The 58,210-nt window shown below is 38.0% G+C and overlaps 2 protein-coding genes across 2 annotated transcripts; both read right to left on the bottom strand.

Annotated features, from left to right (window-relative positions):
- Positions 1–6,162: 6,162 nt before the first annotated feature.
- On the bottom strand, positions 6,163–30,486 carry LOC115926170 (ORM1-like protein 2). The gene is made up of 4 exons (XM_030990708.1): positions 30,321–30,486; positions 13,690–14,057; positions 9,462–9,610; positions 6,163–6,746 (listed from the first exon to the last, which is right to left on the bottom strand). Exons 2-4 carry the CDS (start codon positions 13,894–13,896, stop codon positions 6,611–6,613), a joined length of 492 nt encoding a protein of 163 aa, XP_030846568.1. The 5' UTR covers positions 13,897–14,057; positions 30,321–30,486; the 3' UTR covers positions 6,163–6,610.
- On the bottom strand, positions 18,725–21,334 carry LOC115926167. The gene is made up of 2 exons (XM_030990707.1): positions 21,150–21,334; positions 18,725–20,270 (listed from the first exon to the last, which is right to left on the bottom strand). Exon 2 carries the CDS (start codon positions 20,268–20,270, stop codon positions 19,431–19,433), a length of 840 nt encoding a protein of 279 aa, XP_030846567.1. The 5' UTR covers positions 21,150–21,334; the 3' UTR covers positions 18,725–19,430.
- Positions 30,487–58,210: the final 27,724 nt, after the last annotated feature.

The raw sequence follows: 58,210 nt of genomic DNA, 5'->3' as shown, positions 1-58,210 counted from the left end.
AGAAAAATATATAATAGTAAAGGGTCTTGAGTTGGATACAAGGGTATATCCCAATGGCTGATGAGCATTTTTCACGAGTCAGCACAATAAGTGATATACTCAATCTTGTATCTCACAAAAGAAAAGCCATTCATTATTATTAATATCATTAATGTATGTGCTTTCTATTCTAGAACATCAATAATCCTGAATAAATCTTTATATTTTAAAAAATTAATTTCAATATTAATGTGTGTATACATCCATCGTATTAGCCTTCGCATATTTAAACTCCAATTTGCTTTTTGACACATTCACACTCCAGAAAGCAAAGCATGAGATATGGAGAAATACTGCAGTCATCCAGGTATTTTTGTGCAGAGCATAACATACACTGATTTTACTGGTCGGTGCAAAACCCTTCATACATATATTTATCTACAATGATATATTAAAGGTTTTATTCATTATTAGATTCTCTGTAAATAACTTCTTTGATGATGGTGAACAACTATAAAGAAGTATTTATTTAAACATATTTGTGGCTTACACCCAGTAAATAAGATCGATTGATCGATCTGTATTGAAAAACAAGTCAGACAAAATCTTGGAACCAGCGGGACTTGAACCTGCATCTACTGCTTGCCGGGCAGCGACTCTACCACCAGGCCATCACTGGTCCATGGCACATGGCACAGTCACGATGAACTAGAAGTAATTGATATAGAATTAATAATTGCTCTATCTAAACAAATATGTATTAAACAAAAAGATCTTGCTTTGCAAATCACTGTTTAAAGCAGGAGACAAAATAAAACTGGAAACAAAATGTTCCGTCAGTCACCCATACTTGATTTTGATCAATAACATCCCGATCAAAGGAGGCTTGAATATTCAAAGTACAAAAAAATGAAAACGATTACGGTAAAACTGGTTATTCGTATCGGACTAAACAACAACTGAATGTGATTAAAATCGATCTTCATTAAAAATATTTCACTTTGATCCATTAAATTTGAAACCCAATTTTACAGGATAGCCTGTTTTATTAATAGTGGGTTCTTGTATAGCGCTCATGTCTGTCAGAATTGACACTCCTGCCACTTCTCAATTATTACCCTGACGTTAGCATGGCTGCCATTATGGCTCTGGCATTTGAAGAAACTCAATTCCTGCCAGGTACCCATCTACCTCACCTGGGTCGACGTAGGCCAATGTAGATTAATGTCTTGCCAAAGGGCAATAGCACTGTGGCAGGGATTTAAAGGTAAAGACCAGTATTGGAAACGCCCTAATTTCAAAAAATGACATGGAAGCTCTCATTACCAATCATGTGAAAGAATATGTTTTGACTAATACATGATGATAACAAATTTGCCGGGAAACCGCCTACTAATTCATATATTTGGTAAATTTGTTTCTCTCATGGTCTGTGAGAGATATAGGGTAGTCCCATATACATCTTTCTGTGTATAGTACTTGTAACTTTACGAAGAATGGGCCAAATTTCTTATCATTTTGATGATTCCAGAACCTTGCAGATGCTAGATGCTAGATGATCAACCTTTTCTGATCGATTTCACAACGTTTCTTTCACAATGCAATCGCATGACCATAACTGGTCTTTACCTTTAAGCCCCATATATACCCTGTGGTTCAGTCAGGTGACTGATTCACTAGACCACCACAACACCTCTGCAGCCATTGTGTGCCCGGCAAAAGGGCGTGGATGGATACGCACCCAACAGAAGTACATGTACATTTCAAGAAATACAGTCAAACCTGTCTATAGCGACCGCCCAAGGGAAACACAAAAAGTGACCTTTGAAGACAGGTGCATCTTTGTAGACAGGTTCCTTTAGTTCATGATTCAATGAGAAACCATTTTCAAGGGAAACAACAAATGTGGCCTTTGTAGACAGGTGGTAATTAAAGCGGGTTTGACTGTATACCGGTATGCATATTCAAGTCTGACTGCATCTATACAACTTATTTCAGCCTGTACATTATCAAAATTGTAAAGAGCGTTAGGAAAAATAAACGTCTCCTCATTATTCATTCGTCGTTTCATCACTAAACCAAGAAAGCATGAATAATTAGATCACACTTTGTATGTGCATGCTTCTGCCAAACACATTGACCGTAAACTGGTTTCACCCTGTTCTCGATGAAGCTATGCTGTACATCGGATACTTGATTTCCCAGAAACTGTTGTATATGTGAGCATAGTGCTAAATGAAGCTTATTCTTTGAAGAATCTATGTCATTGACATATTCTGCGAGTGGTTCAGATTTACAAGAGCACATGCTGGATGCAACTGAATTATAACTGACACAATACTAAATTTGTGTAATTTTTGTAATTTCCGAAAGTTTCTTGCATTAAATACTTCCATCTCTTTAAAGTTGGGAAAATATCAAGTTTTACAATACTATAGTTCAGACATTCCAAAGGTCCACAAGACCAAGAACCCTTGATATTAACAGTATTAGTCTCAGGGACATTCTGAGGAAGAGTCGGCAGGCTCTCGAGACAAATTTGTCAGTCTTGTCTAGTGTTTCTGCAGTCATGAAAATGACCATCTCTAAAAAGTATCTGGTTTTACAATACTGCCATTCAGACATTCCAAGGTCCACAAACCAAAGGCCCATGATAGTAACAGTATCAGTCTCAGGGAGCCTCACAAGAATAGCAAGGTTTTTCAGACCAATTTCTCAGTCATTAGGCCATCTTGCAAAATTTGTGAAAGTACCAGTATTTTTAGTACCCTGTACTGCCTTTCAGACACTCCATGGCCCACAAGCCCGTGATAGTAAGAATATATGTCTCAGGAAACTTCCGAGGAATAGCCAGCAGGCTCTTGAGACAAATTTTTCAGTCTTGTCTAATGCACCTTCAGTCATGTGGACTTTTAGTCTCCTAGTCTGGGCGAAGGTGTGTGTCCGGACAGTTGAGAGAATTTAAAGAGAAGGTTGAGTTCTGGGAAGAGGTGAAAAATAATTTGTGAGCATTATCATTCTTATTATGCAAGTGTGGAAGAACATCAGATAAGACATGTTCCCTGAAAAGCATGGCTCTTCAAATGCATTCATATTCTAAATATATCATGTAACATCGTAAAAATCCAGAGTAGGATTTTTTACGCCACGTGTTCGTGTAGTCCCATATACAGCATCTTTCTGTGTACAGTGCTTGTAACTTCACCAAGACTTGGCCAGATTTCTTATCATTTTGATGATTCCAGAACCTTGCCATACACACAAATTCTTATATACTAGATGATCAACCTTTTCTGATAGATTCCACACCGTTTCTTTCACAATGCAATCGCATGACCAGAACTCAACTTAATCTTTAAAGCAGTCTTGTTTGGGGTTGGATTTTCCAAAAAAATAAGCATCATTTACACCAACCATTATAGATATTTGTCCTTGATAATATTATCAAACACACTTCTTAAAAGATTTATGAAACATTATTGGAAAATGCTTCAAATCATTATTTGAAATCTAGTGTCCAGAAAAGCAACTGTCTGGACACACAACATGCTGGTATACCATCTGTGTACAGGGGGGCGTTTCACAAAACTTGTCATCAATGACAAATGACAGTTTTTGTTATAAGCTACTGAAATCCTTGCTTCTGATTGGTTATCAGCAGATTTGTCACTGATTTTTGTCATATTTCATTGAAAAAAGGCTTTGTTAAACACCCCCCAGATTTAATTTTGTAAATTCCGACTGAAACAGCAGGCAAAACTGAAGCAAGAATAAAGCTTAAACTATACACTCTCCTGCATGTATAAAAGTTGTGCATTTAAGAGTTTTTGTGACACACACCCATACAAATCTAATATGTGCATTTAACTAATGTCAAATAAGAATACTGCATACCTATATTGTCTGACCATGCAACTAAGAATTTTTTAATCGAAATACTTTGCATTTTGGAATTGGGAAATCTTAGCACTATAACTCAAATTTTATCAACCCCTCCCAATCATAATGTTTAAATTTACACTGCAATTCATCAGAAAGAACAGATAAAAATTGACTTAAAAACAACAATAGTGTGTGGAACTGACCTGTTATAGCAAAATGTAAAGCATTCTACCATGAATTAAACAATGTAAATAAGAACATTATATATATCTCGAAGTTTGTTCAATCATAATCGCATGATAAATTCTTGAATACATAATGATCTATTCTTACGTTTAGTATTACATATCCTAAATAAGTTGATAGATCCCCAAAATATATTTTAAAATGTTATAAAAATCAATTGGTAATTATACTACCGGTACTCGGAAGGAGAGGGTCAGAAACTTGAATTAATAACAATGACGATATCGGCAGCAAAGAATAAGAAAACATAATTGTCTTGAAACAAGAGCAAAATATATGTATCTTTGCAACTAACTGCAATAAAGTATGTCAGAAAACGAAAGGGCAAAAGCAAAAATGATCAGTAGCCAAAATTAGCCATGGCACTATTACTTGGGCCTGCTAATGTAATACCGGAAAATTTGCATGCATCAAATGTTCACAATTTTCACGAGAAGTAAAGAGTTGTAGAAGTTTCATGCTGTTAAATGATCAGATCTCAACTGTATTGTAAATCGCAAAAGTCTCTTTCCATAAAGATGACCTCACTAACAAATTGCAAACCGTAAAGTGAATTTTATTAATTCTTTACACTAGCTGACATCACCACTGCAGGACCCAATGAAAAAAAAGATTTGCAATCAATTGCAAAATGACAATGGCCAATGAAGATTATTGTTGCTTGCTCTTATTGTTCAAAAGGCTGACCATTAACCAATCAGAATCGCGGTTTTAAATAAGCAATTGATTACAAACCTCTAAGTTACGGGGGCCCTGCATTAAAAGCAGAATACAGAATACAAAAGCAAGACAGCCATGCTTTAAACAGGGCAGCTTCTCTCTCTGAAAACTACACTACAACCTATTTCATATCTGTAATCTTAATTTCTTTTCATCTTCTTGATAATGATTTTTCTTTGTATTACATCATCGGCTAATGAGGACAGCCTTATATAGAAAGCTGTTTTCTTTTGGTGATCTGCAGGCATTAGTTGATGGCTTATTTTTTGTTGTTATTGTATTCATTATAATTAAAGTTTTCTTGTATTCTTTGTTATCTTTATAATCCTTTATATTCCTGGAATGAAAAGAAAAAAAACTAAAATAAAAACACACCTATCACATGACTTGAACACAGTAACATAATACGAGGAGCCCATTGCAGAAAGGAGTATGGTTGTTCATGAATCTTGTTTTCTTGTCATGATATAAATGTAATTGTAACATTGAACTCCCTTTTTGCTGAATACCTACATACCGTAAATCTCCGTGTATAAGGCGCACCTGTGTATAAGGCGCACCCCTATTTTGGGGAGGAGAAAGGGAAAAAAAAAATTTGTTTTGTTGCCGAAAACCCACGCGGGGAAGGACCTTCATTTTACATCGAGGTGCAGTTGAAGTTGTGAACTTGTCTTAAATAAAAGTAACATCAGTCTAATTAGGCTTCATGATACCAAGTGTCCCACACCAGCCTCATCACATCACCTAGCAGAAGCACTGTGTTCTATGCTAAACATCAATAGTCATGCATGATATGAATAGCATCCTCTAAATTTCTGACAATGGAGTACCTAGGATAGAACCTTGTGGTACACCATTTGTTATAGAAAAAAAAAATTGAGGAATTATTATTATAAACTACATATTGAGATCTATTAGAAAGATTACTTTCAAACCAAGATGACAGACAAATTTGAGTGTTGTTGTAGTTTCCGAGTGGTGAGTCAACACACTGTTTACTGAGCTAGGAGACATTGCCAGGCATAGCGCCATAAATCGAAACTAAAAAAAAAAAAAAAAAAACCTTTTTTCTGTACCTGTGTACAAGACGCGACCCCGACTTTCAAATTTTTTCAGCGGCAAAAAAGTGCGCCTTATACACGGAGATTTACGTTATACACATATGCTGAAGTGCGGAAAAATGAAAATAAAATGAAGCTAATCAAAATATACGATGTGCCAGCTAAGCTCGGCAAATCTAGCACACATTTATTTCTCTTTATAAGACAAAAATAAAAAAGAATTCCCCCTAAACCATATAGCATTATATGCAACTGTTATACATTATGTAGTTTATCCGACTCAGTAATTATTATTGTTTACACAGTTTATATTTCAAAGGTTTCCGTATCCATGAGCGATACATCATTTGAACCACTCCATAAATTGTTGAATTTCATCAGCTTTTCCCTCCATGTAAAGCTTCAATTCAGAACCAGCACAATACTGTTGGGTGAGTTTCACAGTCGATCCATTCACTATACCGTACACCAAACATATGACCTACAAAATCAGAGATCTATACACATTACCTGAAGCGTACAAATAACGATTTGTTATTCATTAAAAGGCTGTGGAAAGATTGTAGTTTAAAAAACAGTCTGTGATCATCCTCAAACTTCTACCGAGATCAGTATATATCACCCTCTCCTGTAGGACTGCCTCCTAAAGTCTTTTCATTTACCATCGCTCTCTCAAGGACACCATAGAGAATGCAGAAGTGGGATGGAAGTGGTTACTAGCTTCAGTACTTGTTGATTCCGAACAACCTGAAGCCGTGAAACATGGGGAGCTTGGGGACGACTCCGAGAAGCAAGGCTGCACAGTTTATCAAGAAATGGTAGTAGCCATACTTTGTGTAAAAACTTGCCAAGAAGAATCTGTGAAACAATAATAACAAAATAAGTATTAATGTAATTTACTGCAATATGTTGACAGTAAATGAATGACACAAAAGAAAACAAAGAAATAATGGTTATGAGTCACAACACTCTTATTCAAGCCTGTTATAATCAATCAAGACTGGTCATTAATGGGCTTTCCTCTTTTCTGCCACATGATAATGTTTTGGAAACTTCACTTAACTCTGACAAAATAAATTAAATTTATCAGATTATCCTAAGCTATAATTAAGGACAACTCTAAATGAACACTTCTTGACTACCTATTCATACTTTGATAAGATGTACATTATGCAATATACATGTATATAAACAGCTTTTTGATTATTTATCTCGTTTCCTTAATTCATAGAGTATTGGTGTATAGTATACAGAGTATACAGAGTGTACAGCATTATGAAAAGAAATGAAAATGACAAGTGTGACATTTCCTGTTTACATTGGTTGACTATTTCCTGGTAGACCGAAAATAATACACCCTTACAATGTTATTTAAAGGCTTGTATGTTTAATAATAATGATAGTGGATTCTTGTATAGCGCTCATGTCTGTCAGACTTGACACTCCTGGCGCTCCACATTATTACCTTATTTTTTTGATGACTGGTTTTACCATACTCATTTTCCCCAATAGACTGTAGTGTTTTGACATTTCTAGTTCCAATTATAAATATCTTGATAATCAGACAGGCGATCGGCTTGAAAAAGTCATTGGATCCCTGACTGACCCAAAGGTTAATTATCATGATCGCAGCATGAGCTAAATCCAGAATTTTGTTTAGAATCTGAGGCAAAGATACCCAACCCCTTAAGTCCCACTGCACTACTTATAGCTACTTGCGCCCTCTAACTTTAGCTTACAATTAGCGCATGCGCAGATCGCTCATCTGATCTCAGCCTCATTTTCATAAGCTGGCGCCTGGCCTGGCCGACATAGGCCCTTCAGACTGGCTATTGCTTTTCTCTATTCACTCAATGCTATAAGATATTTATGTGAGGACAAGCTTGCGATTTTCCGTTTTTTTCGATACCAAAATTATGCTATTTCAGTCACACCCTCTATTTGTTATGATTTTTTCACTTAAGTATTTTCACTAAAGTTTAAGTTTCACTTAACTATTTTTTAAAGATAAAGACCAGTTATGGTCATGCAATTGCATTGTGAAAGAAACGTTGTGGAATCGATCAGAAAAGGTTGATCATCTAGCATATAAGTATTGGTGTGTACTGCAAGGTTCTGGAATCATCAAAATGATAAGAAATTTGGCCCAGTCTTCGTAAAGTTACAAGCACTGTACACAGAAAGATGTATTTGGGACTACGCACACGTGCGCGACACGTGCGCGACACGTGCGTTTATCTCTCACATCCCAATAGATAAACTAATTTACCAAATATAATCAATTAGTAGGCGGTTTCCCGGCAAATTTGTTATCATCATGTATTAGTCAAAACATATTCTTTCACATGATTGGTAATAAGAGCTTCCATTTCATTTTTTTAAATTGGGGCGTTTCCAATACTGGTCTTTATCTTTAAGTTTGAACGATTCTCATTTTCGTCATATTTAAGGTACAAACTGGAAATTTATTCTGAGATGTTTGTTGATTTTTCTATATTATATGTTCGCAATGCCGTGTGTGCGTCAGTTATGTGTGAAGGGCGTCACCTGTTTAAAGCAGGACGTGTCAAAATCTCTGTGGTGTGACGTAATATTATGTATTGACTTTGCCATTGAACTTAAGTTGCGCTAAGTTGCGCTTAAGTAAAGTAGTTCCCCTCGCAATTAAATTCGAAGCCATTCGAAGCCATTCGAGCGGATTGGCCAATGAGAGCGCGTAAACTCGCTGTACAGCGCTCAATGCGCAAAGTTCTTCGTGCCACGATCCTCTTTTTCTTATGTTAATTGAGAGCTGATTTGATGAGATAACCACCTGTCAGTGACCATGCAGGGAGGTCTAATCCCTCCTGGCCAAACTAGTGCAGATGGGCTATAAAGACAATTTATAATTTGAATTATATTTATTGGTATTTTTATGGTCTGACTGGCTCTGAAAGTTCTGAATTTACTCAAAGGTATTCACAATATAATGAAAAAGTGAGTATTTTTTTAGTGTTAACTGATACCCATTGACTATCTGTTTCCACGGAGTCTCATACCAATTAATACCACAACCGTCGACGTCTGACCTTAAACAAATGGCACAGTCATGATGATCTAGAATCAATTTAAAGGCACACTGTCCTACTTGTAGCTACTTGCTCCCTCTATACAGAAAACTTCCCAAATCGGTGCCTGTTGGTCACCCATGATCCTCTTTTTCTTATGTTAAATGAGAGCTGAGTTAATGAGATAGCCACCTGTCACAGTGACCTCGATGGCTCTCTGGGTGGTCTAATCCCTTCTAGCTGCAGTAGTAAAGCCTCCCTTTAACTCAGCTCTCCTGACTCATTCTGAAATCATATTTCAACTACAAGATTAATCATGCAATCTTCATCTAATGGTTGCAAGCCAAACATTTCTTTACAACAATTGAAACTTACCCCAGGAAGCCCAACATTCTAAGATTTCCAATTTTGTTTGTACCACTTTTACAACAGGGGAACAACTTGGGAACAATTCATCATCATTGTTATCATTATTTTTTACAGTCTGACCAGCCTTTTGAGGATATTTTGAGGATAATATACTCACAAGAGAACAGGAACCAAGGTGAGAAGCTTTCGTGTTGATGTGAACTGCTCTCCGTTGTCTATCTGTTCCCATTGCGTCTGATATCTCTCGCTGCCTTGGCTGTCTGCCCAGATGGACCCTTTCACATGGTGGAAAAAGAAGTATGTCACCTGCAGGAAGGATGGAAAGAAACACAAATCAGTTTTAATGTCGATTAAAATTAACAATAGTTAGATAATCAAAATTAAACTAGTCAAGTACTCTAAGCTTCTTTCGTATGAGGTAGTAGTATCATATATCAAGTTATCTCTTGAAGCTAGGTAAGCCAGTTGACGTGTGCATAATTTGGGCTTGACAGATCAGTCATCCCGTCAGGAGGTTTGAGAACAGGGCAGTTGTAGATGACATGATCTGCCGTCTGCTCATCTGCACCACAGATGCATGCCGGCGATTCCCGAAGTCCCCAACGGTACATATTGGCGTTGAATCTTCCTACCCCAGTTTGCAGTCTATTGAGTGTTACCCTATTCCTCTGAGGTAGCTCAGAGCCTGCCGAAGCTTTGATGCCAAGTGGAACAGTGAGCTGCCGTGGGCGTACCATCCTACCAAGCTCTTGTCCCACTCTTGGATTAGGCTTAAGTCTGATCTGCTGTGGGCGGTTGCATGTCAGGAGAGAGGTCGACGCGATCGAAGGCGTTGGCGACCTAAATCTTGGGATTATGTCGTTATTTTGTGTAGGGAGTGATCGTCATCAGCAAGGGATTTGTTTGTCAGCTTGTCTGTCAGATTCTCTCGGCGTAGCCTTGGTGGTGCAATTCCTACAATGACTGGGAGGAGATCTGTGGGTGTAGGGCGGAGACATCCAGTGTCATGAAGTGCACAGCCCAGCTTTCTGGTATTCCTGCACCATGTTTGTGCAGCATATTCAGCAGCGCTGAAAACCAGGGCTAATGCTCCTGTGCGACACTACATGTTTCCACCATACATGTATCCACACTACATGTACAGTATATCAAGGAAATCATTTTGAATTTCAAAGGGTATTTGCCCAAGAACCCCTGGTTTAGGGAGGGCAAAAATCCATGGGAGCTAAGAGCTGATTACATCCTGTCAGACCAAACCCTGCCAATGTACTCAAACTGTGTAGTGAAGTTACAATCAATGTCTACATTGAGCCAACCTTGCCCGCATGCCTTCTTGAAGAGAGTTGCACCCTGGGAAAGCCACAATCTGATATATGCAATTCAATTTTCCACGATGTGTAACACAATTTTTAGTGTCCTACTTAGCTAACCTTGCCTTCATTCCTTCTCAAAGAAAAAGATTCCCTGAGAAAGCCACAATCTGATATGCAATTTAATTTTCCATGTAGTGTAACACAGTTTTCAGTGTCCACACTGTGCTAAATTTGCCCTCATGTTCTATGGAGACAACCTCACCCTCCTTTTGAATTCTACTTACCAACAAGGGAAACGCTCTCGGCGGTCTCGCCTGCATAACGCAATTCAATATGATAAACCAGAACGTCAATGACGTAGTGCTCATCCGCATCTCACAACAACAAATATCGTAAATTTTATGTGGTACACTTTTGAACTGGTCAAAAAGTAGAAATTTGATGCCCTGGAAGGGACATAATTTCATTTCATTTGCATAAAGTACCATAAATAATCAATGGAGCAAAATCTCACAATTCTGTGTAGAAGTTTATTGTTCCAAATTTAGCTCTACCAGATAAGGCAAAATCGGTCAAGAAATGAGGGAAAAGAAGCAATTTTTGTTATTTTTGGAATAAATTTGCATAAATTACCATAATTAATTAATGGAGAACAATTTCAAAATTCTGTGTAGAAATTTAGTGTACCAAAGTTAGCTCTACGATATAAAGCAAACCAAATCAAAATCGGTCGAGAAATGAAGGAGAAGAAGCCTTTTTTGTGATTTCGAATAAATTTGCATAAATTAGCAGAGATAATGAATTTCACGATTCTGTGTAGAAATTTTAAATCCCCTCCTAGCCCTATCATATGAAACAATCAGAATCAAAATCGGTTGAAAAATAACGAAGAAGAAGCATTTTGAAAATCTTAATGTTGATGCCACAACAAAGTCTAAGTTTGTTGACCTTAAATGGCCTTTGACCTTAACTTAGTGACCTGAAATTCTACTCACATGATTGGGGAGACTTGATAACCCTATAGTCCAAGTTTCATTGACTAAGAACTTATACTTTCAAAATTATATCAAAAATTCAAAAACTTAACCTTAGGTTAAGTTTTCGATGATGATGCTACAACATAGTCCAAGTCTGTTGACCTGAAATGACCTTTGACCTTGACTTTGTGATCTGAAATTCTACTCACATGATTGGGGATACTTGATTACCCTAAAGTCAAAGTTTCATTGACTAAGAACTTATACTTTAAAAATTATACCAAAAATTCAAAAACTTAACCTTAGGTTAAGTTTTTGATGTTGACGCCGTCGCCGCCGCCGTCATCACCGGAAAAGCGGCGCCTATGTCTCGCTTTTGCTACGCAGGCGAGACAAAAATTACCTTCATGCCTTCTAAAAGAGAGCCACACGCTAACCTGCAATAAATTTCCTCTCCCCGATTTCAACTTACCACAGTGTCTACACTGTGCTCTCACTAAAACTCGCCCATCTGTGTTGCAACCATGAGTTGTAGACACTGGGCTTAATGCCTTCTCTACATCCATCCCATGACAGCCACAGATTATCATGCAATGTAACACCATGCAATTCACATTACCATGCCGACTACCACAGCTGTCAGTGGCCACAGTCTCCATACTGTGTTATTGCTTGCATTCATGTTTTAGGGTGCGTTTATTGACCAAATTTTTGCCTAGAATCAGGTTTCTCAAACATCTTTCAGGCAAATTTTGAAGGTGATAAACGCAAAGCCTTTTTTAAACGTCTTTAGACATGGGCATACCTAAAGATGCAAAAAGGTGTGTTTTGAATGTGACATACAGCCAGAATCACGTTTCTGAGAGATGATAAACGCAAAGCTGTTTTGAACCCCACATACCTTCCCAGGCTAATTTCCGGATGGCGCGCCATGTGTTGTTGTACAAGCATGTCTAGTTGACCTCCGAAAAACTGTCTGCTTCCTGGGTCAAACGGGTTAAATGGGTTAACTTTGCCTTCACGCTTTTGGCGGCCACACCTTCAGTACATTGTGTATCAGTTATCAAGTGTCTCATCCCTTCTTTGATTGAACCACACCCTCAGAGAGCTACTAGTACAAACCAAACCTGCATTTCAACTTACCACGTTGAGTATCATAGCTGTTAGTGTCCACAGTCTCCACTGTCCACAGTGTGTTAACTTTGCCTTCACGCTTTAGGCAGCCACACATTCAGTACATTGTGTATCAGTTATCAAGTGTCTCATCCCTTCTTTGATTGAGCCACACCCTCAGAGAGCTACTAGTACAAACCAAACCTGCATTTCAACTTACCACATCGAGTATCATAGCTGTCAGTGTCCACAGTCTCCGAACTGTGTTAACTGTGCCTTCACGCTTTTGGCAGCCACACCTTCAGCACATTGTGTATCAGTTATCAAGTGTCTCATCCCTTCTTTGATTGAACCACACCCTCAGAGAGCTACTAGTACAAACCAAACCTGCATTTCAACTTACCACGTTGAGTATCATAGCTGTTAGTGTCCACAGTCTCCACTGTCCACAGTGTGTTAACTTTGCCTTCACGCTTTAGGCAGCCACACATTCAGTACATTGTGTATCAGTTATCAAGTGTCTCATCCCTTCTTTGATTGAGCCACACCCTCAGAGAGCTACTAGTACAAACCAAACCTGCATTTCAACTTACCACATCGAGTATCATAGCTGTCAGTGTCCACAGTCTCCGAACTGTGTTAACTGTGCCTTCACGCTTTTGGCAGCCACACCTTCAGCACATTGTGTATCAGTTATCAAGTGTCTCATCCCTTCTTTGATTGAACCACACCCTCAGAGGGCTACTAGTACAAACCAAACCTTCATTTCAACTTACCACGTTGAGTATCATAGCTGTTAGTGTCCACAGTCTCCACTGTCCACAGTGTGTTAACTTTGCCTTCACGCTTTAGGCAGCCACACATTTAGTACATTGTGTATCAGTTATCAAGTGTCTCATCCCTTCTTTGAGTGAGCCACACCCTCAGAGTGCCACACCCTAAGAGGGCTACTAGTACAAACCACACCTTCATTTCAACTTACCACACTGTGTACCACAGTTGTCAGTGTCCACACTGTGCTGACACTGAAGAAAGGCAAACTGAGAAGGAAAAGGTGCATGCCGTACACGCCCACAATGTAAGAGAACCACACCCCTCTGCTGTGCAACCAGGAGTGGTAGGTACTGGGCTTATCTGCGGCATCCCCGTTCGTAAGGCTCGCTGAGCTGGGCGATTTCTCGAGCTTCATCGTGTGGGTGAGGTCGCTTGCAGGGTCAAAGGCGTAGGGGTCCTAGGTGAAAGGTCAGGCACTGGGATCACCTGTTGTTATAACGGGCAAGAGATGAGCTTTGGTGCAGCAGGACAGGAGGTAGTTCAAAAGACCTTTTGTCTAGTTGGTCTTGGGTTACACTGAAATGATAAAATTATGTTGAAATTATTAGCACACGAACATGTACAAGAGTAAAGAGAGTTATGTGTATCATAATACTAGAAAATGAGAGTGAGCAACAGAAACAAACAAAAAATGATAGGCTATCATATACAATTGTACATATGGAAGGTTAAAGGTAAAGACCAGTTATGGTCATGCGATTGCATTGTGAAAAAAACGTTGTGGAATCGATCAGAAAAGGTTGATCATCTAGCATCTAGCATCTGCAAGGTTCTGGAATCATGAAAATGATAAGAAATTTGGCCCATTCTTCGTAAAGTTACAAGCACTATACACAGAAAGATGTATATGGGACTACCCTATATCTCTCACAGACCATGAGAGAAACAAATTTACTAAATATATGAATTAGGAGGCGGTTTCCCGGCAAATTTTTTATCATCATGTATTAGTAAAAACATATTCTTTCACATGATTGGTAATGAGAGCTTCCATTTCATTTTTTGAAATTGGGGCGTTTCCAATACTGGTCTTTACCTTTAAGTCATTTTTTTCTTAATGATATCATATGTTCTTTTGTTGCTTATTTATTCCTTGAAACGCAGCGCGCGTAATAGAGACTTCTGATAAAGTAATTGTTAGGCGCTCTATATACCGGTAAGCAAGGATAATTATGATTATTATTGTTTGTTTTGTTCGATTGATTTTATTTCTGCGTTAAAAAAGATACAAATTCAAATTCAAAGTATAAAAAGTCGAACACAACAAATACAATGAATAAAATGTTTACAAAAGTAATTAAATAGAAAATCATGTACAATTATATCATTATGCAGTCATGTGCAGATACTCAAATTATTGTTTTATTTCCATTATCATAGTTATACAGTAGGCTTGCGGGTGCACCCGCAAGCCTACTACTGTATATCTACATCACCATACAAGCCGACACTTACAAGCAGCATATTATCATAGTTGTTGTTGATTATTGAATTCCATGCAGTCCTTTTGAACAATATTTATGCAAAACAAATCTGAGTGGTTCATTTCATAATTTCATACATTATACCGTTCTTTCTCCACCACCTCCCTTCACTTTCTCTTTCTAATCAAACACACACATTGCACTCCTCCTATTCATATATGTGCACACATGAAATTATCAATTTCCTCACCATCACATCACACTCCTCTTAGGCCTAAAATAAAAACTTGTTGTATTGCCCTTTGCGACCGACCCAAAAATCTACGGTTGGCATTTTAAAAAGTTTTTTTTTTTTTTTAAACCGTTTTTTAGATTTTTTAAAAATGAATGAATAAAATAACATGTACTTTGTTTGTTTAAATAGGAGAAAATCAAATTATTCCAAAATGCTCACTCGTGCAAACCATGGATATTTGTGAGATGAAAAAGATATCAATGGAATGATGACGATGTATTGAACCACTCAAAAAAAGGGGAAAATATCAGCCAAAAGAGGGCAGGGAAAAAAGAATAAAAAACTCTACGGTTGGCATATAATTTTTTTTTTTTTTTTTTAAACCATTTTTTAGATTTTTTTTAAATTAATGAATAAAATAACATGTATTTTGTTTGTTTAAATGGGATATTAAATGGAGAAAATCAAATTATTCCAAAATGCTCACTCATGCAAACCATGGATAATTATGAGATGAAAAAGATATCAATGGAATGATGACGATGTATTGAAGCACTCAAAAAAAGGGGGAAATATCAGCCAAAAGAGGGCAGGGAAAAAAGAATAAACTAGATGGAATTCGACTGCGCGCAGTCGAAAATGATGCCTCCGTCATAGAGCAATTTTACAAACCGAAACGGAAGAAATTTTTCAAATTCAAGTTCAATTGTAATCCATTAACATGTTCTCAGAATATCGTGATTACAAGCAATTTCTCATATACATATATGACCCTTTGATCTTTGACCTCATGACCCTAAAATCTACTCAGTTCATTGGCTCTGCAAGATTTCCTGAGTTAAATAGTAATCCATCTGTCAGTTCTAATGAGAATGCGTCCACAAGCTATTTTTGCATACATAATGAGCCCATGACCTTTGATCTTATGAACCATTCATTGGCTCTGCAAGATACATAAATGATCTAAGTTTGGCAGGAATCCATCAATCTGTTCTAATGATAATACGATCACAAGCTATTTTTGCATACATAATGAGCCGCATGACCTTGACCTTTACCTCATGACCCCAAAATCTAATCAGTTCATCAGCTCTGCAAGTAACATACATGACCTAAGTTTGGCAGGAATCCATCAAATGGTTCTTGAGATAAGGCGATCACGAGCTGTTTTTGCATACACAATGTGCGCTGTGACCTTTGACCTCGTGACCCCAAAATCTATCAGTTCATTGGCTTTGCAAGATACATACATGACCAAAGTTTGGCAGGAATCCATCAATCGGTTCTTCAGATAACGCGATCACAAGCTGTTTTTGCATACATAATGAGCCCTGTGACCTTTGACCTTTGACCTCGTGACCCAAAATGTAATCAGATTGTTTTCCTATAGTGATACACACTATCACTAAGTTTGAAGTTTAAATCTCCAGTGGTTCTTGAGATATCATGATAACAATCTCAATGTATGGAATTTCATAAGTTGACCTCTGTGACCCTTGACCTTTGACATACGTGCTCCAAAATCTAATCAGATCGTCTTCCTATGGTGATACATACTATCCTTAAGTTTGAAGTTTAAATCTCAAATGGTTCTTGAGATATCGCGCTAACAAACTCAATACAAGGAATTTCATAAGTTGACCTCTGTGACCTGTGACCTTTGACCTACGTACTCCAAAATCTAATCAGATCGTCTTCCTATGGTGATAAATACTATTCCTGAGTCTTAAGTTTAAATCTTAAATGGTTCTTGAGATATTGTGATAACGGTCAAACGGGACGTACGGACGGACAACCCGAAAACATGATGCCTCCGGCACCACCTTCGGTGGCGGAGGCATAAAAACAACATTAACATTCAAATCTGAAAAAATATCGACCCTAAGAGGGCGACAAAAAAAAAAGTTAAAAAAATAAAAATCTGACCGACCTACCCATGTTTTGACACCCAAAGGGCAATACAACAAGGTTTTATTTTAGGCCTTATCCTACCCCTCTCTTTATCTCCCTCTCTCTCTCTCTTCTTTATTCATTCACTCTCTCTGTTTCTCTCTCTGTCTCTTTCTGCACAACCAATCATACTACGCCATGTTAGCGGAGCACTATTAAATACCATGACAATGATAACATTACCATAATAAAACATTTATTATCTGAGACTGAGAATTTGGGTCGTAAATAATAGATGACTCATTTAAATTAGAACAAGCAAAGTTTGCAAGTTTCATCAGGAAAATGTGAAGATGATTTTAATCATTCAAGTATTCAATGTTGACATACATTAAACCCCATACAATGTAGTCTACATTGCTTCTTTTGAGTTGCTACTGGTAATCTTGCATTAATACATGTACATGTATGTTTTAAAACTAATTAAAGGGATCGTTTAACAATGTTAAATCTGAGATGCACAACCCTACATGTACGTGTTATCAGTGTCTTTGATAAGGTGTTATATTGAAGCCCTAAAAGAATTGCGCCTCAAAAAGAGTAAAAACCTTTGTATTCTTAACAGCAACATTTCATGCTACATGTATAATACGACACTTTGTGACTTTTCCTTTCAAGACTTCTCGTACCTCTTTTTAAACCAAGTTTACAAACATTTGATTAACTAAACTGTCAGTCACATGACCTTTTGTGACCTCGTATCAGCTAGAAAATTGAGAATCTCTGTGCGTTGTGTACGAGATGATTTTTGCTGTCAAAGCAAAGGTGTGCCCTTTGTTGCAGACAATGAGAAATATTGCAATAGTTGTATAGCCCATCCAAGATAATCCAAAATGAAGTCCAACTCATTGTACACTAATTTGGTAACACTTTTGAATTTCTGCTATTTTCTGGGATTTGTTGGGAAAACAAAAAAATTCTTAAATGTTTAATTTTCTTCATCACAGTGTCTACTGACTTATCTGCAGATCATGGTCGAGCAGATTAAAAACATCGATGGACATCAAACATATTCCACAGGATGGCACAGGTATTATCCCCATTTTTTTTCTCCCTAGGAAGCCAGCAAAGTGCAGGGAGGTTCGGATATTCACAAAACATTGGGAGTAAAGAAACCAGGTAACACACCTGCAGACCACATTTTAATGACATTAAATTCTCACTGTGCATGGAGGATTTGCTTGTTTCATCAAGATTACAACACAATGCGTACAATACAATGTCCACTTAGAGTCAAAAGGATGTTAATGTCCTTTGGCAAGACATTGATCTACATTTGCCACACTCCACCCAGGTGAAGTAAATGGGTACCTGGTAGGAATTTATTCCTTGAAACGCAGCGCGCGTAACAGCTGCACTGCTAAAGCCAGGGTAATTATGCTGCATTATTGTAGAGTGCTTAGAGACTTCTGCATAGGAAGTGTTAGGCGCTATATAAGCAAGGATAATTATTATTATTATTATTAACTCCAACACTTAATACTAAAACCTTCTGGCTCTGTACAAATGACATGCTTAGTTTAACCTAAAAAAACACCTCTTTATTTCAGATTTGTTGCCTATTTTATTCCTGAGGTGGCCTCTAATGATCTTATCCAACCCCTGTCACATTAATTACCAAGTTTATATCAATTTTTTTTCTCCACATGACAGGTACATTGTATACAGGCCTTAAAAATTTCAATATTTTTAGGCCAAGGCCACTTTTCTGTAGGGCACATTCCTATATTACAGCACAAATAGGAAGAATTTGAAAGGGCACAACAAATCTCCAAGGCCAATGAGAGGGGCATTGAGGCCAATCAAAAGGCCATGGCCTTCGATTAATTTAAGCCCTGTTGTATGCATATTACTCATCTCCGATAACAATAAAAAAACTTCCATTGTCCATGTTTCCAGTATGAAGAATGATATTCTCCAGGTAATGACTGCTAGTTGCTGTATTAGCCTGTCAAAAAACAATGCATTGTACACCTATTCATTATGAATGCTGTTACATGTACATGTACATGGCACACTGTTAGGTTTGTTCAAATTCATGACTTGTAAAAAATTTCAATGGATGCATTTTTTTGATATTCATCTGGATACAGTCAAACCAGCTTTAGTCTACAAAGACCACCTGTCTACAACAAGCACATTTCTTGCTTCCCTTGAACATGGTTTCTCATTGAAACATGTACTAAAGGAACCTGTCTACAAAGACCACCTGTCTACAAAGACCACTTTTTGTGTTTCCCTTGGGCGATCGCCGTAGACATGTTTGACTCTATAAGGATTTCAGTCCATCGCCAATTCATGCTCCGTGAAGTAGCCCATACGCATCAGGCGAAGTTCCTTGCCAATTTCTAGCAATGCGTGATTCTGTTCTCTCATGACTTCAATGTACTCTTGACAGTATTTGTCTGACATGACCGCAACCGGAGGTATCTTCACCTCAACAGGGTTCATCATCGCGTTGAATGAAGTCATTTCTGGCATCGGCTTTGGGGTCTTCTTCAGTTTCTTGATCTTTGGCATCACCTGATAAGAGGCTTTTCCTTTCGGAAGTTTCGGCTTTGAGAATTTGGATAAAGGTTTCCCTGCCCCCGAGTCCTGTGGGCTTAACTTGCTGTAAACCTGGTAGTACTGCTCGAACTTCTGGAACAGCTCTCTGGACCCTCGCAACTTGAGAGGTCCGGAGGAGCTGCCGCTGCCACGGTTCACCAACTTGCGGTACTCTCTGCTAAGGTTCTTGAGGAGCCCTGCCACAAGGATCCCATCGGTGTTGACGATCTGGCCGATGTAATCGTGGAACTCGGTGATCTGGCGTTCCATCTTCGCCTTCTGGTAGACGGGATACTCGTTGATGTAGATGTCCAGGAGGCCCATGATTCGTTTCTCCGGCCAGGTTGATCGTGACCTCAAGGGAGCCATGTCTGGGTCGGTGAAGTAACCAGAGGGGTATTCTTGACCATCGTCCATCTGTTGGTCACTCTCAACCACGCTTGGTAAACCAGCTTGCACCACAACCACCTCTGCGTGTTCTTCTTGGATGTCATTATGTCTGTCATGTAGCCCTGCCTTGTCAGATGCCATTTCTTCTTTCGACAAGTTCTCAGATACTTCCACGATATCCATCTTGAAACAAGAGAGTTAAAGAGGAAAGTAAAAACATAAATTAATGAAAGTTGTTGAAAGGGCACAATTTTTGGTTGTTTTAAATTAGATCTACAGTAACTTTGATCAGAACTATATCTGCATACAACCATTATGTAGTGAAAAAATATAACCCCCAAAATGCCCAAAAGAGCTCCCGAAAGTCATAAAAGAGCCCCCAAAATTTGCATAGAGTTCACTGCAAAACAAATTAAAGAGTGCTATTTTCATGCAAGCAAGCTGGAAAAGTAGCCCCCAAAATTTTAAGTATTTTTTTCCCTGCGAAAGATGTCAAAGGCACATTGGCATTTTCAGAGATATTGAATGTGTTACAAGTTTTTCCAATATAATGTACCGACTACCGGTAGAGCAAATAAATATTCCTATGAAAAAAAGACCTTCAGTTAAACCAAGCTAGATCAAGATTTGTTATAATCTGAATCTAAATTTTGATCTGGTACTATAGTTCAACAAAAACAATATCATCATTGTTATTATAATCAATATCAATTATCATTAATATCAATATCATAATATCAATATATCATAATATCCCTATCATTATTCCTATTAATTATTTAGGGTAGGCCTAGATCTATAGGCTATACTAATAGCTTTAATTAATATTGTACTTCCTGCATGTATACCCGAATCTATGTTCAAAGAGCAGAAATAGCATTTCACTCGTTTATTATAAACATCTATGATCTAGGCTGTATGTTAATTGTTATGGTCAGCTAGATCTAGTACTACTAGACCCTCTACTAGTACTACACTTTTCTCTTTTTAAGGCAGGTTCCTTTTCCCCTCTCATATTCATAATTCTTACTAAAGAGGGTAGAAATTGTTGTTCATACTCACCACAACTGATTCAACTTCTGTAAAATCTCCAAACAATCCAATTCTGCAGGTCTTTTAGAGCTAAAATATAAGTTTGAAGTGAAAACCTTGCTTCGTTTCAGCTCTTGGCATTGCAGTACATTAGCAGACAGTGCAGTGTACACATAACACCATGTACATACACAGCACATCATACAGCCCTTCAAAATGTCTGCTCTGTGGTGTGATCAAAGCACTCACACACTCTCTCCAGTGCAGTGTAACTCATAGACATGTTGTGTGTCTGTGTATGCACTCCTTCATTATGTGTGGATGGAGTGTGTATGAGTTAAAGTGCAGGTGCAATGCTCAAATAACACCATTGCACTGTACAGTGTATACAACACTCCCAGTCATATACACAGAACACACTTTACACACAAAGCCCCTAGATGCATATGACACGCTTATGCAGGCTCAGGGTAAAGGTGTCAAAAGTTTGGACTGATCCACTGCAAAAGGAGGGGTGTTCAACTTAGTATAGTGAGTGTTTTTATGACACCTTATGCAGCCAGAGAAGTGTTGCATTCCCCCCCCCCCCACACTCCCCGGGGGGGGGGGGGGGGGGGGGGGGGGGGGGGGGGGGGGGGGGGGCTACATATAAATCAAAGTCAACATGATCTGTTTTTCTCATTTCATTTCAATATTTTACTAAAGGACCAGTCAACCTTTCTCTGAAGGCAAACTCAAAAGCAATTACGTAACTAGTAACTACCTATCTAGCAAACGAGTTAAAGGGATAGTTCAGTTCTGTTTTAAAACCCAACATTGCTATGAAATTAATTTTAGACCCCAAAATGTGTGAAATTTAGCCAATACGATCATTCCAATTCAGCTCCATTTTCAAAAAAATATGGTGACCGTTAATTAATTAATTAATTAATTATTTACGTCCGCAACATACCATACCATACCATACCATACCATACCATACCATACCAAGGCGACCCTTCATACATCATCGACATCATCAAGGTGCCTAAGCAGCGTAAAGGCGTTTCTCCGTAGGCAGATAGTCGCGTAGTAGTGGGACGGATAACATCTTTCCATCGAGCCCTGTACATGTCCTTCAGCGTCCGCAGTGGCAGAACATTACCGCTGGCTCCTGTGTCAACCTTTGCATTGAGGCGATGATGACCCCTCAGGTCTGGACATATGATGTTGATACTCGCATATGCTTCGGTCTCCTCCGAGTCAATAGAGTTTAGCGATATATGTATCATGTGGAATTCACGTTCCCCACTGTCCGGTTGGTTTGTGTCGTCCGGTCCAATTTCGTCAACCTTACGCTGGTTCCTGCTATGAAAGGATGTAGGCCTATACTGCCTGTTTCTGGGCTGTCTCTGCTGTGAGCTCCACCTGTCTTGTGATGGTGGACGTCTAGGAGGGATCTTCGGTTTGACCTGTTCTTTCGTCTTTCGACACATCTTCGCCCAGTGTCCTTTGATGCCACACGAATTGCACAGGTCCGCGAAGGCTGGACACCTCTTTGGAAGGTGTGAAAGACCACAGTTCCTGCATTTCTGCCTACTGTCGTGACTAACAGCATCAATGTTCCCACTTCCAATGGTGTGGAGCGTCTGCAGGCACTGTTTACCGACTTGAATGGCCTCATATTTGCGGCCTTCTTCAAGAAGCTTATCAATTGAGAACCCCTTTTCTTTGTCGAGTAGGTCTTTCTGAAATGACTCGAGTTGTGTAGACGAAATCACCAGCTCTATGAGTCTTTCACTCAATTCCCCCTCAGTGAATTTGCATTCCTTTGCCTTACTCCGACATCTATTGACGAACTCGTCGATCGTTTCTCCAGACATCTGCTTGTATCGCATTAATTCGAGACGATGAATCCTGAAGTTCACTTTGACATTCAGTTGGCCTTCGATTAGGGCCCATAGCTTGCCTGGGTCCTTCTGATCCTCTACACTGAGGCTAGAGGCGTTTATCCTGCGTAACCCTTCGTTCCCAAGAGCTATCTTTATTTTTGTTGCCTGTTTTGTAGTATCAGTTATCTCATTATCGAGAAGGCAAAGTTCCATTCGCTGTTGAAATAACGTGAATTCTTCAGCGAGACCACACTGAGGGTCCCACTTCATCTCTGGATAGCGAGCCATGGTCCTGGTTTCTACAATGGGGTCTTGGACTACACAGGTAATTACATGTAATACATGAATTGTGACTTAAATCGACATGTAGGCCTACATAGCAATTAGCATTTACACTATAGACTAGATCTATATGTACAACTTCAAAATGTAGGTTCAAATGTATCAAAATATATCAAGTCTAGATCCATAGACAATTAGACCCCCTTGTGTAATTGGTCTAGCAAAGACAACTGGTCCTGGACCCGCTTTAAGGGGATACCACGGACCACTGTTTGGTCTATAGTACCAGTGGCAGTAGAGTCTACCACCACTAGATCTAGATCTAAGTTAGTAATAGTACATCAGCACTTCTACATACATGTAAGAGATATGTGTGTATCATTCACTTAATTAGGACAGGTCCACATGTAGAAATTGGACTTGTTAAGGTCTAAAGTAAACACATCTAGAAATCTAGACTAGGCCTAGTCCAGATCTAGACCAGGTCCAGTAATATAGAACAAGGTGAAAGTAGATTTTGATCAAATTACACCTTCTTAGTCATACTCATTCTCATAGTTACTCGGTCTAGTCTAGATCCATAAGTGGAGTCTAGACTAGAAAAAGGTGTCTAGACTATCTATCTAGGCTAGGTCTTGATCTAGACCCCTAGACTAGACTAGACTCTAGTCCAGTTTTATACGACAAACAAAGCACATTAATTATGGTTTAATTGTTTCAAACCGAGTCCAAACATTATATGTCTGCTTAGATTATAGTCCATTTGATTGAGAGTCTAATCTAGTTTTCATTCCACAATCAGATCCGGCCAAGTCCAGCAATCAGTCCTGGATCTACTTGCACGGTCCGCAACACGACGCTCTGGGTCCGAGTGGCGGCTAGTTCCAAAACCATAATGCAGTGCAGGGCTGGAAGTCCGAGGTAGCGGCCTTAGAGCTGTACTGTTCCCGGTCCCGGTCGAGCCTCTAGGCTCTGGTCTTGTCGAGCCTCTAGGCTCTTCTCCTGACGAGCCTCTAGGCTCTGCTCCTGGCGAGCCTCTAGGCTCTGGTTCTGCCTCCGCATCAGTTCTGGTCCTGAATGTATAGGGCTTTAGTCTGACAGTCAATACACTAGTCTACTCGTAGTGTTTCCCGCGTAATATAGTGCGCAACCTTACGCCGACACAAAGTCATACTCATATTGGAGACGCGGCTGTGAGTTTACTCTGCTGGCTGTGCAGTGTGATTGTCGGCAGTTCAAAAACCGTCCCTTATCAATCTTTCATAAGTCATTCAAGATTATTGCTTGCCCTATGTGATCTGCAGTTCAATAGTAATAGATATGGCAATTCTTTTGACCGCTGCCACCATGTTGAAAGATCAGATGAACGGATAAATAAGAGATCACTGTAGACAAGGTTCATGTATAAGTGGCCATCTTGAAAGTGCTTTATTCATGTATCCTTCCGCCAATCGCGGCCTCATTACGCACATCAATGAACTATTGGTGTTGTTCATATAGTACCACAACACATGGGCCGGCTGGTTGTGCGTAATATAACCAACACGAAAATGCCAACAAAAAAGCCAACATCGGCATTGGCTGAAATATGACGTAAAAGGTACTATTTCGATTTTTCAATGGCTTTTTCAAATTATCTAATATTTGTGGTCATCATCATGACCACATCATCATCAACAAAATCAACTACCGGTATATTAATTACATGTAATATACACCTCCTCCTCCTCCTCATACAACTAATAAAGTACCAATATAATAATAATGATACTAATTTCATTCTGTTTGAATATTTCTGTTTGAATATTAAGCCCCGTCTTAATAGAACTGCATCGATCTCACCCGAGCGATATGTGGATGAGAAACAGTGGGGGGTCTGATCGTAAAACACGGGGTGAGCTTTTGGACACCGTCTTAATCAGCCATCCGCAAAAACCTCACCCGCGTCATCAGCTGGCGCGCGTTGTGTACATGTATACATTTTTTCATGGTAATGACGTAATTTACCCAGGTTAATGTCACCCGGGTAAATATCACCCTGGCTCGTCTAGGATGAGATTTACCTCGATATTGCCGGACGTTACCCCGTTTGACGCGTCTTAATCGGAAGTGGGTAAATGTCGTCCGGGCGTCACCGCGACTTTATTTTGCAATTAAGACGGGGTTTAATAAACCGACATGCAAAAAAGAGTGCTTTTAAATTATAAGGAAATCTACAATTTACAAGCCTACCCTTTTACTTGATGCTCTCATATACTGCAAATATCTCTGCCAAATTTCAGTTTGAATACTGTGCCATTACGTGGTTATTACTGTACGTTTGCTCAACTCTATTATACTTTCAGGCTAGATATCGTTGTATGTATTGTTTATACCTATTGAAAGAATCCTTTTTCATTCTTATTGTTTATTCATTTATTGTATTTGTTTATGATTTATGTGATAAATGTGAATGTGAATGTGACATATGAAGTAAACTACTAGTAAACTGAAAACTGAATAATAATAATGATAATGATAATGATAATAACAATAATCATTACAATAATAAGAAAATGATAATAAAAGGAACAAGAAAAAGAAGAAATAAAGAAATGAATAGATGAATAAAACATGTTATTTTTCAAAAGAGACAATAAAAGATCAAGAAAACCAAGGTTTTGCTAATAACATTTGCTTTGTATGTTTCTAAGTCAAAAATTTCTATTTAAAAAAAAGGTGATAATTTATCTCACTACTATTACATGTAGATACTATTATAATTATCAATATGACTATTATTATCATTATTACCATTATGGGACACTTTGAAAGTCCGCAGAACCAAAGCCAGACTAACTGCATTGTATAAGGAAACGCATGGATTAACACCCAGCAACATATCGACCTATCTCCATTCTCCAGCTCCCTAACTCAAGTAGATGCAGGTATAAAACAAGACAAAGGGGAACTTATAAATACCATGTCATTAGTTCCAACAAAGACTGCTACCGGCATTCCCTGTACCCCAAGACCGTCCCCGAATGGAAACGATCTAGATGAGAAAACCAGAAACTCACCCGATGTGAAAACTTTTAAAATCAAATTGGACTCATTAGACATTATAAACCTTGTAGCCGAATCACACTTCAATATTTAGGCGTGTTTAGCGTTTTGATCCTAACCCAACGTACGCGACAACCAGATGCTGGTGATTGTACGTCCCAGACAGATGCAGATGCAGATTATTATTAAATTCATTATTATTATTACTATTATTAATACTAATATAATTATCATCATTATCATTAAAATAATTGGGTTTTTAAGGGAGAATATTTCATTTCCTACCATAATTGCATACACAAAGCAAAGTCACCTTGAAGTGATACATGTACAGTACACCCAGCTTGTTGACTTATCAAAAAGTATTTACTGTTGGTCTAAATATGGAGAGTTTAATTCCAAAAGGAGCTAAATCCACTTTTGATGGAAATGGAGTTATTGATATCAGAAAAAAAAGCCCCACTGCCCTACTTGTAGCTACTTGCTCACTCTATATACTATATAGAAAACATCCCCAATTGGTGCCTGTTGGTCCCCCATGATCCTCTTTTTCTTATGTTAGTTGAGACCTGAGCTAATGAGATGGCCACCTGTCAGTGACCTCGCTGTGTGGTCTAATCCCTTCTGGCCCAGTAGTATTGACAGTCTTTAAGTACCCGTCTTTCAACAAAAGTATTTACCTAAATTTTGGGAGCAATTATGAAAAAAATGCACCTTCTAATATCACTTTTCTATAGACGCCTGTACAAAATCTGGGAAACAAATCCTTTTTTCTCCAAAGTTATAACAATGGATTTAGCTCCTTTTGGAATAAAACTCTTCATATATATTTCTCAAGAGTTCAAGGAACTTCCCTCACATAGAGTCAATACTCTTCTTATCTCTATACAATGGCTGCAACAAACTTTTGAAGGAGTGGCCTCAATACTTCACAAGATGTCTTGATTACTTGAATATTATCAAAGTAAACATACAGTCTGCAGTCTACAATGTATAATATGTGATTTATAAACTTCCAAGCTGCAAGGCTGAAAATCACATAGTGTATTGTACCAAGGAGGATATTACAATGGTATCTCTTTGATTGTCCCGGTAAAATAATAATACCAAGTGTTATTCCATATACTTGGTTTAATGTAGCCAACTATGGACCTAATGGCTGTGCATTTTAAACTTGTTAAAATAAACAAATAAAGCTGGAGTGGTAGTCTAAATACTGTTTAATCTTTTGTTTCAGGGGTGGATGTTTTAATGGTCACTAGTTACAAAATATACCGGTAATCCATAAATGTTGCATAACTGTCATTGTTTAACCACTACATAACATCAGAGATGCCAAGTTGCCAACCTCTTGACACAAAAAAACAGACTGAGTATCCTAAAAAAATCAGATTTTGGAGAGAAAAATCAGATTTTCACGAAAACTTGACACAACAACTGGCCCGTCGGCCCCGGGCCAGTAAAATTTCAGAAAAATGTTTTACTGGTAAGTACGGTCAAGTAAAATGTTTGCTCTTTCATTAAAATTTAATGAGAAAATTGTACAGCAAAGTTTTTTTGGGGGTTGCACGGGTTTACTTGGGTTTCTATGCGATTCCGCTGTTTTTATGGGTTTTTAAATTTATTTAAAAAAAAGAAGATTTTTGTTGTTTTGTTGTTGTTGTTGTTGAAAAATTGTATTTTAAGAGGTGATATCGTATTATCGTATTTCACTCTTATTATCGTACTAAATACAATTTAATCATACTGGTTGGCATCTCTGTAACATGTACATCTATTGTGAAAGTACACTCCGAATACACCTGTGCTATCCATTGTTATTACAATTCGAATCCCTGCACTGAAACAAAACAACAATTTAGATTTTACATCACTTGTAAAAATGTCCGATATAAAGAACACAAGAGAGGTCATGGAAAGGTGGGGTCTGGAAGAAACTGTGGCGGAAGTGGATTGAGATGGATGGATGATGAACGTTTTAAATAAACATCATAGACAAACTCAAAGACACACTCACAAGCTCCTCTCAATTCTGCAATTAAAGATGTAATGTTGGCAATAAAGTCTCATGCCAAAGTGGAGCGATTCCAACTGACGTTGGAAATTAGAATTGGAAGACCAGAGCTGCCAACCTCCAGAACAGAAAATCACTAATCACAAGGCTCAAAATCAGTAATTTGAGGAATAAATCAGTAATTTCCTATGCAGCGCTATGAACCTATAAAAACAGCACTCCAAAACTGGGTGGATGCATGCGCGCATCATTATCTGAATTTGTGGTGATTTTACTCTCACAAAGTTGCTAAATATTGATTTTCAGGTCATCACAACACATCAGTTTTCCATGAAAATTGGCTTCTATTAAGAGAATACTTGATACTTTTCCTTCTTTCTCAGCAAGTGTTGGATGGCCACCATACTGCACAGCACTCGCTACGATAAGTCATATTTACGCCACCACCACCACCACCCCCCCAAAAAAAATCCGTAATTTTTAGACAACATTCTGTACTGCCGTAATGATTTCCGTACCTATTGCGGGAAATCCGTACTAGTTGTCAGCTCTGGAAGACACTTGGTCGAAAACAGGCAAGATTCTAAATCTAGCCCATTTCTACTCTGGTCTAAGCCAAATCAGGAAATCAGAAGATTTGTGTGTACAATTTTCTAATGGCGGCCGTTACCTCGGAGCTAGGGGTATAGATAGACTCCCCAGCCGCCGACTCCCCTACCGGAAGATTGTGCTTTTCCAAGCTTCAGACAGGCAACATTGAGTGTCATTTGATAATACTTTTTTTCATGAAATCAACGCAGTCAAACTTACCCCCGTCTTACGATTTTTGATCCGGTTTCCAAACCTCCAAAGCTTGGAATGAAAAAAGGTTCGACGGGTAACAATTTCCTTTACTAATTTTCTTTTACATGACATAGGCCTAGACTCTAGATCTAGATCTACATAAACAGTATTTGCACAATAATAGTATAGGCCTAGGGTCTAGTCTACTAGACCTAGATCTATTTGGTCTTTCAATAATTAAAAAAGAATTTAATTCCCCCCCCCCCCCCGTTTTGTTTTAAAGGGATCCGGTAACTTTGTCTCAGATTCTGAAACAAAATTCTGGATTTAGCTCATGATGCAATGATAATTATAAAGCTTTAGGTCAGTCAGGAACCCCATGACTTTTACAAGCCGATCGCCTGTCTGATTATCAAGATAGGTCTAGATCTATTTATTTATGATTGGAATTACAAATTTTGAAACCGTTCGCCTGACGGTTTCATAACACTAGATCTACAGTCTATTGGGGAAAACGAGTATGGTAAAACCGGTCACTCAAAGATTTTTACTTTTTTGAGGCACTTCTTGATCATTTTGAAGCGCAATTTTTTTAGGGCTTCAATATTCCACCATATCACAGACACTGATAACACGTAGGGCCGTGTATCTCAGATTTAACATTGTTAAACGATCCCTTTAAGTGTCTGATGTTTGGCGATCTTACTATTTTGGGGATGTCTTAGTAGATCTAGATGATAGATCTAGATGATAGATCTAGATCTAAATCTAGTAGTCTAGGTCTACTATCTAAGGACTAGATTAACTTAGATCTAGACTCTATCTCTACGACTAGATCTATGTCGGAGTTACGGATCAAATTTGGGATAGGTTTCTGAACAAGCGCTGACTCTACTAGATCTTTTTATGTCATTGTCAAAGGTTAAAGGATGACAGTTACAGAATTCGATGTTGCCAAAATAACCTAAAATTATCTAGGCCTACCGTACGTACTTTGCATTGCATGAGTGGGTGGCAGTCACTAATTGAATTCGGCCGAATTCAGTCAGTGAACACAAACACTGAAATTGTGAAACGGTCAGTCTCGGAGTCGGACACTGACGTTGCAATTTGAACATTAAAAACTGACATTTAAAAGACATTTACATTTAGATTAGTAATTTAACACCATCCAAACACACTAATATTCAGTCCACAGTGACTTACCAATTCACAAAATACAGCTGAAGCCTGAAGTGAAGAGAAGTCGAAGCAAAGTGAATGGTCATCAATTTTTTCTAAACTGCTGCTGTACGTACGTACGTAGCTATTTAGATATTATTGATGAGATAGATGGTCTGCCAATTACAGCTTGCAACAACACGTCTTTTGCATTGTATATCAACTGAAGCTAGTGAGCTTGTAGCACTTGGCAAGGGCGCGCGACAGCGTATTTATGGTACCTCTCACCCAACAAAAAGAAATGGAAATTTAAAAAGGGGGAAATGCGAAAATTAACAGAAGAACAGGGAAGAAAAGCAGTCTTGGGACATAAATAAACGCTCAAGGATGTTTTGCAGTGTCTTGTGTGTTTGCTGGGATAGGCCGGGGATCAAAGACTTATCATACGCGACAACCCCCTTTCTTGTTGGGGGGGGGGGGGGGTCGGATATTCGAGATCGAAATGTGTCCCTCTCAAACGCCCGTGGCATAGGCCTATAAAACCACCTGGCCACCGGACAATAGCGGCTCGCCTAGAGGGCAGCACAGTGCCACCACTTTGTCAATTACCCCAAAAGTGCCTCTTTTTATATAGATAAAATTCCCATTCTCATTTCTAATAGCTACCCGTTCCACCGTATAAGTGCCCCTTACCACATCTGACAAGTGCCCCTTCACCAATGATAATCACCCCTATTCAAATATGAGAGGTGCCCCTTTTATTTTGACAATTCCCTCTTTTCATCCGTGATGAGTGCTCCTATTTAAATCGAGACATGTCCCCTTTAACTATTGAAACTGAAGTACCCCTTTTATCTGACAAATACCCCTTTTATTTCGACATGTGCCATCTTTCATTTTGATAATTGCCACTTTTTCTTTTTAATATAAGCCCCTTTTCCTTCTCATAATTGCCCTTTTTACCTCTAATAAATGCTCCTACTATCTAATAGGTGCCCCTTTTCCTTTGTTATAAGTGCCCCATTTCCACCTCTGATAATAACCATTTTTACTTTGACACGAGCTCCTTTTTTCTTCTTCTAATAAGTGTCCTTTTTCTCTCTGGATAAGTGTCCCTTTTCTTTTCACAGTAAAATGTGCCCCTAATTTAAAACCAAGTCAAGAGTAACTTTTTATTTAGTTCCCCCAAAGCTCGCTCGCTACGCTCGTTCGCATTTATATTTAATGTATGTATGTTTCTTGTTTAAGGTCTTTCATGATTAGATTGTGCTTAAGACTACACCTGGATTTTGTTTTCTTCCCGTCTTTATCAGATGTATTTTTTTGCACTGCGAATGCACAAATCTAATTATTTTTGCTCCCTCGCTTCGTTCCCTCGCATTGTCGCAAATGAATATTAAGACCATCACACCGAAATTCAAAGTATGTTGCTTAAAGCAGGCGCGGATCCAGGGTTTTCCAATAAGGGGGGTGGGGCGGAAATTTGAAAATCGCGCAGACCGTTATTTCAACTCAACATACCAATACTGACAAGGTCATATCAGAAGTACCGTATATACCGGTAGGTGCCTACAAGTGGGCACAATTTTGGAAAGGGTGCAGGCTCACGTCACGTTTTTTTTTTAAATATCCGATATCAACATTCCCCGTGTTTAAGTTATGCTCGCGCGTAAAGGGGGGCGGGGGGGGGGGGCTGAAGCCTCTTGCTCGCTGCCCGAATATTGGTAATTTTTTATATTTTCGGGGAAAGAGAGGCTACAACCCCATCCCGCATTAACTGTAAGTGTTATGAAATGAAATTTTAATCCTTGTGGAGTAAATATAAAAACAGTTCACGCTACATCCATGATTGCAATGAAAACTTCCATTTATTTGGAAATCCAGAACAATGAAACCCATGAGGTACTATATTTGTGTTTCATGCCTGTCATAATATATTAAACACTTGCTTTATATCTTTACATATTTATATTCATGAATGACTTTATCACTCTCGTTCGCTTACAAAATACCAACGTGCTCATATTTCTGCATATTCCATATGAATACAATACAAATATAAGTCTTTTCTTTTTGTTTACAAACAACTATAAGAAGCAAACCGTCAATTCTTTTTAATTGTTGTGGATGAATTATCTTAGTTAAATACGCTTCATAGGATACACAGTCTGATTGAGGCCATATACTGTTATTTAAGATTCGAATAATAGTTATAGCCTATGAAACAATCACGTGAGAGCACACAATTATGAAATGTTAAGAAAATACAGGATCTATTAAACCTTAATTCCCATAGCACATTTTCACTTCGAAGTATCTGCATGTTAATATTATGTAGGAATCTTAGATATATGCAAACGTCTATTTCAATTACCTTCCCGTTGTCTTATAGTGGAGTATATAGTAAATAATGCGGGTTTGCTCGGCTGAAAGCTATCCGGGATGACATGTAGCAGACGTATATTAGACCTTAAACCAAATACTTTATCCTTTTCAGCGACCGTTTGTATTGCTTTTACTGAAACAAACTAGGCAATTCTGGACAGGGGTTGTAAGAGTATCATAGTTGTGTGTTATTCGGCGAGGGAGCGTAGCGACCAAGCGAGATTTTGCCATTTTGAATGCTGAATAATGCATTCTAGAAAACGCCAAAACCAATGTGTACGTTCTCTGCGCAATATTTCCTTCTAGCCATATTTCTAAATTTCCAGGGGGAAGTGTCCTTTTGACAATCTTTTGACAGGGTAGCCCATTCACCAACAAGTAGTGGTCTTCCATGGGGCCCTGAATAAACATGAACATATTTACATCGTTTATAATGTTTATACAAAACAGTTAAAAAAATAATACTCATTTGCAAAATAAACATATATCATTAACCTAGTAAACAGTAATGTCAATAGGAAAATATTGATTAAGTCGCAATTAAAATTAAATTAGGATCGCCGCCCCTGTTCATGATTACTACCAGCATTTTTTCAAAAAAAGCACAAGCGAGTTGGCACGAGCTGATGAGAAATGAAGGGCAAAATAAGAGTTTTTAAGCGGCCCCTCTACCGTTAATTCAAAATTTGACTGTTGAGTATATAGCTTCTAAAGACTTCCAAAATAATGTGCCCTTTTCAAATTTCTCACCAAAGAGGGATGTCCTTTGTAGCGCAGGGGCTTCAATGTTTAACTTCGAATCCGCGGCTCGGGATTTTATGCGACCGGCCCCCTCTATTCAATAGCGTCTCCGGTCTTCTAGAATGACCCCCAATCTCCCGATTACAATTCTGCTCCTCTTTGCAGGGGCCGGGGCGTGGCTTTATCATGAGGCTTTTAAATAAACTTGTTTTGATAAATATATTATGCTGAATTTCGACCCAGATTGCACTGATTATAGGATGATCAGCCCCAATATACGCTTGCAGTTCACTTCCCCCTCCTTCTATTTCCTTATCCACCGTTACCATCACTGCCATTTTATGGCCGGCCCCTCTTCAATAACGACTCCCAATCCTTCGGGAAAGATCCCCAAATTTCCTGATTACTATTCTACCACTCTTTTGAGGGGCCGGCCTTTTCACTGAGAAGTGTTTTTACACTACCCTTTTCAGGCACTACGGCTTAAAGGTAATGCAAAATTTTGGGAAATTTTGAAAATTGGATGGATAGTAATTCTTTTAAAATTTGGATATATTTGGATGCACCTGTAGATGTATTATACGCACCAGAAAATAAAGCCCCCCCCTCCCCCCCCCCCCAAAAAAAACAACACTTCTGCTATCGAGCAAATTGAATTATCAAAATTTACCGGTGCTCCCGGTAAATTTCAAATATTTCAAATAGCGCCTGATAAGGCCATTCCATGGTAGCTGCGACCATGGAAATCTCAGAATATGCAGTTCTGATATATATTTCCAAACGGGAATAGCAAATCGGTCGATTGTAGTCAAGAAACATTGTTTTAAAGCTAAATTAATATCAGTATTGAGAGGGAGCTATACAACACAAATAGTTTATTATTTACAATTTCATCACTTTAGACTCGATTTCAATTGCGAGAACGATCACTGAATATTGTAAAATCGCATATGCTTTCTGTAATTTTGTTCATTTGAACCAAATTCATTATCCCATACCAAAACTTTGTATTACCTTTCATGAACGAGCATGCTTAGTATTTGTTTTAATAGGCTGAATTCCGACTCAGTTTTGCACAACCTAACAATTATAATACAGTCATTTGTCGTTTAGGTGACTTAATGCCATTTCCTTGTAATTTTCTCCCTTTCTATCCCGGCTTCTCTCTTCTTTTCCCCTTCTTTTCTCTCTGTCTGTCTCTTTCTTTTCTCTTCTCCTTTCTTTTTCTCTCTTCTTTTCTTCCTCTTTTTATTTTTGCGCTTTTTTTTTTGCGCTGCCAATGGGGTGGGGGCGGCCGTTTCGGCCCCCTGGATCCGCCACTACTTAAAGAAACCATGTCCCCTTTGCAGGCTAAATTCCGACGGCATTTGGAAGACAATACTAATTTAGAATTTCTCTCACAACGAAAAGGCTTGAAAATGGCTTTTAGTGGGAAAATAACGACCATTAGTTGTCGAATCGACTTAGGTGATTGCAATCACTTGAGTATTAGTATGATTTTCAGACCCTCTTACCGAATGGTCGTACGTTATGTGCTGCACAAAGATTCAATCAGTTTAATTTTGACCAATACAAGTATAGTGGGTTATTGATTTAGACAAAATGCTCGTATATATCTGTTACAGCTCATTTCATGTATGTTATTACCAAAGAATAAAAAGATGTCAGTCAGTCAATCACACTGGTCAATCAATAGTGTCTGACTGTGAAGTCTAGAAGGTAAACCGGTTTCATTCCATAATTTGAATACTAGGAAACTGCTAATGTTAGAATTTCACAGATAGGACATACATGCCATATCATAATTCCTGCAAAGTTCTACATAATTTGATGTAAGCTGTAAAAGGGACATACATGTAGTATCTTGGACAATGTGAAGAGAGACAATATTGAAATAATTCCTGATAATGTAATAAAAATGTAGGGGCATATACCAATTTGTATACTTTCGCTTTGAGGTTTCCCTTTGTAGGTGCCCCTTTTTGTTGATGCCCCCACTTTGACGCTCCACCGCCCCTGTACCGAGATATATTGCCAGTAATGGTATTAGAGTGGGGATTGAGGGGCTTATATATGAGTTTAAGCAATGCACACAGAAAATGAATTTGAAACATAATCCAAAGCCCCCATTTATTCTACTGAAAGCACGCCTGTGCAGTACTAGCTTAATACACCAGTTTACAGTTGTGTGCGCCATTTTAATTGGCGAGTAAACACAGCCAATGACCTAGAGGTCAGTGGTATTTATGCGTAATTAAGATTGCGCCCATGCAAATTATGATAACATCACTGCCTGCGCGCTGCGCTGTGCCCTCACATCATAATTTGCATGGACGCAATCTTAATTTACGCACAAACCAAATGACCTCTAGGTCATTGGCTTTGTTTACTCACCATTTAAAATGGCGCTCATGTCTGCGCATGCGCACTGATACAACTGTAAACTGGTGTATTGGGGTGAGGAAGGGGGAGGGGGGGGGGGGGGGAGGGGCGGATTCTTTCCTTCAAGAGAAATATCGAGAGGATATATCTTCGAAGTCTCGCACGACGGATACAAACTTTAAGTATTATTATTATTATCATTTCGCATTATTATTGTGGGCTTCAAAAAGTGGGTGAAAGCATCAAGCCTACGCCGGCTAAATTTCGATTTATTCAATATTCGTATTTCCTCCATCAGGCAGAATATTTAGTATTTCATATGGTTTACCTATGGTTTGTCACAATTCCTTCCAATATCGTATCACGATTTGTCTGTACCGTGTGGCGATAGACGTTATACAAAAGGCTATCGCAACAAAGTAGTTCCATTGTAGCTGGATTAAAATGTATAAACAGTTAGATTTGATTTGAATTATTGGTTTCTGCATCTTTTTTTCTTTCTTTTTCCTCATACTTTTTCAATAACATAATATGGTTTGATACAATATTTCAAGTGTACATGATTTTATACGGATAACTTACGAAATTAAATATATTGAATGCATAATTAACATACACTGTTGGCCTGTTGCTCATAAACTTAGAATAATTCTTTTTAACCCCAATTTATGGAATTATTTTGACAATGATTTATCCCATTTTTTAATTTTTTTTAAAAATAAATATGTTTCCATAAAAAAAAAAAAATCAAAAAAAAAAAATCATTGGGATGTCAAGCATTTTAACAAACGAAGTCAATAAAACACCTTAATATGGTAAAAGACTAGTTTAATGTACAATGAATATCAAGACCAACACATTTAGTATTTTTGGCTTTGAAATACAGCACCTTTTAAATCCCCACTGTACTACTTATAGCTACTTGCGCCCTCTATATAGCAAACCATGCTTAATCGGTGACCATTGGTCCCCCATGATCCTCTTCAGTGGCGGATCCAGGGGGGGGGGGGCCCGGGGGGCCCAGCCCCCCGCTTGAGAAAAAAAATCATGTAAAATCACGTGATTTTTACCTTTTTTGGGGGGGTTGGGCCCTCCCTCCCTGGCGCTCAAGGGGGGGGGGGGGTGCAAATTGAATTTTTTGAAAAAAAAATTTGAAAAAAAAATGTGCTCACTACCCCCCCCCCCCCCCCTCCACACTGAGCGAATTTTTGGCCGGCGCGTTTTTCAAATTTTCGGGAGCAAAAAAAAAAAAAAAAAAAAAATGGGCTCTGTACCCCCCCCCCCCCGCCCACTGAGCGACTTTTCGGCCGGCGCGATTTTCAAATTTTCGGGAGCAAAAAAAAAAAAAAGTTGGGCCCCCTCCCCTAAGAAATCCTGGATCCGCGCCTGATCCTCTTTATCTGATGTTAACTGAGAGCCGATTTGATGAGATAACCAACTGTCCAGTGACCTTGCAGGGTGGTCTAATCCCTCCTGTAAACTAGTACAGATGGGCTTTAAAATGAGTTAAAGAATGCTCAGAACCTGATTTGAATGAACGGCATTTTGACATAGAAAAATAAAAATGGCAAGTTTAATAAATACAGAATTGCGTACTGAAAAAGACCAAACTGGCGACGGGACGGATTTTGATCCTTGCAAATGCATAAAATGGTATGTTTGGCGTTTAAAATTGCTCCCCCCAAACAAATTATTAGAAAAAATATTCAAAAAATACGAGCGGCCCAAAAATGACGAGCGGGCGGTCGAGGACAACCAAATGATTTTGTTGTTGCCTTACCTAGATTTATCAGGAATAAATCATTGTCAAAATCATTCCTATTCAATTATACAGAGGTTGAATTTCACTCCAGGTTAATAGAACTTTCACTTGGAAATAATGAAAGGCTATATGAAATTAATTTTTTTTAAATTGTTTAATTGCCACGACCTTCTCAATACACATCAGCCACTGGTGCAATAAGGGAGCGAGGGGCCGGTTGCCTCCCACACAAACAGAATTTACTTTATCACTCCATCTGTTGGTTATTGATTTTTTAGTTTGTATTACTAAACAATTAAATTGCCACGTTACTGTATGTTTACGATAGCACTGTCCTTCATAATGAAAAGGCTTCATTTGACTGTCAAGTGGATTTGGCGCCTTATAAATCATATATGTATTATTATTTAATATCGAAAAAGACACTACGTCAATAATTTGACGGAAAATTCATTGATCAGGATTTGTTTTTCCCCTGAACAATAGGGTACAACTCTTTCCCACGCCACAGAAGTGTCAAGTTTGTTTATACTGATGCATATTTTGTTCATTATACAGTTCCTATCCAACCTACTCTAAGTGAGTATATTAATTCTGATTAAAACAATTGAAATACAAATCCTTAAAATTAATTTTTTCACTACGTCTGCGGTTTCATTGAATAAGATGGTTTTGAATTTTGCAGGAATTTAAGGTTGAAAGACTATTTTGAAGAAAGAAAGAATATCGAAGACGAAACAGAAATCCAACGCCAGGGAAATATAAAGATTTCCTAGATACTTTTAGTTGCTGTTATCCCTCTTTGGAATAGATTGCGAATGTGGAAAAAATGACTCCGCCGGGAATCGAACAAGGGTCACTGGCTATGGGAACGCCAATGTCTTGACCACTGGACCAAGGAGACGGGCCAGAATATAACAGGAATAAATACATTTACATTCATATTTCAAAATTATAAATGCGAGATATGATTACGGCAACACGTGTACAGTAAAATTAACTCTTTTTTGGGGCCAGAGGGGGGGGGGGGGGGGGGGGGGGGGGGGGGCAAGGCCCGCTCGCCCCCTAGATCCGCGCCTATAAGCAAAAATGAAAACAGTGGAACTGAAATACACACAAGTGACTAGTAGGCCTATAGAGAGATTCTGTGTAGCGCATCAAATCTGGTTTAAAAGGTATGTCCACCCTGATATTAAATTGTTTTTAATAAAAGAAGAAAAATGAGAGAAACAAATAAGTGAAAGTTTGGTAAGGGTAAGAAGACATCATTTCTTTTTTTTGGGTCTCAAAATTTGAAAATTTGGTCGATCGATATTTCGTTTTTTTATTAATTTTTTTATTATTATTATTATTATTATTTTTTGTTTTTTTGTTGTTATTAAAAAACTGGGGGGGGGGGGGGGGGTTCAACCCCCCCCCCCTGCGTACGCGCCTGGTACACACAATAATGGTATTTGTAGCAAGTCTGGTGTCAGCGAATTGTAGCCTTCTGCACATGGAAAGTGACGACCTTCTCCCTAAAATAATAATCGCCCCGCCCCTCTAGTTGTACAGATCCTAGATACTCTACCTGACTGATTCCATTGATATTGTGACGACATTAGAAGTTGAATTATAATTCAACCCACTGAGAGACAGACAGCTGGCTTCATACATTGGTTCATTCCTCTCATGTAGGATTGTTGGCTTCACTCAACCCAGGAACTAACTTGTTCGTTATTTCACAGTGAGACTTCTATCGACAACGACGCGATTTGATTCTTCAGGCTTCAGCTTCTTAATATCGATGTTTTCAGCTTTGTTCTAATCCTTTTGGGATGACACTTGGCTTCAATTAGTAGACCTTCGAAGAGATTTGGTAAGATTTTCTTTCAACTTTATCATAGTCGATGAATAAGTGTTGCCCATCGATCAATATTATTGTGTAATAATTATAAAGGAACGTCTAATGTGGTATCATGAACATGTATGCATTTTAAAAGAATATTTCAATGATGTTTTTATTGAAACGACATATTGAGATGGGTCTGTAATTCTTTAAAAGAAGAAAAGATTATCCTTGTTCGGTTTGAAAATTAATGTGATAACCATTTGTGTTTTACCAGCAGACAGTTCGGATTTACAAAAGCATAATTTTAGGGTCGATAGTGAGGGAGCAGATATAGTTTCACAGAATCTGACAAAGAATTCCTTTGTGAGGCCACCGTAACCTGGCAGGGGCGTCAATACTTGTAAAATGTGGGGGGGGGGGGGCAATTGGGTAAAATATGAAGTGGCGCTTACGCGGAAGGGGTACAAAAATAGCTCGTGATCACGTTATCTCAAGAACCAATTGAAGGATTACCGCCAAACTTGGATCATATATGTATCTTGCAGAGCCAATCAACTGATTAGATTTTGGGGTCATGAGGTCAAAGTTCAAAGTTCATGGGGCTCATTATGTATGCAAAAGTATCCTGAATGCATTGTCAATACTGACGGATGGAATACTATCAAACTCGGGACATATATGTATCTTGCAGAGCCAATGAACTGATTAAATCAGAGGGCCATGAGGTCAAACTTCAAAGGGTCATACATGTATATGAAAAATAGCTTGTAATAACGATATTCGGAGAACCTGTTAATGGATTACAATTAAATTTGAATTTGAAAAATTGCCTCTGTTTTGGTTTGTGGAATTGCTCTATGGCGGAGGCATCATTTTCGACTGCGCGCAGTCGAAGTTCCATCTAGTTTTTTCCTGAAAGGGGAATATCTTATGTCACCATTACAAAGACTCGGAGACATATTTGCTATACAACTACATGCTTTAATATTGTAATTAGTATGTGAAATTATTCCATGGAGTATCTTGATAACAACAGTTAGGTTTAAAATTCGTTACTACATGTACCTGTCTTGTTATTCATTATCACTCACATAACATTTTGGTACACTGTTTTGGTATATTTTAAGATATTTGTTTCATCACTTTCGTGAAATATTGAGTGTTCATCCGCGGCACTAATGTCCTTTGGTAAGACATTGATCTACATTTGCCACACTCAACCCACGTGATGTAAATGGGTACCTGGCAGGAATTAATTTTTTGAAATGCTAGAGCGCCGCAATGGCAGCACAGCTAAAGCCGGGGTAATATTCTTTAAGTTTGGAAGCGCTTAGTGATTCTAATAAGCGCTATATAAAAACTGAGTATTATTATTATTATTATTGTGACACTGTGTAAGACAAAAAAAAGGCAACTTGTAAGTCATGACTTTAATTTAAAAAAAAAGGAAATTATATAAAACATTATATGAAGTAAAAATAAAACGGATGTAATTGAGTAATAAGTGAGCATCTACATATTGAATATTAGGATAACTTTGAAAAATCTCACAATAATAAACAAGGAAACATTCCATTTACCATGTCGGTTAGCATAATAGCATTCCATTTATCATTAATTAAATGTCTACAAGATGCTTAGTTTACCTCATATTAACGATAAAGAAAAAACATCTTCAGTTTACAAATCATAACTTGAGGTAGAGAGGTAGAGTATGACATATCTCCTGATTATAGTGAATCCAAAATTTCCGTAAGTCGAATCTATTCAACTCTGTGATATTCATGTTTCATACTTGAAATCTCGGATTTTGTGGTAGACAATGTTTAACAAGAGTGGCTAGGGCACTATGGTTTAACAGCTGCTGAGCACCATTTTGTAGCAAGCTCAAAACGTTCGATCTGAAATATCTCGGAAGTTGCGGGCTATACGCCTCGAGTTCAAGAATATAGTTTGTCATGTTTGTTAGCAGTTTGTTTCCTTACCATACACCTGATTAAACATTAAATGTTTTGAACAATGTGAGTTCAAACTGAAAGTATATTTAAATATAATCCCTTCAGATCTTTTCTATCCTAATCTTCCAATTAAAAACAATTGCAAGTACTGATTACACATTTCAAAATGTTTTCTGTATTATCGTTTTAATTTTTCAAATAAAATATAGGCCTACACTTTAAAATGTCAGTGCATTACTGCACTGTTGTCAGCCAAGGGTAAATGAAAGTCCATGAACAATGAACTCACAGACAATAATCCCCTCAGATAGTCTTTGATCCTCTGACTGAGGGGCATTTCGAATTTGACCCCCGCCCCCGTCCCCACTCTGTTAATTTATAATTACATTTACTAGATCATTTCGCACGATTCTATCATTTTTCCTGGAGGCTTTTTTCCAATCAGGCCGAGTATACGGCATCTGCAAGAATCTTCAGTATTGAAGGAGGCAGATTATCTTGAAGAAGAAGAAGAAGAAAGGTATTAATGGTTTTATTACATGTTTTTTGTTTTTGATTTGTTGTTATTAAATGCATCGTTTAACAATGTAAATCTAAGATGCAAGGCCCTATACGTGTTATCAGTGTCTGTGATATGGAGATATATTGAAGCCCTATCGCTTAAAAATGACCAAGAACTGAGTGCCTCAAAAAGTAAATATCTTTGAGTGACCGGTTTTACAATACTCGTTATCCCCAGTAGACTCTAGTGTTATGAAAACCGTTAGGAAAACGCAAAATTTGATTTCGATTTCCAATCATAAATATCTTGATAATCAGACAGGCGATCGGCTTGTAAAAGTCATGGTGTTCCTGGCTGACCTAAAGGTTTATAATTATCATTGCAGCATGAGCTAAATCCAGGATTTTGTTTTGGAATCTGAGACAAAGTTACCCAATCCTTTTAAAGTGTAATGTCGAGAAGAAATTTTGAGTGAAATGTGAACACGAACAAAATTGTGTATTCACTTTTGTAAGCGACAATGAAAAACACCTGTGGTGTGCTTGTTTCAATTATATTAATGTTCTTGCTATGTGTTTCTTCCCATGCTAACACACAAAAGATTGCCAGCATTCAAACAACAAAGGGTTCCCACCCAGATGTCTATATTATCGGGTATTTGGTGTTTTCACTATTCAACGTGTGAAGATGGGCGCGGTTATTATATTGGTGCCATATGGTGATATGACGCAAACCCTTAGATAGTCTTTGACTGGTTTCTGACTGTCGGGCATTTTAAACCCTAACCCCCGCAATGTACAAAATCCACGACTGCAGCAAACCTGCTTCAAATCGCGAGACAAAGTTTGCAAAAAATGATAGCACCTATTACTTGCCGCGGCTAGCAAGTTCTCAAGTACTTACTTACAGCAGCAGCTCCGGAAATAGCATATTTTGTGAAAAATCTCAGCAACAAAAAGTATATTTCAGTATTATTCATAAATGTCACATTCAGAAACTATTGTTCCTCATATAAACTGTAGGCTAAATGGAAGTATAAGATTTAGAAATATCGACTTTAAAGATTTGTTAAAGGTATTACAAAGTTTTGGAAAATTTTGAAAAATGGGTGGATAGTGATTCTTTACAATTTTGATATAGATGCCCCTGTGGATGTATTACAAACACTAGAATCTTTAGCCCCTAAAACACTTCCGCTTTCGAGAAAAATTGAATATAAAGATTTACCGGTGCTCCCGGTAAATTTTGATGAATTTCAAATAGCTCCTACGGCCGTACAATGGTAGCTGCGGCCATGAAAATCTCGTAATATGTAGTTGTGGTATATGATTTCCGATCGGGAATAGTTAATCGGTCGATTTTAGTCAATAGACATTGTTTCATAGCTTAATTAATATCTTGACCTTGAGAGGGAGCTATACAACAAAAAGTGTTTATTATTTACAATTTCATAACTGTAGACTCGATTTCGACCGTGACAACGATCAGTGAATATTGTAGGATCGCATATGCTTCCAATATGTTCATTTGAACCAAATTCATGACCCCATACCAAAACTTTGTATTACCTTTAATATAATGTTGAAACAACCTCATTAACCCCATTATTGAATTAACAAAATGTCGAATATAAATACAGTATGTGGTTGTTCTAAACAGACGCAAACTAAAATGGAAATGCCATAAAATGAGTAGAAAAGGTAATGCGTTTCACCGGACAAAGTGCATTTTATGTCTTAAAGGGGTGTAAGGGGGTGAAGCCTACTTGCTTCGGGTCGCGAGAGGAGGTACGCGCGTGAGTAAGCAAGATGCGATAAATAACGCAGGCACGCATATATGGAAAGACACCTTTAACGTCAATCCCAATCTCTTCTCAGGAAGCAGTTTATATTACGACCGAATTATAAAAAATATACTAGTTAAATGTGATTAATTTTCAGAAAAATGAGAACAAAAAGTAATTAATACCAAATTGCACAAAATTACATCTTTACCTTCACAAACCGTCTGGTCATAGTATTTCTATGGTCTGATACTGCAAGTGGATTTTAAGATTAAAACAAAAAATTGCAGATGTTTCTGCATTTATTGATGCAGAGGCCAACTGTCATGAGCATGAATGCTTTAGTCGATAGCAGCCGGGAAAAGGGGGGGGGGGTGGGGTACAGTATTATACGCTTTCTAAAATCCTTGCCCTCGCATTATACAAAACATGAAAAAGGTGTGTGCCACGGGCAAAGGGACAAGGGGGTTTGGTCCAATACTGGAGCTTAAAGGAGGTCCAAAACATGGGGGGGGGGGAAACATTTGATATTGTGTCCCCTACTTTTGAAAATTTGGGGGGACAGGTCCCCTGTCCACCCCTTGATTGACGCCCATGTTACCTGGTGATTTTCCTGTTGGCATTTCATTAACAGCTGCCTGGCACTCTGCTATTGTTAACTGGCCTTCATCTGTGCAATATTATCACTGTTGTAATGTTACATTTTGCATGTTTTTTTTTTAAATATGTGTATTATCTTTAATACATGTATAGTTCTATATGTTTTTTAGGGTTGAATCATGCTCCGAATACTAAATTTCCTAATGATCATGTTGTGCCACTTCTTTTCTGCTGGTGCGGTCTTGATGCATTTTATTTTTGAATGTGGTACATATCATTGTCACATGAATCGGCAGCGCTGGTTGAATCTGGTTGGGATATAGGTGAGGGCGGTCTGCGGACTATAGTTATTTGGTTAACTTTGCCCAAGGCCTGGCAGCACAACCGGATGCACCCAGCGTTCATGTATTTTTGTGTGCTTTGCTATCAATTAGTTATTTTCAATTCTGTATTTTGATATCATGACTGTTTTCTGCCAAATAAAATAATAATAATAAATCTTCCGAAATTCTTCTTTCAAGTGATTAACTTTGTTGTCTAAACAATTTCTGGCATTTGTGTCATTCAGTTCAACATGCTTCTTTGAGTACAAAGACATACAAACATGACTATAGATGGGTCAAAAATGAACAAGTTACATTCCCACGGCATTTAAAAGACAATACTAATTTATAACTTCCCTCAAAACGAAAGGGTTTGAAAATGGCTTTTAGTGGGGTAAAAACGACCATTAGTTTTTGAGTCGCCTTAAGTGATTGGATCGCAATCGCAAGTAAGAGTCTGATTTTCAAACCCTTTTACGGAATGGTCAATCAGCTTAATTTTGGCCACTACAAGTAGTGGGTTATAGATGTAGACAAATAATGATAATAATAATAATAATAATAATAATAATACTATGTTCTTTAATGGCGCATTTAATGTCTGTTGACTTTTCAAAGCGCTTTACAATATTCATACATGTATATAAAGTATAACAAGATCATTAAAGGAATATGAAACAGAAACATATATAGAAAACAATAAAGTGCTTACAAAGAGAACATTTACAACTCTCATCTTTTAATAATATTGATGTGCTAATTTGAAAAGATGAGTTTTGAGATTAGATATGAATGTTTCAATATTAGATATACAACGTAATGAGTTTGGGAGGGAAATTCACAAAAATGGTGCTATATGAGTGAAAGTCCTATATCACCATATCCTTTTGTTCTGCCTCTAAATAGCTACGAGGAGGTTTTGAGATGCAGACCGCAAGGACTTTGATGGAACGGCATATTTTAAGACAAGATCAGAGAGATATTCTGGAGACAGACCATTGAGTGATTTAAAGGTTAGCAAAAGAATTTTGAACTGGATACCGAATATAACTGGGAGCCAATGTAATGTAAATCTTTGAGGATGTTTGTTATCTGTTGTAACTTGTTCATAGCTTTATCACAAATACCAATGAGGAGACTATTATAGTTGTCCAGAAGTGAGGATACGAAAGAGTGAAGGAGAAATTCACGTACTCATGTACCTGCTGCAGAAAAAAGAAAGAAAACAGATGTCAGTCAGTCACTCAATAGTGTCTGACAGTGAAGTCTAGAAGGTAATCAGTTTCCTCGCATAATTTGAATACCAGGACACTGCTAATGTAATTTTGCCACATATAGGACATACATGACATATTCATAATTCCTGCAAAGTTCTACATAATTGTATGTTGGCTGATAAAGGGACATATTATCTGTAATGACGTGTCTACTTTTTATTCCAGATCCCAAATATTGACAGCAAAGAGGAATCCTGTAGGTGGACAACGTGCATTCGAGTTTAACGGACGACTTTACGTGGCTTATGTAAGTTGCTATCGGATTATGGTGTTTGATATTTATGATAAATGTGCAATAACCGCAGTAAACCTGCCATCGCTTATTGCTTTCAGGAGCACGTATTAAGTATTTTGTCTCCGTGTATTTGACAATTTGGTCTGCAATGACCTTTATCTGCTCATGCTCAGACTGCAACCGTGAACTGGCTTCCATCGCTGTAGGAGTGATTATTTCAAAATGTACAAAGTGGGACCTCTTCATGTTTTGAAGATCTAGTATATTCAGGGTCATCTTGGACATGTGCTAACCGTGAAATTGTCTATTTCTCGCTTCGACGTACATGGTTCTAATCAATTTAGTTGACTACTATCGCACACGGGTCAATTTTATAGGGACATACCTCATTTGAATGTGTCATTCCCTTTAAATTCCTTTGTGTGGTCACACTGCTTAGCACCTGGGAATATGCTAACCCTCTTATACATTTACTCCATAGTTATAATAAATTGTACTTTAATTCATTTGCAAAATTTAGGAAAAATTATATTCCAAATAAATTTCGTTAATCCGATCCAATCCAACCAACATAGAATTTTGGTGTAGCGCCTTTTCCTTGCAGTTACATATGGCACTTCAAATTTATAAAGGCCACTATAAACACAATGATAAAATATTTCAAAATAACAATCCAATCTTTTCTCTATCAAACAAAGTTTCCGAAACGGTCCTTATTAGATAATGACTGAAGGTAAATAACGGGTGATGTGCCAAATTTATGTTAAAAATGGCCATATTAATAAGCAATTAGACTTTCTCACTTTCTTTTTGTCCGGATTTCAATGTTTGTACACCGAAGTTGGTAAAACATTTGAAAGTTTAAATCACTCTCCCCTCCCTCTCCTCCCCCTCTCTCTCTCTTCCCCCTCTCTCTCCCCCCTCTCTCTCTGGTTCGTTGCAACATCCGTTTGCAACACGTTAATCCACATCATTCACCCAGATGTAAATGGCTAACTGACAATGGGGCCTGCAGGAAGAGCAGTATTGGCCCTGATGTGCTACCATAGGTATATAATTATAACTATGTTATATTCAATTCTAGGCTAGGTCCAACTAGCACGTTGTGTGAGGAGTACGGACCAGAGGATGCCTCCTGACTTGTTTTGCAGCAGAGATGTTGTAGGGATTGGCGGCATGAAGGAGAACATAATTATACCCGACTGTAAACTCGCCCTCTCATCTTATTACATTACGTTACTTTAGTAAATTATAGCCATAGCCATAAGACACAATTATTTGGCACAACATTATATACTGTTTCTAAATGACTACCGATAAGACATATCGCATATTCTCAACGGGCTTAATTTATCCATTGAAGTTATATTGGTGTTTGCATTTTGTATCATATCAGTGCATATTGAGGTAGGTGAATCACAATGTCGGAATTTGAACGCAGAGTTTCACGCAATCTACAGTGCCCTGTTTGTCTCGAGCTGCTTAGTGACCCGAAGCAGTTATCATGTACACATACTTTCTGTAAGAAATGCCTTAATGATATTCTGAAAAACTCTTCAAAAAATTCTCTAACATGTCCCATCTGTCGAAGCGAAACATCTGTAAAGGGTGGCAATGTCTTGAATCTAAAGACTAATGTTCCTCTTAAGTCTCTCATTGATGATGTGATAAATAGCCAGCAAGTTTGTGAATTGTGCGACTCAAACTCGAGAGCTGTACATTACTGTTGTGAGTGTGGTAAGAACATGTGTAACACATGCCTTGACATTCACAAAAATGGCCCCTTCATGTCAAGCATAGAGTTGTGAGAGTAGAAGACGTCAGAGAGGGAAGGGTTGTCCTGGAAAAAGAGGTGTACTGCCAGGACCACAAAGCAGATAAACAAAAATACATCTGTACTGATGTGTGTATCAACTGTAAGAAGTTCATCTGCTTGAGATGTCGAATTTCGTGTCACGACAAGAAAGGCCACATTGTACAAGATGCTAAGGAATACAATGCTTCTTTCAAGACACAAATTAAATCACTACAATCCCGAGGTAAAACGAGAATTACAGCCATCAAGAATCACGTGACCTGCATCATGACTCAGAAAAAGCGTATCACGGATGGCATTGCCGCCAAAAAGGCTGAAAACAACAAGAGTTATCAAGAATCACTCAAAAAATTAAACGAGGGGAAAGCAGCATTAGACAAGCAGTTGGATGCTCAGAAAGCGATATTATGTAACAGATTGGATGTGATGAAAGATGTTGATGAGAGGTTGGTTACGAGTATTGAGAGTGCGAGTGTGTTAGCGGGAAATAGCATGAAGGCTCCATTAGAAGGTGATATCATTATTATTCGTGATACATTGTCTGGAGAGCTGAAGAATGTACTAGATAGAGATGCTCCAGAGAATAAGCTTGCCACGGATGTAGCTGACCAGGCAGAGCAACTGATAATCACACCTAAATGTGATCAGTTAAACTTTGGTCAGCTGCTGAAGACTGTTGTTAGATTAGGATTCCTAGTCTGTCTGATTGCCGTTCTGATTGTCGTTACATGCATATTGTTCACAACTCACAACCAATAATGATCAATTGAACATTGGTGAGGTCAGGTTCGTGAAGTGTGAGTTGGAATGTGATGTAGAACTCTCTAAGAAAGAAAGCATGAATGCCATGGCTGCTACACCCGATAGTAGGATGGCAGTGGGATCTAGATTTGGAGGAATCGATGTCTTCTCTGCTGATGGTCAGCTGCAGAGGACAGTCCTCAGGGATGTCAGGATCCGTAGATTTGGATACCTGTCTGATGGTCGGTGTGTCATTTTTAATAACACAGATCGCCTCACACTGTACACACAGGAATATAAGAAGCTTGATGTAACATTTGATACTATGAGTGCAGATGAAGGTGGGACTAGAAGTCTCACTGTAGACAGTAATGATCTGATTTATGTCGGCTACTGGAAAGCCAAGAAGATCCAGGTGTTCTCACCAGCAGGTGGGAAAGCGATCAGGGAGATGCCATGCGATGGGTATACGCCTGATCAGATCACTAGTTATAATGACTTATTGATCATCGCAAATGGTAATACAGTAAGAACAATTAACAAAGATGGCAATGTACAACACAAGGTAGAGAAATTGGGACTAATGGCACATGCTGCTGTGACTCAAAATAATGCAATCCTGATCGCTTGGGTCAAGCGTGATTATGGATTGTTCAGTATCGATGAGTACACCAGCGAGCTGAAACACGTCCAGACTCTCGTCTCTGATCACAAGATTGAGAAGCCTGAGAGAAACTGGTACTTTCTCCGCGAGTTTCGATCAGGGGAGATTGCTTTCTGCACTCCTGATAGACTCTATATATTCAAACTAACCATCACACCAGTCCATGAATGATAACAGTCCAGTATCAGGCGACTACACAACCATGAAATGATTACAATTGAATCATTTTCTCCTTACCTGATGTATTATGACTATCAATTATTTAGAATGATTTTTAGGCAATTCTTTTGAAATACAAAATGCATAGTAACATAACTAAATATATAATTTGATTTGAAAGGTATCATGACGTGATGTGACGTGATATATTTAATATGACTCTTAATTAGTTAGAATGATCATTTAGGTAAATACACAATTTAGGAAATACACAATGCCTAATTACATGACTAAATATTTCATATAATTCGAAAGATGTGATTTCAATCCATCAGACTCATGTTTGTGTGCACGTTTTCTTTAATTCATTTTGTTTAACGCAATATAGAGAGAGATTATCCTTCCGATTCACAGATTAATAGCGAAAAAATGTTCATTCTATTACATAAGAATAGGTGAATGTGTATGGAAAAAGAAAGCAAATGATTTTAACGATAATGTCAAAAAACAATATTTGAATGGTTAATTTCAATGAATAGTTTGAAGGCATCTGTAAGAGACACCAAATGAACAATTTCTATCTATCAAATTGCTGCATCAACAGCAAAGTAACACTGGACTACCCGTGAAATGAATCCAGTCAATTTCTATTCCTTAAATTCTATTATAAACGACTGATGTGGAAGACTTGTCAACGCACCCTTTCGGCAAAACCCGGGGGGGGGGGGGGGGGCTTTGGACGAATGGTCGCAATCCAGTCAACAACGTACCCTTTCGGCCAAACCGCAGGGGGGGGGGGGGGCTTTGGACGAATGGTCGCGTTCAAGTCAACGCGACGCGACGCTACCCACCCTTTCGGCATAAGCCTTGGCCTCTGTCGGCTCCTCTACTCTGAATCTAGCTATTACATTTCTTTCATTTTTTTTCACTGATTAGCTTATATACACATATAAGTAAATGTATATAATAGTGAATATATGTTTATAATTTGTAAGTTATAATTTGAAAGTATTTACTGTTATTGTTGCTATCTCTTTTATGAGTGAAAGTAAACTTGAAACTTGAAACTCATATATGAATATAACTATGAAGGAAATCTTAATGAACAAAGCTAGTGATAAATATTTCAACTGATAATAACTAGCTGCTTCCTTGGAATTTCACTGTCATGTAAAAAGATAAAGCTATAGCATCATGAAGCTGCATAATTAATACATGTATAAATGTAGATCATCACGTGGTGACCTTGTGAACATGTTACTCCATCGTCTTATCAAAGTAGGCCTTGTACACACACACACACACACACACACACACTAAGAAATAATGGTACAATTCTACAATAGCAGCACCTTCTGCCACGAAGAAGCTCAGAAATTATTTTTCAATTTTATCAGAACTCAGTTCTCTCTGACATTCTTTTTTGGACAATGTACATTGTTTCAATTTATGGAGAACATAACAAGGAAACTATATGTGAATGTATAGTCAAATGTATTACAACTATCACCTAAAATGATATGTTTATGTATAAGCAAGTTAAATTAATTGGGACAAAGAATGAGGTAGCTCAGAAATCATTTCTCATTTTTACCAGAACTCGGTTTTTGATTTTAAATTGTTTTTTGTTGACAATTTGTATTGTTTCGTAATATAAAGAACAGAACAAGGAATGTATAATTATTATGTGAATGTATAGAAAATGTATTACAACTTTAACCTAAAATGTTATATATGAAGAAGTTAAAGTAATCGGGACAAATTTATCGGTGATTATCTTGAAAAATTGCAGGCTGACCCGTTTCAATTCAATTTCGTACACGCCTGATATGTTTGTAGAAACATTGTAGAAACTATTATACAATTTTGTTTACTTCTTTTTATAACGTGTTTATGTATTCAGTCTATATTTGAGGCGTAAATAAATCGTTTTATTTGAAAAGTGGTGAATCCCAAGAAAGCATTTTGTCACCCTTAATGTCAGAATATGGATCTATTATCAAGGTGCTGATGATGATAATGTTGTGATACCGACACTCCTCCTACATATAGGAATACTAATTTGTTGCTCATAGTGCGTTTTACAGATGACAGCATATACAACAAACAACTGCCAGTAATTCTGATAATGGTGATGATGATGTGGGGGGGGGGGGGTGTTTCTTACAGTTTTCTGTATTTTTGTTGTTGTTTTGTTGGGGGGGGGGGTATTTAAAAAAATATTTTTGAAACAGTAACCAATAAGGAGAGCCCTTTTACAAAATACAGAAGCACATACTTTGTTTCAACAATCAAATGCATTCTTGATGGTCTCATGTTACTATTGTAAAAATCAAACGAATACAAATAATAAATAGCGATAATGGCAGTGGTTGTGTTGATGATGACGATGATGTTTGTGATGTATTATAATTGATTTCCTATAGTTCTGAAGTAAACAGAGTCGAACTATGATGATTATGATGATGATGATGAAGACGATGATGATGATGATGATGATGATGATGATGATGATAGAAACATAATAGTAATGAAGATAGTGATGGTGATGATGATGATGATAATACTGGTGATGGTGATGGTGAAGATGACGATGAAGGCGATGATAGTGGTGGTGATGGTGGTGATGATATGCCAAGGCTTCTCCTATACCTCCTTAATTTGTAACACTCATTCATTGTTATAACTTATAATCCTTTTTTTTTTTTTTACAAGTGGTAGTATGTAGAAGGATTAAATGCCTGTGATTATGATAATGGTAGCGAATGATGATGTGTTTTTTTGCGACTTGTTTCGGATTCTTTTTTTAAATAATAAATTTGTTTCTTGAAAGAATAATCAAATAGAAAAGTCCTCATTAATAAATACAAAAAAAAAAAATAACTTTTGTTTGACAAACTCGGGCACTTTTTATGGTCTGACGTTGCGTTTGTAAACAATCAAACTACACAAATAATAAATAAATATAATTGCAGTGGTAATGTGAACGATGATGATAATGATATACAAATAATGCACTGCAGTGAGGGCATTAGTAAGAATTACTCTCACAAGTTACCTTTGGAACAGTCTAACACGCACGAGGCGATAGCCGAGGGTGTTTGGACTGTTTCGAAGGAACCGAGTGTGGGTAATTTTATTAATGTCCGAACAAAATGCTGTGATCGCAAAACATGAGGCGTAAAACGGAGGCGAATTATGGTGATAATGAAGATGATGATAACGATAGAAAATATTGACTGTGATGACGACAGCGATACCATGACAACGTTTTTTTAAAATGTAATAATGACGTAATGCCGTATATGATGATACCAGTGATAAAAAATATGATGATAGAGACAACATGAACGATTGACATGATGACGCATGCTGATGATGATAATTTTTTTTTTTTTTTCTTCACATTTACTTATTTTATATTATGTATTTGTTATTGTTTAATTTTTGTGTTTTATCTGTTTATGCATATGTATTTTAATGTACCATGTACGGACATGCTGAAAAACAGCTATGCTAAGCTGAAAGCATGTTTTTTAATCACCGTATTTAAATAAATAAACAAACAAACAAACAAACAAATGATAATGGCACTGATACCGTGACATTTTCCCCCTTCATAATGATGACGTAGATGACAATGTCGGGGATAAAATAGATGATGATAGTGATGGCAAGGACGATGGGCATGATGTTGATGATGATGGTGATGATGATGATGATGATGACGATTATGATGATGCTGCTGATGAAATGCTGATGATAATCATACAATTCATGAAGATTATGATTATGATGATGTCATCATCATCACCACCATCATCAGCAGCTGCATCATTATCACTATCATCAACAATCTCATCATCAATATTATTACCTTCTGCATCATTTTCACATCTCGCATCATCATCAGGTTACACGGCAGACCATCTCAGACTTACTTACAAGTTATGTCAAAAATTTGTTTTTAAATGGCGCTCTTCAAAGTTGTACGGTACGCTAAGATCTATGTTGGCAATCCCAGCTATTTTGTCCCATACGTAACCCACCAAAATCTATCAAGCCGATTACTCTACTTGAGCTTAGATCAGAACAAAACATCAACTTAATTTATTCTTCTATTGAATTTCTGTGCCTATTCCTGATTCCATAATTGCATAATTCTTGGTATGGGACTTGGACTTGCCCATACAAAGCAGTGGCGGATCCAGGGGGGGGGGGCCGAAACGGCCGCGGCCCCCCCTATTGGCGGCGCAAAAAAAAGAAAAAAAGAGGAAGAAAAGAAGAGAAAAAAAGGAAAGGAGAAGAGAAGAAAAAAAGGAGAAGAGAAAAGAAAAGAGAAGAGAAAAGAAAAGAGAAGAGAAAAGAAAGAAGAGAAAAGAAACAGAGAGAGAGAGAAAAAAAAAAGGAGAAATGATAACGAAGAAAGTCCCCCCCCCTCAATTTGTGTTTCCAAAATCTCCAAAAAAGGGTTACTTTTCACGCAACAAAGTCCGGCCCGTACTGACTTTACACACCAGAGATAGAGGGGTGCTTTCAAAGAAAGGGAACATAATTGCGCGTACCCTAGATAACACTGAGTGAGTGGGGGGGGGGGGGGGGGGGGAAATGGCGCTTAGTGACAGTAACAACGAATTAGGGAAAAACTGTAATCGGGAGATTTGGGGTCATTCCAGTAGGCTTGGCAAACGTCATTGAATAGAGGGGGCCGGGCCGGCCGCATAAAATCTCGAGCCGCGGATTTAAAGTTAAACGTTAAAAACAGCCCCTGCGCTACAAAGGTCACCACTCTTAAGTGAGAAATTTGAAAAGGGCACTCTATTTTGGATGTCTTTTAAATAGAAGCTATATACTCAACAGTCAAATTTTAAATTAGCGGTAGGGCCGCTTCACAACTCTTATTTTGCCCTTCATTTGGATTAAGCTCATACCAACTCGCTTGTGCTTGTATTTGAACTCATGTTGGTAAAACCATGGATTTATCCATGGTTGGTGTAATAAATCTTTCATTTCTACTAGTCTAATTGTGTGCTATCACAATCATGATTGTTTCATTTTCCCTGTAAAGCAGGCGCGTAGCCAGGGGCGGTAGGGGCAGTGAGAGGACATAAGACGAAAAAGGAACAGACAAGGAAATATTTTTGAAATTCTGACAAGTCGAGAACGGTACAACGAATCGTCTTCTTTCTCTAATAATTTAATGAAATGTCAAAGCTTCCGCGCTACGCGCGAGCGGGTAAAAACTAAATTCAAACAACGATATAGTGTCGAGAATGGAACAACGAATTATCTTCTTTCTCTAATAATGTAATGAAATGTCAAAGCTTCCGCGCTTCGCGCAGGAGGGGGGGGGGGGGGAAACTGTATTAAAACAAGATTTTAGAGTCGAGAATGGAACAACGAATTATACTTTTCTCTAATAATTTAATGAATCGTCAAAGCTTCCGTGCTTCACGTGGGAGAGAGGGGAAACTGAATTCAAACAAGGATTAAGAGACGAGAATGGTACAACGAATCGTCTTCTTTCTCTAAAAATTTAATGAAGCGTCAAAGCTTACGCGCTTCGCGCGGGAGGGGGGGGGGGGGGGACTCAATTCAGACAAGTACTAAGAGTCGAGAACGGTACAACGCATCGTCTTCTTTCTCTATAAATAATTTAATGAAACGTCAAAGCTTCCGCGCTTCGCGCGGGAGGGGTAAACTAAATCCAAATAAGGATCAAGAGTCGAGAATGGTACAACAAATCGTCTTCTTTCTCTAATAATTAATAAAACGTTAAGCTTCTGCGCTTTACGTTCAGAGAAAGATTAAGAGTCGAGAATGGAACAACGAATCTTCTAATTCTTTCTCTAATAATTTCAATACTATGGAAGGTCAAAGTTTCCGAGCTTCGCGCGGAGGGGGAGGGGAACTGAATTCAGACAAAGAATAAGAGTCGAGAATGGTACAAACAAATCTTCTTCTTTCTCTAATAATTAATGAAAGGTCAAAGCTTCCGCGCTTCGCGCGAGAGGGGGGGGGGGGGCGAACTATATTCAAACAAGGATTTAGAGTAGAGAATGGAACAACGAATCTTCTAATTCTTTCTCTAATAATTTCATTAAACTATGAAAGGTCAAAGTTTCCGCGCTTCGCGCGGGAGGGGGAGGGGAACTGAATTCAGACAAGGAATAAGAGTCGAGAATGGTACAACAAATCGTCTTCTTTCCCTAATAATTAATGAAAGGTCAAAGCTTCCGTGCTTCGCGCGAGAGGGGGGGGGGGGGGATGACGAACTAAATTCAAACAAGGGTTTAGAGTCGAGAATGGAACAACGAATCTTCTAATTCTTTCTCTAATAATTTCATTAAACTATGAAAGGTCAAAGTTTCGCGCGAGAGGGGGGAAGGGACGAAATAAATTCAAACAATGATTTAGAGTCGAGAATGGTTCAACGAATCCTCTCCTCTAATAATTTCATGAAACATCACAGCTTCTGCGCTTCGCGCGTAATGGGGGGGGGGGGGGGACAGCGAGCTGCCCGAATATGAATTTTTGATATTTTTCTCGTTTATTTTCGTGATAAATAACACTTTCGTAATATACATGTACATATGCTCAAATTTTTGCTCGATCGCTTCGCTCACTAGCCGAATTGTGAAACCAGAAAATTACATTTTCGGGCAAGAGGTTATAGCCCCCCCCCCCCCGATTGAAATGACAAAAATTGTACCGGTATGGTGCTTCTAATATGACGTTGTAAGTATTGATATGTTGAGTTTTAAAAAAAGGTCTGCGCAATTTTCAAATTTCCGGCCCCCCCTATTGGAAAATCCTGGATCCGCGCCTGCATAGTGGTTATTTGACGGAGTGTTTCCCACTTTATAAACGTACCTTTTTTTCTATGAAACACGGGAGAGGCACGTAGAACTCCACTGGAAGGGGTAGTACCTTTTAACTCTACGATCTCACGAGGAAAAAAAACACTATCAAACAATAGAATATATTTAGGAACCAGACAGAACCGATTGGGACATGTCTGTAAAGCCAGACAGCGGAATAATGCCTTACCAAAGGGCACTAGCGCATCAACTTGGCTACGAGCCCGGGTCGCGAATTTTTTTTTCCCAAACAGGTTTACCTATGAGAGTAAAATCCTGCCTCCTGATTGGTTTAGAGGTATACGCATCATGAATATTCATGACTGAGCTGAAAGATACTAGTAGTATAACGCATGCGCGTGACACCAGGCGAAGCTGCTCATGCAGCTCATCGAAATCCAAGTTTGAGTTCGTTGATGCAGCGCAGCTATAGTACGTAGGCTATACACTGCATGCATGGATATGCATGCGCAGTGATTGGCTCTATAAAGTTATAACTTTTACATGAGCTATAGTATTATGGCGGAGTCTACAAGTACAACTCTCTGCAATTTTGGTCGCTCTAAAGAAGAGAATACCGATTTCTTCTGCAAGAACCATACAAGTCTTTATGTAAGTACCACAATATTATTGTGAAATTGTAAATCGGCCCATCCCATTTTATTTTAATGCTTTGAAATTGTCAGTATATAGTGTCAGTAGGTTATGTTATTATGTATTCTGAATTAGTCTCAAAAGCAGTGACACATGCATGCAATATAATTTATATGGAGTCTCAAATTTAGTTGACAGAGGCAGTGAAATAAATGTGTGTGGGGGATTGTATCTTAATAACAGAAAATGTAAAATCATATCCTGTGCATGTCATATCAAGTTTAAATTCATGAAAGTAGGTCAAAGGTTATGAACCTGCTGTTTGTATTTATTGTTGAAAGCTCAAATTAATGCAATGAAATGGATGTCCTTTAAATATTGTTTTGATTCTGATTTAAGTAAGATAATCTTGAGAAAAGAAGTTTGAAGATATAAAGATTGAAAAGGACTTAGTCAGATATTCATGTTTAAATAAGAGATGAATCAGTGTAATGTGCACTTGGTATGCATATTAATAATAAAAGCTTGTCTTTGACATGTGTGTAGAGCCTGTATATATTACTTTATGTCCTTTGTTTTCTTTGGCCAGGTTCATCTGTCACAAAGGAACCAGAACCACTGATATGTTTGTTTGTTTTGTTTATTTCCACTTTTCATATCAATACAAAGAAACATACAAATAAATATAATGAATAACATGTAAGTTTGACAAAATTTGTTTCTAGTTAAAATAAAAGTTTCATACAAAAGGAAAAAGCAGGAGACCACATGTCGTAAGCGTAAATGCTTGAACATGACCGTGGCCTCTGCCGAGTTAACAAAATAAAAGAACAACCCATGCAACTGCATTGTATTCAATGTTAAATAAGATATAAGTGAAGTGATTAAAAGTGAGCATGGCTGAATTAATTTTGAGTGAAAATAACAAAACAAATTTAGTGAAATATTTCATGTTGAGAAGTGCATTTGTGCAAGGTGCAAAAATTAGCTTGGTGGAACAAAAAAGAGACTAATACCGTGATATTAATTGTGTGTTGGTTTCAGTTATGGGTGATAATATTAAATGTTTGTCAAGATATCATGCTCGGAGCAACACAGTGGCTTTAACCAACATCCAACCATCTCATGTCGGACCATCCTGATAAGATAATTCATACCCCTTGTGTGTGTCTATTGTGTATTCTTGACAGCTAGTGTGTGCATTTGTTGCTTATGTGTTTGTAAATACATGAGGGTGGGTGGGTGTGTGTGTTTATAGAGAGAGAGAGAGAGAGAGAGAGAGAGAGAGAGGCGAGAGAGAGAAAGAGAGAGAGAGAGAGAGA

This window comes from Strongylocentrotus purpuratus, unplaced genomic scaffold (assembly GCF_000002235.5).
Source record: "Strongylocentrotus purpuratus isolate Spur 01 unplaced genomic scaffold, Spur_5.0 spur5_scaffold_19, whole genome shotgun sequence".
NCBI classification, from domain to species: Eukaryota; Metazoa; Echinodermata; class Echinoidea; order Camarodonta; family Strongylocentrotidae; genus Strongylocentrotus; species Strongylocentrotus purpuratus.
The sequence above is the reverse complement of the archived record's forward strand: the minus strand, read 5'-3'. Positions and strand labels throughout refer to the sequence as shown.

What these genes read in the sequence shown, in the direction of transcription:
- LOC115926170 (XM_030990708.1), bottom strand. Translation starts at nt 13,896, where the DNA reads ATGAAGCTCGAGAAATCGCCCAGCTCAGCGAGCCTTACGAACGGGGAT. An exon ending in CAACTGTGGTACACAGTGTG is followed by an intron (nt 9,611 to 13,689) that starts GTAAGTTGAAAT and finishes TCCTTCCTGCAG; the next exon opens with GTGACATACTTCTTTTTCCA. An exon ending in ACCTTGGTTCCTGTTCTCTT is followed by an intron (nt 6,747 to 9,461) that starts GTGAGTATATTA and finishes ATTGTTTCACAG; the next exon opens with ATTCTTCTTGGCAAGTTTTT.
- LOC115926167 (XM_030990707.1), bottom strand. Translation starts at nt 20,270, where the DNA reads ATGGATATCGTGGAAGTATCTGAGAACTTGTCGAAAGAAGAAATGGCA.